Consider the following 68,409-nt stretch of genomic DNA (forward strand, 5'->3'; position numbering starts at 1 on the left):
TGCTGAGGAGAGCAGTGCTAAGTACAACACTGAAGGGGTTTCTGGGCCTTGATCAGCCACTCAGGGGATTTGTGTGACAGAGATAAGCTGTAGGTAAATGCTAGCGAGGTGAATCTAAAGGATCTACCTGCTAAAGATTGCCTTTCCTGTCATTAAATTAACAAAATTAAATAATAGTTTCTATCTTAAAACGAAATTTAGTGTAGTGGCAGACACCTGTAATCCTAGCACTTGGGAGGCAGAGGCAGGCAGCCTGGTCTGCAAAGTCAGTGCTAGGACACCCAGGGCTGTTACACAGAGAAACGCTGACTTGAAAAACCAAACCAAGCCAGGCAGTGGTGGTGCACACCTTTAATCCCAGTACTCTGGAGGCAGAGGCAGGTGGAGCTCTGTGAGTTCAAGGCCAGCCTGGTCTACAGAGCAAGTTCCAGGACACACTCCAAAGCTACAGAGGAACCTTGTCTCAAAAAAAAAAAAAAAAAGAGAAAAACCAAATAAAACTCCCACAAAATTTAGCCACAGTGACGCACTAGGGAGGCAGAGGCAGGTGGAGCTCTGTTGAGTGTGAGAGACAGCTAGAGCTACATAGACCCTGTCCCCAGAAATAATCTTTGTATGTATGTGTTTATGTGGATGCAGGCGCATACATAGCAGGGCATACAGGTGGAGGTCATAGTACAACTTTTGAGTGCTGGTCCTTCCACTTTCTTGAGACAGGGTCTCTGTTCCTGTGTTCTACACTTCGCAAGCACCTTCCCATACACCCATTATCATAGCAGTGTGATAGTGTCAATAATGTTAATATTTTATTTCCATTATATGAAAGTAAGACAGAATCAAAAAAATATTTCGGGAACATTTTCCATTTCCAGCCTTCTCAGGTTTACCTCAAACCCAAAGCTCAACATTTGAATTCAGAATTTCTACTACACTTTGATGTCTCCTCAAAGCATTAATATTGCAATGGACATTTTCTTAGGACCTGTGAGATGATTTAGCTGGCAAAGGTGATTGCTATCTCATGATGCAATCCTAAAAAACTGGGATCTATACTTGGTGGGAGAGATGCACTTTCTACTCTCATTTTTTTCAAACTACTAAGATAAATGTCTCCCAATTATTTGAAGATCTAAGAAGTTTAAAAACTTATCACCAGGGGCTGGAGAAATGACTCAGAGGTTAAGAGTACTGACTGATCCTCCAAAGGTCCTGAGTTCAATTCCCAGTAACCACATGCTGGTTCACAGCTATGAGATCATGTCCTCTTCATGGCAGACAGAGCACTGTATACATAATAAATAAAATAAATCTTAAACAAAACAAATCACTGGTGTGGTGGTACAAATTTGTAATGGCAGCACAGGCAGGTCAATGAGTTTAAGGCCAGTCAGAGATGTAGCGAGAGCAAAAACTAGCATTCTCACAGATCATTCAATCTGCCACTTTCATCTTCCTCGGTGGAGGTAGTGAATTATACAACACAGGCATCACTGGGAACCCATTCCTAGCCTGAAGGCCCTATTAAGGCCTTCAAACCCACTGACATTTGTCCATCTCTTCCAACAGACTATATCCTTGAAGTCAGGCAAGTCTTGGGTTTTGTGAATTCTAGCCCTGTTTTTCACATTCGACAGAAAGAATGCTCAGGAAGTTTGTTAGTGCACACATGAATAAAAGACCGTACTTTTGTGGGGGAAAAAGATTGGGGGCGGGGGTGGAGAGCTGTTGAGACAGACTCTCACAGGATGATGTCTAGCTGGCCCTTAAGTACGTACACCAGAAGAGACTCAGATTTAGAGATCTGAACCCCTCCCTCTTGCTCCTGAGTGCTGGGATTAACAGCGTGCACACCTACACCCTGCCAATTCTGGTTCTTTTCAATTGTCCATATTGTAGGGTGTGTAAGTGGGCGTCTTGGGTGCCACGGCGCGCGCGTGTGAAAGAACAATTGTGCGGTCGGTTCTGGATTCCAGGGATCGCAAATTCAGGTCACGAGACCTGAGCTATATCGCTGGTACCTGAATTCTGGAGCTCACCAAGGCACCAGGGGTTAGCTGTCACCTCCATCAGTTTCCCACACAGGATTCAAGATACACATCGCAAGACTGCCGGTAAACCCAGACTCGTTAACGGAGGCAGCAGGCTTAGGCTCAAGGTCGTCACCCAGTTCTAGCTGGCTAGACGTACGTATCTCACAGGGCCGGTGGGAATCCAGCTCTAGTTAAACGAGAATACCAAGAGAGCCTCCACGCAGCACCCACCGATCCCTTCCACGGCCGTGCGAACCCAAGCTTTCGGGTGTTCGCTGCTTCCGCCGGATGCGCCCCGGTCCGGAAGTGACGCGCTAGGGCGGGCTGAGAGGCGGTGTGCGTTCTCTCTCTCTCCTTTGCACGCGGTGCAGGAAGCCGGTAGGCCTGAGCTGCTCGTGCTGAATAATGCCGGGAAAACTCCGCAGCGAGTCCAGGTTGGGATCAGACGCGGCCGAGGAGAGCATGGAGAAGCTGCCGAAGTCAAGCGACAAGGTGAGGCTTGGGGTGCCGGGCAGAGCCGGGCCCGGTAGGGAGCGCGTGGCCCCCGGCTGCGCTCAGCCGGCTGGCGCGTCCCCGGCCACGCGTTACGGGCCAGGCTTGAGAGAGTGCGGAAGGGGTTTGCTGTTCGCGTCACAGTGAGGACTGGAGTCGCAGTCAGCCAGGCCTGAAACTCTGGCACATGGGCGGCATCTGCAGTGACACACGCACACGGGTCCCCCTTTAAAAAAAAAACAACCTCAGAAAACGAGGTGATGCAGGTCTTTCTAGTATTTGTCGTTTAGATCTGCGTGGAACTGGAGTCGGGCTAAGTGAGGGGATCTGTGTGAGCAAGGTTAAATCGCCTTCGCTCTTCTTCCTGGGATGAGATTTAACATGACAGTCTCTAACGATCAAAGTAGAGTCGTAGAAGGGAACGGAAGTAGTCCTAGATAGAACTCTTGTGTTGCGCGATTTAGTTGACGTTTTTGCTGTCCTGGGGAGGTTTTTAGGTAGGAGCCTTTTAAAGAAACAGAAATGGATTTGGATAAGGTGGAAACCGCATGGATCAAAGCGTTCCGGGTTTGCATCCGCGTGTTCAGCCGTGGCATGCCGTAGTCAGGAGGGAGGGACCTGCCTCCTCGCTTAGGTTCCAAACTCTACCTCTGACTAATTTTCACATATGGTAGCACGTGTTGAAGGGGCGGGGAGATTATCTATAATCCATTATTTTTAAGATGATTTTTGTGGTTATCGGGTAGCAAACCTTGAGCCGGTCACATGTTGGCAGGTGATGTACCACTGAACCTTAGCGTGGCCCCAGCGGTTCTCAACATGTGGGTCGTGACTCCACAGTATCAGATACCCCGCGTATCAGATAATTTGCTGTCCGATTCACTGCAGTAGCAAAATCACAGTAATGAAGTAGCGATGAAAATCATTTTTGTTGGCGAGGTCACCACAACATGAGGAACTGTGTACTAAAGGGTTGCTGCATTAGGAAATTTGAGAATCACTGGCGTGGCCGGCGATTTGCGAGTAGAGGGCAGGCCCGGGGCGGGGGTGGAATTTAGCGCACCTCAGCGGAGTTCCACGCTTCTCGACTCCTAATTGGTACAAGTTTTCAATACATGTCCATTTAAATAAAGTCTATGTTTGTTTTAAGTATGAGAATGATAGATTGGATTTTATTAGCAGTTTTCTCTTCATATAGTGTCATGTGAATTCATTTCGTCCGTCCGTCGAAGTATAAATTTCATGAGTGTTTTTGCCATATAGGGAAAAGAAACCCGCTTTTGAGAGCACCTGTCTGAGGGCATAACGGTTTCTCTTATAGTCACTTTGAACCGTGCTGGGTCACCGTTCCTGTGTGTGCCCGTGTGGATGGATATGCCTGCTCCTGCGTGTGTGGAAGCTAGAGGTCGACCCTGTGTGGGTGGGATGTCTTCTAACACATCCCAAGTTTCTCTCTGAGTCTGGACACCTCTGGTTAACCTAGGCTCCCGGCTCCAGCCCCACCACTGGGGTGACAGGCGCGTGCCCCTACACCCATCTTTTTACAAGGGTGCTAGAGTTTCCGGTTCAAGTTCTCGTGCTTGAACTGTAAGCATTTTGCCCCCTGAACCGTTTCTCCAGCTCTTGGGCCCTTTTTGTAGTGTGTAGCTTAGAGCCTTAGGGGTCCCTTAGAATCTCCGGGAAAATTCAGTTTTGTATGATTGGCCAGTGTGAACTGATGAGGTACTGGGGGGAGCTCCTTTAGGCCCCCATGACTGTTATATATACATATCTCCATTGTGCTAAGAAATGGAGTTAAAACAGATACTGTGGGGTTTTTTTCTTAACTAGTTTTCTTAAACCTTTTGAAATTATAATAGAATTACATTAAGCCAGGTGTAGTGGTGCACACCTTTAAATCGAGCATTTGGGAAGCAGAGACAGGCAGATCTCTGTAAATTCAAGGCCAGCCTGCTCTACAGAATGAGTTCCAGGACAGCTAGTTCTATGAGATCCCGTCTCTAAAAATTATATAATTGCGTGATTTCCCCTTCTTTCTCCTCCATGTAACCCTCACCTTGCTCGCTTTGAAATTCCTGGTCTCCTTTTGAATTGTTTACATGTGCGCACACATACACACACATTCCTAAATATTCTTCTCCATCCCCATTCTACCTGTATGTATGATTTCAGGGCAGATTTTTTTTTTAACTTACACAGTGTTGAAATGCCTAAAGCTGTGTTCTTCATAACTATAAGTAACCCTGAAATAATCCAAAATTGGTGGATTTTACACAAGTATAGTTGGTTTGTTCAGTGCTGTGCTGTCTTTATTAATTTCTAGAAAACTAAAAAAGAAAAGACAAAATCCAAGACCGAAGAAGCAACAGACAGAATGGAAGAAGCTGTTTCCTCCAAAGCCAAATCAGTTAAAAAGAAAGGGCCTGCAGAAGATGATGTGGATCCCCCTAAGCCCAAAAAGACCAAAAAGCAAGAGGAGGCACCTCAGGACGACACTGCTTCTAAAAGCAAGACCTCCAAGAAGAAAAAGGAGCCCCTTGACAAGAAATCGGCCTCTGCCAAAACCAAAGAAATAAAAGCTGAGGAACCTTCAGAGGAAGACGCAGATGTTCCTAAGCCCAAGAAGATGAAGAAAGGGAAGGAAGCAAATGGAGACATTGGAGAGAAAAGCCCCAACCTGAAGAACGGATTCTCTCATGCGGAGTCGAGTGACGCTACTGGCGAAGACAGCAGTGAGACAGAGAAGGTGAGGCTGACTTCCCTTTCGTCGGTTCTTATTGCCTGTGTTTGGTTGTGCACGTGCCGACAACACTTGCAGGAGCTCATTCGTTCCCTCCACCATGTGGGTCCTGGGGACTGAACTTGGCAGGCTTGGTTTGAGCACCTTGCCCGCTGCTGTCTCACCAGCTGGCAGAGCAGAGTAGGGTGGACTGCTGTAGAGAAGGTAGACTGTTCCATTGCTTCAGGGGAATAGATAATTGCTACATGTAATTGTAACATTTTAAAATTGTTTGGGTAGTGGATGTTGAACCCAAGGCCTTAAACATACATGTTATTTTAATAGGAAATTTGATTTGTCAGCACCTCATTGGGGTGCATAACAAGCTCTGGGGGAGCACTTTGCATCAGAGAGTTGATTTCACCCTCCTTCAACACAAGGTTTCTCTGTAGCCCTGGCTGTCCTAGAGCTCACTCTGAAGACCAAGCTGGCGTCAATCCTCCTGCCTCTGCCTCCTGAGTGCTGGGATTAAAGGTGTGCACCACATTAAGTGATGAGGTCTTACTGTGTATTCTGCCTCCTTGTGCCTCTCAAATGCTAGGAATAAAGTCATGCACCAGTCCTCTTTATCCTTATTAGGCATTAAGGCAGGTTGAGACTTGTAATGTTCCCAGCCTGGCCTTGAACTTGCTGCGCTGCACACAGCCAAGAGGGTGTGTTGAGATGAGGGGAAGCTTGCAGGGATTGGTTCTTTCTCCTTTGCAGGGCCTGAGATTGAACTGGCTGACTTGTCAGGCTTAGGCAGCAAGGCCTTTTCCCAACTGAGTGATCTCACCAGCCCCTCCTTGATTGGTTTTTAAACTGATGTGTTTAGGAGTGCTTTTTTTGTGTGGGTTTTTTTTTTTTTTTTTTTTTTTTTTTGGTTTTTCAAGACAGGGTTTCTCTGTGGCTTTGGAGCCTGTCCTGGAACTAGCTCTGTAGACCAGACTGGTCTCGAACTCACAGAGATCCGCCTGCCTCTGCCTCCCGAGTGCTGGGATTAAAGGTGTGCGCCACCATAGCCCGGCTTTTTTTGTGTGTGTTTTTAAGGACATTCAGTTTTTGTGGAGGGCTGGAGCAAGTACCATGGCATTTGGATAACTTGTGGAGTCAGTTTTCTGTCTGCCCAGTGGGTTTTGCTGATCAAACTGTCAGGCTTTGGCAGCCTCTGCCCCAGTCTGTGTGAGAATAGACTCTTCAGAGGCTTCCTTGTTCACTTGCTTGTGAGTTACTGATTTCTGTGGTCTTGTTCTTTGATAGGAAATACCTGTGGAACAGAAAGAAGGCGCTTTCTCTAATTTCCCCATATCTGAAGAGACTATCAAGCTTCTCAAAGGTAAGATTGCCTGGTGTCAGAATTTGAATTCACTCTCTTCGTTGTGGTGAATGGGGACCAATTCTTCCGGTAGGCATCTCTGCCATGGTGGAGTAGGCTGGTGTCTTGATTCAGTTATTAAGTCAGTATCTAGAAATGTGAGCCTGGCTTGCTTTCTGTGATCTCTGTCCTCTTCCAGCTAAGGTCCCCAACACTGAAAATAAAACACAATAATGCCAACTCACATGGTTGATTTGTTCACAGCTCGTGGGGTGAATTACCTGTTTCCTGTACAAGCCAAGACATTCCACCATGTGTACAGTGGGAAAGACTTAATTGCCCAGGCACGGACAGGAACCGGGAAGACATTCTCCTTTGCCATCCCTTTGATTGAGAAGCTTCAGAGTGGGCTACAAGAGAGGAAGAGAGGCCGTGCTCCTCAGGTAACTATCTTAAGCTCATCCTAGGCCCCAGGTCAGCTCCCAGAAAACCCAGGAGCCCAGTTTGTATATGCTAATTAGTACTGGGTTCCTCCAAGGTCCTTGTGCTCTCTGGCCATAGGTTGGGGTGATTCTTTGAATTGTTGGCTACCAGCTCTATATGTCTAGTACTGTGATCTGTCCTGGTTGTGATTGCCCATGCTTACTCTAATGTTCTTATCCCCGTTAAAATGCTGGATGTGCCTGGGACTCACAGACTTGATCCTGGGTGTTTAGTTACTTGAGACACGGTCTGTATATAGACTTGGCTGGCCTCTAGCTCATGGCGATCTACCTGCCTCTTGGTTGCTGGAGTTGTTAAAGTCAGGTAGTACCATGGCTTCTGGGTATAGTTTTTGCTGTTAATCTGGAATGAACTGAGTGAGTGGGCCCTGCCAGTTGTAGTTTAAATCTATGCTTGGCCTCCATCCGGCCCCTGGACTTTTGGTTTACTCTTCAATATCTCTTGAAGGTTGTTGAGAACTAAATCAGACTAATGCGTAGAAAGTACTTTTATAGTGCATAAGGCACCTGGGAAACTGTTCCAGCTAATGTTGGTGAAGCCCCTCCAGGTTGTTTTCTCCAACTCTAGTTCTTCTCCAGAGCAGCAAACATTTGAACATGTTCTTCTAATTAACTTGATCATGGAGTCTTAGAATAATGCCTGGGGACTGTCTTAGTGGTTTTGTTTATGTAGCATATGATATCTATTGCGAAACATGATAAATGTTTAGGGTATATGTCACGATGAGAAGGATGACGGGGCTGGAGAGGTGGCTCAAGAGTTAAAAGCACTGGCTGGCTGCTCCTCCAGAGGACCCAGGTTCAGTTCCCAGCTCCCACTGGTGGCTTACCTCAGATTGCAGAGGAACAAGCACTCTTTTCTAGCCCCCTCGGACACTGAATGCACCTGGTACACAAAAATAGAAATAAATAAACCTTTTTAAAAGGTAGATGAGTAGGATGAGTTAATCGTGAATTCTGGAGTGGTTGAGAAACATACTGTGCAGCACTTTGAAGTTCTGTCTTTTCTCGTTCAGGTACTAGTTCTTGCACCTACAAGAGAATTAGCAAATCAAGTGAGCAAAGACTTCAGTGACATCACAAAAAAGTTATCGGTGGCTTGCTTTTATGGTGGAACTCCCTATGGTGGTCAAAGTAAGTAAGTCAGTTCAAAAGCCAGGGAGGGAAGTGTGCCAGCCATTGTTCTGGATGCCTCCTCCACTTGAATTCAGTCTTTATCTCATTTCGGGGTTCTCTCTGGGCTGTTTAAAAGGCCAAGAGCAGGGTTCTGGGTGATTAAGGTAAATCTTAGGGTGTTTATTTGCCTAAAGACTGCAGCATATCAAACTCAGTGTGCCGGGTTTGCCTCTTTTACATGCGTGTTTCTTGCTGCAAGCAGACTTTTTCACAGGCATCAGCTAAGGTTGCAATTCCTTCTTCCTACCTATTGCATTCTGGTCTGGACCTCTCGCTCGCTCTCTCTTCTCTCTGAAAGGAGGATGAGGCATTGGCACAGATAGTATGGTTTCCATCCTCGGTGACCTCAGTGACCTTGGAAGGCCTGGGTTTAATTGAATTTTGACTGATTACATAGTAATTAAGGTGTCCAAGTTGCTTAACTTCTATTTTTGAAGGTTGTATTAGATAATGTAAGGTGCCCAGTGTAATCCCTGGGCCTCCTTCCGCACGTTCCCAGTGTTTCTATGCCTCATTAGAGTGTTCGCCCTTCTGTGCTGTCTTACACTCCTAACACCCAGTTACCCTACAGAATGTTCCTCCTCCTATTTCTTAGCTACACATAGTAAGTGACACACTTGGGGAGGGTGAGGTAGGAAAGAGGGCTGGGCTCAAGAGTGTTTAGAACTACATATTAATGCCGTTTCAACGCCCCCCCCCCCCCCGAAAAAACTTCTTTTACTTGCAGCATGTTACTTTATAGCTGTCTAGTAAGAGTTGAGAATGAGGGGGCTGGAGAGATGGCTCAGCGGTTAAGAGCATTGTCTGCTCTTCCAAAGGTCCTGAGTTCAATTCCCGGCAACCATATGGTGGCTCACAACCACTGGTAATAAGATCTGGTGCCAACTTCTGTCTGCAGGGACACATGCAGGCAGACCATTGTATACATAATAAATAAATAAATTAAAAAAAAAGAGTTGAGAATGAAAATGTGTGTAAATGGATACGCCATGCTGGTAAAAGGAATTTTAAAAGCCGGGCGGTGGTGGCGCACGCCTGTAATCCCAGCACTAGGGAGGCAGAGGCAGGCGGATCTCTGTGAGTTCGAGACCAGCCTGGTCTACAAGAGCTAGTTCCAGGACAGGCTCCAAAACCACAGAGAAACCCTGTCTCGAAAAAACCAAAAAAAAAAAAAAAAAAAAAGGAATTTTAAGTCAAAGCAACTCTTTTTGCTGGAATCTTTTATAGTTGAGCGAATGCGGAGTGGGATTGATATCCTGGTTGGGACCCCGGGTCGTATTAAAGACCACCTGCAGAATGGAAAGCTGGATCTCACCAAACTTAAACATGTTGTCCTGGATGAAGTTGACCAGATGTTGGACATGGGTTTTGCTGATCAAGTAGAAGAAATTTTATGTGTGGCATACAAGAAAGGTAAGTCCCCAATTTAAGGGATTGATGGAAGGGTGGGGTCATGGTAAAATTGCCTTCCAGGAGATAAGTAAGGACACTTACTCAAGGAAACTTAGAATATGTATTTTTTTTTTTATTTAATTTTGTTTTTTTGAGACAGGGTTTCTCTGTAGCCCTTAATGTCCTGGTACTAGCTCTTGTAGACCAGGCTGCCCTTGAACTCACTGAGATCCACCTGCCTCTACCTCATTAAAGTGCTGGCATTAAAGGTGTGCACCATCTTGTGACTAAGATTTGGAATTTTTAAAGCCAGCATTCTACAATTGGTAAAAGCTTGGTGGAGTAAAAGAAAAATTTCCTTTTCTGATAGCTCGATACACTGTTCTAACAACTAATTATAAATCAGTGTTTACTATTCAAACCCTGTCAAGGGATTGGGCATGATTTATTCTTCCATCTACCACTTTCTGCCTTTATTCATATAGAGGATTCTATTTACAGTGGCTCTAAGCAGCTGTGGTTCTGCATGACTGGGAACTGGTTGTATAACACAGGTCTCCTTAAGTAGAGCTGCTGGTGTAGTTGTGAAGTGCACTGAAAGCTTCCACCAGCTGTTCCCTTTGAAGAATCTAAACACCATAGTGCTCCTAAGTCCAGATGGCTTTGTCATTGGGGGTGCTGAGGATTAGCTGAAGGCCTTGTCACTGGAGTCTATATTCTTTTAGACTTACATATTATATATATAGTGTTCTGCATCATGTATGCCTATACACTAGAAGAGGGCACCAGATTTCATTACAGATGGTTGTGAGCCACCATGTGGTTGCTGGGAACTGAACTCTTAACCTCTGAGCCATCTCACCTCAGATTCTGGATTCTTAAAATGCAAAGCTACAATGAGTTTTGTTACAGGCTGTTTAATTATGGATCCATGCTGTTTGGTACCTGGACTTAACAGAATTGCTTGTCCAGTTTGTGGACCTCCTTCATGGGACAGATTTCCTGTGTGAGTGAGAGAAAAGACAAAGGCTAGAAAGCAAAATAGGTTTCAGAATGCTTTGAGCATCCTTTCTGATGACAAGTTATTTCAGTTTTTGTGTATTGGGAGTTTTCAGCATTTTTATTTTTGTGTCTTTGATGTGTGACTGGCCACCGGTGGCTGTTCGTAATGGTGACGCACCCTGGAGGTGCCAGGTGAGGTGAAGTACTGTGTGTGCAGCCTTGTTTGGATTATTCACACTGACTTCTTTTTCCCCAAAGATTCTGAAGACAACCCCCAAACATTGCTTTTCTCTGCAACTTGCCCTCATTGGGTATTTAATGTTGCTAAGAAATACATGAAATCTACATACGAACAGGTGGACCTGATTGGTAAAAAGACTCAGAAAGCAGCCATAACTGTGGAGGTAAATGATTCATTTAGTTGCCGGAATTAGTATTAAATTGTCAGTCATTTTGTTTCCTGTCTGATAGTTCTAAGATTCGCAATACAAGCTCTTTGTCCAGATAAATACTTAGTCCATATGAAGAGCCAAGTAAAGTGCATCTTTATCTCTTATGTATGGTGTCTGTGCTTTCTGGATTTCACCATCTAGTAGCCTGATTTCAGAGTCACTTGAAACCCTGTGTTTGAATTAGATAAAGTAATAACTTTTAGAATTTAGCCACTAGGAGCAGGGCAATCTGACACATCTTGAATCTGTTCCATCTTGGGCTCCGGTACCTAGATGAATTCATTTCACCCAAGGAGAGGCCTGTACAGATTATATTTAAGTGGATGAAGGGGCATAGCACACGCAATCCTTTCTTGTCAGTTACTTGGTTTTCTGCAGGAGCCTGGGAGATAGCGTTTCCTGATTACATTAAAATGTAAAGAAGCCAGACGCTTTTTGGAGAGATTGGAGAGGCCTGGGGACAGACCATGTTGCTCTTTACTTTATTTAGCTTCCTTCTTTCTTCTAAGCAGTGGTGGCAGCAGACAGCCCTGTAAGGCCTGCATTTACTTCCTGTACCACGACATTAGATTTAAGAGTTGAGAAGGGAGACGTGAGGTCCCAGCAAGGCTTTACTAAGTGCCGTTTCTTCTCTTCAAAGCACCTGGCAATTAAGTGCCACTGGAGTGAGAGGGCAGCGGTCATTGGGGATGTGATCCGAGTGTACAGTGGTCATCAGGGACGCACTATCATCTTCTGTGAAACCAAGAGAGAAGCCCAGGAACTGTCACAGAATTCGTGCATAAAGCAGGTCGGTCCTTCCTTATCATGCCGGAAAAGGCTGGGGCACCAGACACTCTTCATCTTGGACATATTTGCGGTCACCCGGTGACTTGCAGGTTGTGTTAGATTAGGGGAAGCTGCTCTGATGGTTGGGGTTTATGTCATCGATCAGTCCTGCCGTGCAGGTGCTGGTTCTCATGAGAGCTACACTCATAGTCTGTGAGTGATGTTGGGCTGAGGGCTGCAGGCAATTGAAGGTTTTTCCATGTAAGATGCAGATGTAAGAAGGCATCTGTTTTTCACTCTAATGTTTCTGGAAGGAGTATCTCCAGATTGATCCCTTGGACCTCGTGGAGGGTGGTGTGGTGGGTTTGTATTCTTAGGTTAGTTTATGTCTTTGCCAGGATGCCCAGTCTTTGCATGGCGACATTCCACAGAAGCAAAGGGAAATCACCCTGAAAGGTTTCCGAAATGGCAGTTTTGGCGTTTTGGTGGCGACCAATGTAGCTGCACGTGGCCTAGACATCCCTGAGGTTGACCTGGTTGTCCAAAGCTGCCCGCCGAAGGTGAGGCTTTTGTTTGTTTTTGTTCTTTTCCTAAACAAGAATAAGACTTTGCTTTTGGGTTTTGGGGTACTAAAGTTACTTCCTTGACTTTTATGTGGTTTTCCGTAAATTGGCTGTCGGTCGTGGTAACATACACCTTTCGTTCCAGTATTCTGTGTTTGATGGTTTGAGAGTTTCGGGCCAACCATTTGCTACCTTGCCCGGCTGTTTATTTACTTTTGTAGTTTTATATTATGTACTTTAGATCTTGAAGGCTTGCAGAAGAGAATATAACCTGTTGATGACTTGTTTTTATGTAGTGTCTTGCAGTGATAGGACTTAGGCGTATGTCTTTAGATGTCTGCCCCTGTTTCTGATTTCCACCTTTCACCTTCAACCTGCCCCCCTTCATATTAGTGTCTTCCAGCAGTCTCCCTACTCCTCGGGTAAAACCTTTTCTCATAGGGTCTTTCCTTTTCTGAAGTCTATACAGTCAGTTTCGGTGGGTTTGTGGGTGGGTAGGTAGATAGATAGATAGATAGATAGATAGATAGATAGATAGATAGATAGATAGAAAGTTAGTCTCTACATGTGAGAAAGAACAGTCAGTGTTTGTCTTCCAAGTTGGTTCTTTCCATTTTCCTGCAAATTTCATCATTGTATATTTTGTAATATAGTAAAATTCATTGTGCCTGTAGACATTTTCCTTATCCATTCTTTGTTGGACATCTAGGCCGGTCCCATGTCTTTTTGTTGTGTATAGATATAGTCTAACTTGCTAGCAAGTTTTTTAAAAGACTTGATGTATTGTTAAAATATATTTTAATACTTTTACTGCAGCCATTTGAGGCTTGGCAATACACATACCCTTAGAATGTTTGCACACAGGATAGGAAGCACTGTTGGGGAAGTTTTGAGACTCAGTTTCATTCACTGACCTGTGCATGCTGCTTTATCTTATTTTTATCACTCATGTGCTTGGTTTCCATAGGATGTGGAGTCCTACATTCACCGTTCAGGGCGGACAGGCAGAGCTGGAAGAACAGGGGTTTGCATCTGCTTTTATCAGCACAAGGAAGAGTACCAGTTAGTGCAAGTGGAGCAGAAAGCGGTAAAGTGATTTTTTAACTTGAATTCGACGCATGCTAAGTTCTGAAGGCAAGGTCAGTCTTTAGGACCATGGCTGAAAGTGTCTTAGATACGGGTTTCCCACGGTAGAAGGCTAATAACTTGCATTTGAAAGTAATGATGCATTTCTTATATTTGAAAGGTAATTCTTTTACAATAGTATGAACATGACCAGAAATACTTGAGGTTAGAGCGTGGAGAAGGGATAGTGGGGAAGAGCATTAGAGGGATAGAGGGAGCTGGAGTATGGTACATGGACCTACAACACTGAGGCAGGAGGATCACCATGAGTTTGAGGCTAAATATTCTTACAGAATGGATAATATTTATGGATGATTCCTCCTCTAGGAAGACCTTAGCTGCTCTCCCCTTGCATTGGGTGGGCTTCAGTTAGTGCCTGCCACACAGAACAGAGAGTGGTGTGTCTGATATGAACGGGAGTCCATTGCCTTCAGTGGTGAAGTGGTGTCCCTGATGAGAGGTGGTGAGATGGACGTTCACCTGTAGGATGCATTCTGTCCCCAAACCCATAGGCTCAGTCTACGGATGAGAGAAAAGGCATCAGACAGTCTCGCATTGAAGGTCAGCCTATAACATACCTCCTTAGAACTTTAAAAGCCCTGGAAACCAGAGATAGATAGGCACAGAATAAAGTGGATTATTTGGTAGACCTAAGAAATAAGTTACTTGGGCTGGAGAGATGGCTCAGCGGGTAAGAGCACTGCTGCTCTTCCATAGATCTGGAGTTCGAATCCCAGCAATCACGTGGTGGCTTGTAACCATCTACAATAAGATCTGGTGCCCTTTTCTGGTATGCAAGCAGAACACTGTATTATATAATAAATAAAAAACCAAAGAAATAACTTACTTAATCTCAGTAGAGGCAGTAACCCTTATTCATGAAGTTGTGGTTTGTTTTCTTGTAGGGAATTAAATTTAAGCGGGTAGGTGTTCCTTCTGCAACAGAAATAATAAAGGCCTCCAGCAAAGATGCCATCAGGTGCGTTCTCTACCATCACCACAGTCTGTTTCAATGCTGCTTCTTGGACCTTTAAAAGTTTCTGTATTCCTTCCAAAGCCTTAATATAACCAGTTGCTTTATACAAAACAACCAACTTGATAGAATAAACATCCATGTTTCTTGTCATCCCTGCCTGTTTCTCAGGGGAGCCACTATCTGTAATTGGGTTTGTGTTGGACATTTTAAAGATGTTTCCCACTTTGTGACTGGTTAGTTGGGATTATAGGCAACATTCCAGATCTTCATTCTGTATTCCCCCTGTGGTAGAGTGAAAGCTGGTGAGGGCAAGGGTTGCTCAGCTGTTTCTCAGGAAGGTTGTAGTGGTAGTGACCTCACGGTGTAGGATCATCCTGTAGGCCGAAAGATTTTCAGCAGATTAGGATTTCTTGCTGTGGTCCCTGTGCATCATAGTCTGGAGTAAGTAGGGTAAAAGTTGTGTGAGCCAAAATCTGTTCTGTGTATGCGTCTGCTGAGCTCAGAATGCAGCACGGTTACTGCTGTAGATGTGTGACATGCTCGTGTTACAACAGGCAGAAAGGGTCAGGGCCCCAGAAGTCTGCAATTTGCACTTAAGTCAGGATGGTGAACAGTTGTCTATTGCAGCCCCAAGCCGGGGCTGGATGTTGGCAGTCTCAGAAACGGTACCACATCATGCCTCTGGGCTCAGGAAGTGAGTGCTGTAAAGTGACAGTGTGAAGATGGAGAAGGCGCCTAAAAGCAGCTTCCCAGGACCTTGGTAATGACTTGAGGCCTCACCTGACCAGAGCTTGCCTGAAGAGCAGTAGCCAGGAGTGCAGAAGATGTCTGCCTTGAGCCATATTTGGTAGGGTTACCTAGGGAACAGTGGCAGAATGGTGCTGTAGTCAGTCACCCTTGCAGCTTACCTGGGAGTTTAGGAAGTTGGTTTCTCCTGAAGCACGCAGTTTGAGTGGGTAATGAGTAGGCAGGGAGCCCATGAGCGGTGAAAGTGCTGACTGTCATTGTCTCTTGAGAGCACTGTGGAGTACTTACTGGTTCAGGAAGTACAGGGTTAGTGATGAAGAAGAGGCAGGTTCTAGTAGTGTGTAAGAGGTGTCCTTTAGAGTGGTGACTGCCAGTCCAGCCCACTCTGCATAGCATACAGATGCACTGCTTTGATATTGCCAAGACAGTGGCTATCCTCCAGAAGATAACACCTCAAAAAACTGTGTTTTAAATCCAATATAGAACATTTGTTTGAGATTTCAGAATATAAGCAGCTATAGTTCTGTCTAGTTCTAAAAGTAACACATATGTTCGACACTGTATACTGTTGCAGTATGGGGGCGGGGCATGGTGCTGCACACCTGGAATCCCTCCTGACAGGAGGGAGAGAGTATATAGCTGGTTCCAGGCGGATGTCGGAAGACCATGTCCCAGAGAGCACAACAAAAGCAAACAAATGCACTCTTGAACCTCATTGCATCTCATACTGAGACAGTCTTCTGTCCCAAGAGAGCCTGGAAGCAGTGTGGTAGAAGATGACCCTGTACTTCCGGTCCTCTTGTCTCCACCTCCTAAGTGCCTAAGGCACAGGCAGCACCTCCAGTTTCTGCAGTGCTAGGATTAAGCCCAGGACTTGCCTTCATGCCAGCTTAGCCACACCCTACTTGTGCCAGTGTCCATGTGAAAGCTTGTTTATTTTCACTTATTGTAGTGTCGCTTGTATTAATTATTCTCTAACAAATTCACTCTCAAACCTCAGGCTTTTGGATTCTGTGCCTCCCACCGCCATCAGCCACTTCAAGCAGTCAGCTGAAAAGCTGATTGAGGAGAAGGGGGCTGTAGAGGCCCTGGCAGCCGCGCTGGCCCACATTTCAGGGGCCACATCGGTCGACCAGCGCTCCTTGATCAACTCACAAGCGGTAAATTTTGGGTACTTTATAAAATGATATAAGCAAGACTAAAAGAGTTCATTTGAACTTCCTGATTGATTGGCTTAACCTCTAGGAGGTGGGAAGGCACCGGCTGTGTTTAGCTATTTTCCTAATTAAAAACAAACTTAATAGGGCAAAACAGATAAATGTTTCCCAGGGATGGATTGGGAGGAGAAGGCTAATACATAAATGGCCTGCTGCCAAGCCTGACAACCACAGGATCCACATAGTGGAAGGAAAGAGCATTTCTGCACCTGCTCTCTAGCCTCTACACGCAAGCTCACAGGGAAACAAACGAATTAAAATGTTCTAAAACCAAGTGCAAACCCACTGTCCTGAGTGTTGAAATGGTGAATTCTTTTGATACAATGAACTTTCCGGTTTTTCATGAAGTAATTGTAGACCCATGTGGCATAAGATGTACACAGATTCCCTGTGCTTCAACCAGTCCCTCCAGTACAGACTTGAGAAGAGTAATGACTGGATACTGACATTGCTGCTCTCCCGTCATTCTACCCACGCCCATTCTGTGTGGCTGGGTGGTGCACTGTCGGGGAGAGCCTCCCCCAGAGCCTTCCCTCCTCAGAGCAAGTGTTGATGACACTGATTTTTCAAGTCTTAATTTTTATGCTCTCTCTCCCTAAGGGATTTGTCACCATGATCCTACAGTGCTCAATCGAGATGCCCAACATTAGCTATGCTTGGAAAGAACTCAAGGAGCAGCTGGGCGAAGGCATTGATGCCAAAGTGAGGGGGATGGTCTTCCTTAAAGGAAAACTGGTGAGTGTGGGGCCACAGCTTAGTTTCGTGGTTAGCATGGTGACCAGGATGTGTCCTCTCCCGTGGTGCTATCTCCAACCCAAACTGTTGTGTAATTATCACTGTACCTTTATGGGAAAATGAGAATATAAAGGGCAGATAAGTATTGGGGAACTGGTTTTGACTAAGGGATCCCTTGATGGTCACACACACGGATGTACATGGAAATCCAGAGCTCCAGTGTTAGGTAGGAAATGCATGATCAGAGAAGCCGTGAGCCTAAGCTGGGGGTCAACTTGTTGCTTACCAGCTCCACATTGCCACTCCTCCTACTCTTTACTGTGGGGATACCACGCACCCTGTGCCTTATTCTCCCTAGGGCCTTCCCCTCCACGGTGTTCTTTAAGACTTAGCTTTGACTCTTGGTGCAGCTTCCCAGGCTCGGTATACAATTCATTAGAGGAATCCTTACCTGTATGGCAGAGTTCTTAGGCATAATATTCACCCTGGTGAATTTTCCCTCCCTCTGATTGCTTACAATGAAGGCCTTAATCCCTGTGACCTATCTGAATGCCCCATTGTTCCTGGAGTTGGCCATGCATAGAGAAGCCCACGAATGTCGGGTCCTTTAGCACCTGTCTGACACCTATGCTGTGACTGGGTAAATTTCTGGGTGGGGTGGGAAGTGTAGCTCAAACTGTCAGTACAGGAGTAGTTTGGTGCTGTGCTGTTGGTGGCTTCCACAACTGAAAAGGAAAGTACTTATTTTTAAAAAGATCATACCATATAAATTATATACCTTTTCTCATGTTCTCACAGTAAACTGAATTATGAAAAACTACACATCAGCAATATAATTTTCTGCTTTTCATTGTGTCCTCTTGAGTATGGGTTAGCATGGTGGTCCTGGTCCCATTTGGAGCATTTCTTTACCTCCTGCTCCTTTTTAGGAGCATTAGCCATGTTCTGGTTATCTAGCATCAGTATCTGCTGTTTCCTTTACAGTTTTCTTTGTATTTGGCAGTATCTGTATGTTGCTTGGATTAACTCTTCCTTTCTTTGCTTTGCTTTCTAGGGAGTTTGTTTTGATGTCCGCACTGAAGCAGTCACAGAAATACAGGTATTTTCTTTTATATTTAGTGTTTGTAGACCCAAATCATTCTGAAAGCCGAGTGAATGTGGGCCACAGAGAGCAGTCTCACTGATTTATTGTAACCTTGCTGCTGGCCTGCCTTGCTCCTCCCTGAAGGTGGATCCAGGGTCTGCCCAACTGCTCTGTGTCGCGCTTTCCTGAGCACTTGCCTGTGCTGTGCTTCCTAGCACTGTGTGACAAGTGTGCTCACAGAGCTCCAGCATGGCAGTAGTGAAATTTCAGGTGGAGAGTGAGGGCTGCCCCTCCAACAGACTCCACACTGCTCCCACAGCTTTGGGGGTTCATACTTGGCACAAGCAGCTTTTTAAGCACCTGTTTAACAGCTTGTTCCTTGGAGACATGGCAACAGTTTTTCTTGGCTTTACCAAATTTCATAAAATCATGGAACAAACCTTCTACCTGCAGGAGAAGTGGCATGATTCAAGACGCTGGCAGCTCAGTGTGGCCACGGAGCAGCCAGAGCTGGAAGGACCCGTGGATGGATATCGAGGTGGCAGGGGTCAGCGTGATGGCAACCGCGGTGCATTCAGAGGACAGCGGGGTGGAAGCAGGAACTTCAGGGGGCAGGGGCAGCGAGGAGGAAATAGAAACTTCAGAGGACAGCGACCCGGAGGTGGCAACAAAGGCCAGAAGCGGAGTTTTAGTAAAGCGTTTGGTCAGTGAGTAGAGGCTAGCAGGAACTGTTCACACTGTGGACCCCACTGCCCTTCCCCCTGTCAAAGCCCCAGTGCTTCCTTCCTTTTTGATCATTTGCTCAGCCCCCATTCCTTGTAGAGAGATGGGCTCTGGACTGTTTGATCTAACATCATGAGCTGTCTTCGTAGGAACCCAGTTCATCGTTTTCCAACATAGTGTCTAATTTTACAAAGTAAAGCCAGCCGTGGATCTGTCTATCCTTAAGTGTTGACTTTGCAGGTTTGTGTGTGTGCGTGCACTGGGGCCTGATCTCAGAACCTCACGTACCGAGTGTGCACACGCCCTACAACTAAACTCCATCTCTACTCCCCATTCATCTCTCAGTAACGTCCTCCAAAGAAAATCCCTAAGGAATGGCTGCCTCCGGTGTCTGGAGGACCATACATCAAGGGTTTTTTTCCCGTGATACTTGGCCTCCTGGCCTGTTGACAAACAGTCGCTAGTGTCTGTATGTGTGTGCTGAGGTTTGATGCTGAACAATGCTTTTCAGTGCCTATCAGACTTATTAGCTGATTTGAGCAGTTTGTGGTAAGCTCTGGATGTGGAGGGTGGAACACAGACAGTATAGATCTCTTCATAGTGTCTCCGCATACTCTTGTTTCTCAGCAGAAGGTGTTCTGGTGAATTCTCCATAGTGTATATAGAAGTACATTTTTATAGGAGCCGGTGTCTTTAAAGTTAGGTTTCAAATGTCTGAAGTTTTTTTCATCAGTAACAAGACTAGATACATGGTATTTAAGTGCTTGTGCCCTTCTTTTAGAAGATTAATTTGCCAGGAAGTAATTAAGGGAAGAGGGCTCAGTTGTTATTGCTGAAGAACTTTTCAGGTCTGGTGGTGGTAGCACATGCCTTTAATCCTAGCACTAGGGAGGCAGAGAGGCAGGCAGATCTCTGAGTTCAAGGCCAGCCTGGTCTAGAGTGAGTTCCAGGACAGCCCCAAAGCTACAAAGAGAAACCCTGTCTCAAAAACAAAACAAAACAAAACAAAAAATCTTTCCAAAAAGCCACAATAAAGGAATCTCTCTCATCTTCACAAGTGGGGAAGCAGGAGGAAGCTTGCTTTAAATGGTGACCACTCTGAGTCATGACTCTTTAAGGAACTGTATCTACTAGTGGGCAGAGTGGGACAGTGTTCTCAGTGGCCTGGATCTTAAGCCACAGCATAAGATCTGTTTCTGTTAGGCTGCTTCACTATTGAAAAGTTATCACCATTTAGAGAATTCCAAAACAAGCTGTACCATTGAAGTTGTTGCTTTGCGGGAACTGAAGAACTCAGCACTCGGCCCAGCAATAACTGACCCAGTTCTCCGCGGTTTTCTCTGGGAACCATCCCACCTAGCACAGAAGCCCAAGTGGTGGGTCCTCATGCCTTCCTGGAGATTCTCTACAGGGAATCGTAGGACAGACTCAGAAAGAAAACCAGAATCACATGCTCTGTCTTGTTTCCTCCAATTGTTTAGATCAGCTAAGATCATCAGGCTCATCCTCTGATGTCAGTGTGAGCGGTGCCTCTGGCCTAGCACCACAGGGCTCTGATCACTGCATCAGCTTCTGTTTTCCACTCTGACCAGATGGTTCTTGTCATCTGTGCTTGGAATTCTTCGGAAATTTTTCTTTGTTGATGACTGTGGCTTATATAAGTTTTGGTTTTGCCCAACCACTGGGCATGCTTTAGTGAAACCTTTCACTATTAGGATAAGAATTTGTGCTGTAGCAAGCTGATGGCAGAACATGCTGGCCTTTCAGGGGAAGAGGCTAAAACCTGGTTTTAGCCTATGGAAAAATGATCTGCCATAAATCAAACAATGAAGGGAAAGCTAAATAGTACACACTGTAAGTGAAGCATGGGTCTCTGAACAAATGAAGATAGGTTTCGTCTATATCCCAGAATCTAAACAATATTTATATGTATAATTTAGCTGTTGTTTGGTTTAAATGGGCTTTATTGGGAAATGTTATCATTTTTACTATTTTCTACAGAGAAAATATTTTCCAGTTTCAGATAACTCTGGATTTCGAATTATACCTGTTTTTCTGTTCAGTCTGTCTGTATATTGTACATAAACTGTTTGTACCTTCAGATGACTCACTGTATAAAGTACTGCATTATGCCGTAATAAAGATACTAATGCTTTATAGTTCGCTTTGGTGGCTTTTGTTTTCTAAAATGAAAATAGCTTGACATTTTTATAACAATGGCTGCTAAGTATAAACTAGTAAGACTTGGGGCTAGTGTTGTAGCTCAGTTGGTAGAGGCTTGCCTACCATGCATATTGCATTGAGGAGGTAGAAGCAGGAGGCACAGGTTAGGTTAGCATTAGTTAAATTCTCGTAAAAATAAAGCAACCCTACATTAGCATTCCAGTAGGCAATTTTATACAAATTCATTTCTCAAAACAAGTCATACATTCAGTTTGTGAATTGCTTTCCTCCCCTCACATTCTGTTTACCTTTCTGTGTATAGGAATCCGGTATGGCCTATTTGCCCTTGCCCTCTTGCTTTTACGGACTGTAGAGGTGGCTCGGTGGTTAAGAGCACTGGCTGCTCTTGGGGAGATCCTGAGTCAATTCCCAACAACCACATGATGGCTCACAACCATTTGTAATGAGATCTGGCGCCCTCTTCTGGCCTGTAGGCATACATGGAGACAATACTGTATACTTAATAAATTAATCTTTAAGAAAAATAGCATTACATTTTATTTTAATAAACTTTGTTTTCAAGACAGGGACTCACTATGTAGCTCTGGCTGTCCTGGAAAGTGTATACCACGTTGGCCTTGAACTCATGAACATTCATCTGCCTTTGTGTCTCAAATGCTGTAATAAATTTTATTTAAAAAAAAAAGCTTGGCAAACAAAATCATCACACACCAAAATTAACCAGAGTCTATGCAATTTAATAAACATCCAGCTAGAATTGGAAATGGAAGTTGGGAAGTTTCATAAGTTTTACACTTTAGGTGTTATTTTATGTATTCGTGCACCACTGTTGTATGACTAAACTAGCTGGTGAGGCAAGGTTGGGGAATCCATGGTGCAGACACCACCAAAGTCCAACTTGGTGAACAAGAGAGTTTTATTGGAGTACCTTACAGGAGCTGTATCACCAAAACCCACTGAAGCATGCTTGACCACTCACAAAGTTCAGAACCTGGAGGACACTGCACAGCCTGCAAGCAGCTCAACAAATTGTAGAGTGTCCCTTCCCGATGCCTCGGTTGTGAACCTCTTCCAGGCATCTTGGCTGATCTCAGTCTGCAGCTTAGCTTCACTTAGTCTGGGAGGGACTCGGTCTTTATTGCTTACTCTGGCAGGAAAAAACCTAGTGAGTCCAATCAATCTCAGGGACTTCCTGAAGCTTTTTAAGTTGTCTACCTCCCTGCTTAAGGAACTTCCCCTAAGGGTGGAGAGAAAACTTAAACAACCACCAAACCCAATATCTAACAGAACTAGAACTAGAGAAACTTGCCTCATAGTCTTTTCATAACCCAGGCAGACTACATGAGACTTTACCTGACACAAAAACTGGGGTCGCAGACAAAAGCCAGTGATCCCTTGTGTATCTCAAGGTGCTTGGCACAGCCAGTGCTTGATAGTTGAAATGTCCACTCCACTTGAACAGGCTCACTTTGGAAAGTATGGCATGAGAAGTCATGCAGGAATGACTGCATCCTACGGGGTTGAAATGAAAACAGGGCTGGAGAGGAGCTCAGCAGTTAAGGCTCGCTCACTGGTTTTCCAGGGGACCCAGGTTTAATTCCCAGTACCCACATCACAGCTCACAATTGTCTATGACTTCAGTTCCAGGGGACCTGACACCCTCACACAGACATACATGTATGGAAAATAATACACATTTAAAAAAATAGAGCAAGTGCATTTTATATTCATGACCTTCAATCAAAGGTTATTGAGGGCTGGTGAAATGAATCAGTGGTTGAAGAATCCTGTCACCGAGCCTGAAGACCTAAGTTTGAACTACAGAAACCACCCATGTGATGGAGAACCCATTTCTGGAAGCCATGCATAGTGGAACACAAGCACATTGACACACGTGCACACAAATTGAAATAAAAACATTTCGTTAACTAAACTTCATTAAACTTTTTCAAAAACTGTAAGAGGTTATATCTTTTTAAAAAATATTTCTTATTGTTTGTTTTATGTGTACTGGTGTGAAGGTGTCAGATCCCCTGGAACTGGATCTTCAGACAGTTGTGAGCTGCCATGTGGGTGCTGGGAACTGAATGCGGGTCCTCTGGAAGAGCCTTCAGTGCTCTTAACCACTGAGCCATCTCTCCAGCCCCAAAAGGTTATATCTTAAACTGAGTTTGGTAGAACACTAATCCTGGTACTTGGAAGGCAAAGGCAGGAGGATTACCATGAGCTCAAGGCAAGCATGTGCTATGTTGGAACTACCAGACCAACCAGAACTACAGAACAAGACCTTTTCTAATCCTAACCCTCCTGAGGCAGAGGCAGGCAGATCTCCAGGACAGCCAGAACTACATAGAGAGACCCTGTCTTTAAAAGTAAATAAAAATATAAATATTAATGAATAAGCCCCCACAGGGGCACACCCATAAATCTCTGCACTTCAGATTCAGGTGTGGTGCAGGTGAACAGGACAATGTTGAGTTTGAAGTTAGCATGGGCAAAATAGTAGAAAGACATCTCAAAAATAAATGGTTGAAACGTAGTAGGAGTTTATTGTTCGCTAACTTGAGGTAAGGTCTCGCGCCTGTGAAACTTTTTTTTTTTTAAATATTTATTTACTTATTATGTATACAATGTTCTGTCTGTATGCCTGCAGGCCAGAAGAGGGCGCCAGACCTCACTACAGACGGTTGTGAGCCACCATGTGGTTGCTGGGAATTGAACTCAGGACCTTTGGAAGAGCAGGCAATGCTCTTAACCACTGAGCCATCTCTCCAGCCCCCGCGCCTGTGAAACTTAAAGATGACTGCCATCATGCTTGGCACACAGAGCCTTTATAAATTTTGTAGGGCGGTTGGAGGCGGGGTGAGACGGCTCAGTGGGTGAAGTTTGTTGAGGCTAATAAGCCTGAGGAGGACCTGATCCCTGAGATCCACACGGTGAAAGGAGAGTCCCACGGTAAGAGGAGACTCCTGAAAGTTGTCCTCTGACCTCCACATGCACTCCGTGGTACACGTTCCCTCCAGATCAAATTAACGCAGTAATAGCCTAGTATACTAATACTGAACGATCCCTACCTACCTACTAAGCAATTAACTAGTTAAGTTAGAGATTAACAGTATCCTGAATTTCATTTAGGGATTGAACCCCTGATGTCATACCCGGTAGGCAAGTGCCCTATCCCTAAGCCTTCTAATTCTGAACATTTTTATATAAGCTACATCCATCTTTCGGGATGAAGCGCGAGGAGCCACACCACACCTGGCACAGCTGACGGCTCAGTCCTCCTCCCGGACAGCTTCGTTTCCCTGACGACGGCTGTTGTGGCGACCAGCACGCCCTCCTATTGGCTGCGGCCTAGCGTCTCGCGCTCCCCTCCACCGATTTCATTGGTCGGCGCGCCACAGTCACGACGTGTCGTAAGTGAAGTGTCGCAACGCGGAGGCCTCCGGTGTCTGGTCCTCTGGCAGGAAGGTGGCCGTCTGCTCAGGCCGCGATGGCGGGCTCCCTTGGACCAGAGATCCGGGAAAAGTTCCAGGCGGCGCTGGCCCTGTCACGGGTGGAGCTGCACAAGAATCCGGAGAAGGAGCCGTACAAATCTAAATACAGCGCGCGCGCGCTGTTGGAGGAGGTGCGTGCTCTTCTGGGCCCGGCTCCCGAGGACGACGACGAGCGGGCTGCCGACGATGGGCCGGGGGACCAGGCCTTGGGCGCGGCCGAGCCGCGGGACGCCGAGGGCCCGGGGGAGCAGCGGGCGCTGCGGCTCGCGGTGATCGAGTTCCACCTTGGCGTGAACCACATCGACACAGAGGAACTGTCTGCTGGAGAGGAGCATCTGGTCAGGTGCCTGTCGCTGCTGCGCCCCTTCCGCCTGTCGCTTGGCTGCGTGTCTCTCTACATCCAGGCGCAGGTGAGATGCCGAGGCGGAGCTCACTCGCGTCCAAAAGCCCCTCCTGGCTGGGGTTGTCTTAGTTGGTTCAGTCCTCAGTATCACAGAACCCCGGGCCTGGAATCCCAGCACTTGGAAGGCAGCGGCAGGAGAATTGCTACGAGTTCCTGGCTAGCCTGGGCTACAGAGTGAAGCTTAGTCTCTCTTCATTTATCTTAACACCTACTCACCATCTGCCTGCCAACTCCCTCTGCTCTCTCAGCTCCCTCTTCAGCCTCACTTGCTGCCTTCCTTAGTCCTGGGCAGAACGATAGCGGCTGTGCTTTTCCAACCCCTTGGCCAGCCCAGTTTCATTCTAGTAAGAAAAATCCAACTTGTCTCGAATGAAAATGACAATGGATGGCAATAATCCAATCTTGGTTCAAAATAAAATGTCCCAAATCTTCAACTCCACTCTTAATCACATTGTTTTGTTGGGTCAGCAAGGAATTCCCACCTATTCCTCATAATGTGTCTCAAGATCTCCTTTTAGTAACTATTTTTTTTTGTTTGTGTTTACACAGGGCTTCATGTGTCCAATGCTGACCTTTATCTTCTTGTCTCCTTGAGTACTAGAATCCTCCCTCCCTTTTTACTTTCAGACAGGGTCTTGTTTTGTAGCCCAGGCTGGCCTTAACCCATGATCTTTCCCCCCTCAGCTTACTTACAGGAATGGGCCACCATGACTGACTCTTGTTTTAGTAATGTTCCTTGGTCCAAACTGATCTCTCCTTCCAACTGTCATTGTTTTATAACACCACACTGTGAATTATACTTATTGTTACTAAAAGACTAATTGCCTGAGAGCCAGGCAAAAAGCAGGCAATCAGACTGAGGATGCCTGGGGAAAAAGGAAGGAGTCAGAGAGACGCTAACTAGCCATTCAGCTGCAGAGAAAGCAGAATGTGTAGAAATGAGGTAACAAGTCACGAGCAACGTGGCAATAGATAGATTAGTAGAAATGGGTTAATTTAAATGTCTGCGCTAGTTAGTAATAGGCCTGAGCTGTTGGCCGAGCATTTATAATTCATATTCATTCTTTGATTTGGTTATTTGGGACTGGGCAGTTGGAACAGGAAACATCCTCTTACAATACTTTGTCTCATTTATAGGGTGCATGGCTTATTAAGAAGCAAGTCTGACAATTCTGCTTTGAGGAACCTAACACTTCAAAACTCAAATAGTGGCCGGGCGGTGGTGGCGCACGCCTTTAATCCCAGCACTCGGGAGGCAGAGGCAGGTGGATCTCTGTGAGTTTGAGGTCAGCCTGGTCTACAAGAGCTAGTTCCAGGACAGGAACCAAAAGCTACAGAGAAACCCTGTCTCGAAAAAATCCAAAAAAAAAAAACCAAAACAAACCAAAAAACAAAACTCAAATAGTGGGTAAAAGTTTCCATGCCCTTGGGTGTAGCTCAGTGGTAGAACATTTACCTAGTGCTCCAGGTTTTATCTGCACACTCTGGAAGAAAAATATACAAATAACATCTGACTCCCTGGTGCCAGGTTAGTCTCTTAGGCTTTCAGATATTTTCATCCTACATACAGTCCACTTGTGCTCATATATGTGAACCAGGGAATATTGACTAAAATTGATTGAGTAGGTAGGCCTTAAGGGAAAGTCTCAAAACTTAGAAAGAAATTGTATGTCATATTCTTTTATCATGGCTCAATAAAATTAAAGGTCTAATAATAGCAATAGTATTAGTAATAATAATAACAAGCACTACCTATACTTTTTTGCTTGCTACTTACAGCTCCAGTAGGTGGTACAGACAGGGACATTTTACATGTTTGTTCATACATGAGTGAGTTAAAGAAATTTATAAGATGTTCAGTTTGAACACTTAAGCCAGCTGTTGTCAACACATACCTTTAATCCCAGCACCTGGTAGGCAATAGCAGGAGGATCTCTGTGAATTTGAGGCCAGTCTAGTCTATATAGTGAGTTCCAGGACATCCAGGGCTATACAGAGAAAAACTGTCTCTAAAAACCAAAAGGAAAAGCAAGAAAACAGCAACAACAACCAAAACCCACTTCAGCAATTACCGAGTTACACTTGAACCCTGTGTGGTGGTGGTTCTGCACTGGCAGCTTGACTGGAGTAGAAATCACCTAGAGAAGCCTCTTTGGCTACATCTGTGAGGGTATTCCAAAGAGATTCACTTAGCTGTGGATGGCAGCATCTCTTGGGAAATGCCAACATTTTTTTCTGTACCAAGTGTGGATTCAGTGAGACCAGCCACATCACACTCCGGGCCCTGTGCTGTCCATGACATCTCTCCAAAGTGTGATCCGAAATAAACCCTGTATTTGAACAGTTGTTTTTGTTGGGGCCCTTTGGCACAACAACAAGGAAGTCAACCTGGCAAGTTTTCCAAGGGTTAAAACCTTTGGAGGGCTTGGAGAGATGTCTTGGGGTGAAGGTGCTTTTTGCTAACCCTAACATCTTGAGTACAGTCCCAGGACCCACGTGTTGAAAGTGGAGAACCAACTACTGTGTGTAGCCCTCTGCATGCACATCCAGTGCAAACACACCTACACACATGCACATGATAAATGGAAATTAACACACAGCTTTTTGAAAGGGTTTTAAACCTTAAACATTAAAGTTATTCCACTATTTCAGTATCATGGAACCCGTACATAATATAAAGAGTCTGTCTGCAGTATATACTGTATTTTATTGATTTTAAGGTACAAGTTTGACAACTTGGTATACCTGAAATAAGAATGTCTCCTCACCAGGATTGGAGAGATGGCTCAGAGGTTAAGAGCCCTGGCCACTCTTCCAGAGAATGGAGATAGGATTCCCAGCACCCATATAGAGGCTCACAGTCATCTCTAACTCCAATCCCGGGGGATCCCACACCCTCTTTTATCTTCCACATGCATGCAGGCAAAATACCCTTAAACATAAAATTAAAAAGAAATCATCAAATAGCATTGTTGGCCAATCTAATCCTTGTATACCTGAGAGCCCAGTTCAACAAAGCAAGAAACAGTAAGGTAAATCTGTTGTACTTGGGTTACACAGAGCCAAGGGTGATATCACACACCTTTAATCACGGCACTCAGGAAACTGAGGCAGGCGGACTTCTGTGAGTTTCAGGCCAGTGTCTATATAGAAGATTTAGAACAGGCAGGACTATATAGTGAGAACCTCTATAAAGCAACAAGAAACCTAAAAAATGCATATACACATACACCTCATAAGTTATATTAGTAGTTGTCCTGTACATAAGACTTAACTAGTTACAATATTTTTAGAAATTTAAAAATAACCTTGGGAACTAATAGTTTTAAAAGGAGTCTCAAGTATGATCATATATGAAGAGGTCATTATCCTGGCATTCATTTATAGGTTTGTGTTAGGTAATTTTTTTGTAACTGTGACCAGTATTCTTGGCATAGGCACTCAAAGGGAGGAATGGCTTGTTTTGGAAGATTTCATCCAACTTTGCTCAGCCACATGGACTCTGGCTGTTGTAGCCCAACAGAGCAGGACTTCAGCTCATGAACAGGAAGCAAAGTGGCAAAAACAAAGAGGGCCGTATTAATAAAAACCCACTGCCATTTTGTCAGGAAATACTGGCTTTGAAACTATGAGTCTTTTTAATTGGATATATTCAATGACTGTCTTCCCGTTCCTTGCTTTTCAGAATAACCTGGGCATCCTGTGGTCTGAGAGAGAAGAGATTGAAACTGCACGGTCCTACCTGGAGTCATCAGAAGCACTGTACAATCAGTACATGAAAGAGGTATGTTACGTGGCAGACAAAAATTCACATTGACAGTGAACTAATCATGAATTAATACCAGAATTCCTTATTCACAGGAATTATTATTAATTATTAAGGGATGGCTTCCTTTATAAAGTGCTTGCCATGCAAGCATGAAGACCTGACTTTGACCCCCAGAACCCACATAAAGAGCTGGGTGTTGGGTGTTGTCGTGCATGCTTGTAATGCTAGTGCTGGGGACTCAGGGACAGGTGACTCTCGAGCTTGGGGGCCAGCCAGCCTAGCCAAGTCAGCAATTCCCAAGCCAATGAGAGACCCTGGCACAAAAAAAGCAAGGTGTTGCTTCTGGGGAACTCGTGAAGTTGACCTTTGTCTTCCACAAGCACATGCAACATGCATGCATGTACACACGAGAATTTTCCATTCATGATAATTTTTCAGTATACCTGGGAATTTCTTTCTTTTTTTAAAAAAAATTTATTTATTTATTATGTATACAATATTCTGTCTGTGTGTATGTCTGCAGGCCAGAAGAGGGCACCAGACCCCATTACAGATGGTTGTAAGCCACCACGTGGTTGCTGGGAATTGAACTCAGAACCTTTGGAAGGGCAGGCAGCGCTCTTAACCACTGAGCCATCTCTCCAGCACCCCCACCTCCCCTGGGGAATTTCTTTTTAAAGCTGTCTGAAATTACTGCATATTGAAGACTGAGGTTCTTAAAAGTAATCCTCGGTAGAGCATAATGGCAAAGATGGTCTTAATATAATCATAAAGGAAATACTCTGTTTATCCAAACATACCATTTGAATATTTTCGTATTAATTTATTTTAGATTTATTTCCTCTTGTGTATATGAGTGTTTGCTGTATGCATATATGTGTACTACATGCATGCCTTAGAAGTCAGAAGGCATCAGACTCCTCGGAACTGGAGTTGTAGATAGTTTTGGAACCACTCTGTGGGTGCTGGGAACTGAACCCAGCCTGATCTCTGCAAGAGCAGCCAGTTCTCTTAACCACTGAGCCATCTCCAGCTCAGTTTTGGATATAGACTACTGATTGTATTTTTTTCACTGAAGACAGTACTTTGAAGGAAAGCAGCTATACACTATATCTGAAACTCAATAATACATCTGAAATCTTTGTGGCTGTGTTTTGCTGCTGTGGTGTGCACATCAGAGTCACCCGAGGGACCTGTGAAGCCTCAGTAGGCCATGTAGGTTCCTGTGTTCCCAGCAACTTGGAAGTTGAGGGAGGAGCTTGAGTTCAAGACCAGCAAGACTCTGTCTAAACCAAAACCAAAGTCTCAACAGACCAGGCTTCTGGGCCATCTGCGGCTGTTCTGGGCTGTGGCCTGAGAGTGCGCTTTTAACAAGGTGACATTTATGCTGCTGCTGTGATGACCATGTTCTGAGACCTGCTTCAGGGCCATGTTTTTCCTGATGATATTCCCCCACGTCTGAAATGCAGCTCATGCAGATGAACATCTCTGAAGAAGAAGCAGAATATATATGTCTAGGATATATTTTTTAGTTTTTTATTGCAGCATGACATAAACACCAACCACATTACAACTGCAGAGTAAAGACTTAAGTTGGGACGCAAAGCCAAGGCAAACAGCAGACAGGCCCTCTTCAGAGACTCTCAACAATCCTGAAGGTGATTCAGAAGGCTTTCCCCTCTCTAGCTAATGGGAATTAAGTCATTTATCATTCATGTATATAAGTAAATTAGAGATGGCTCAGAGGTTAAGTTCAATTCCCAGCAACCACATGGTGGCTCACAACCATCTGTAATGAGATCTGGTCCCCTCTTCTAGCCTGCAGACAGAACACTGTATACATAATAAACAAATAATTTTTTTTTAGCTTTGGAGCCTGTCCTGGAACTAGCTCTTGTAGACCATGCTGGGCTCAAACTCAGCCTCCTGAGTGCTGGAATTAAAGGCGTGCGCCACTACCACCTGGCTATAATTTATTTTTGTTTTATGTGCATTGACATGTATGTCTGTGTGAGGGAATCGGGTCCCCTGAAACTGGAATTGCAGACAGTTGTGAGCTGCCATGTGGGCGCTGGGAATCAAATCAGGATCCTCTGGAAGAGCGGTCAGTACTCTTAACTGCTGAGCCATCTCTCCATCCCAAATAAATAAATCTTTAAAGAATAAAAACCCTTTGACTAAAAGAAACTGAGGGGAGGAAAGAATTTATTGGTTTTTACACTTCCACGTTCCATCGCTAAGGGAAGTCAGGGCGTGAACTCAAGCAGAAACTTGAAGCCACGGTAAAATGCTGTTTACTAGCTTGTTCAGCTAGCCTTCAGGACCATTTGGCCAGGGGATGGTTTATCCCACAGTGGATTGGACCCTCCTATTATCAATTAGTAATCAACATAATCACCTGCAGACCAATCTGATCCATCCAATTGCTCGTGCAAATGACTGTGCTGTGTCAGGTTGACAACCAGAGCTCACTGGGACAGATTCTCTCTAGGAAGTATTGCTGTGCTTGGGAACTTGATGCGTTCAGTTAAAAGCAAAGATGAGGTTGGAGGCAAAGCTCAAGGAATAGACAATGTGCTTAGCATGTGCTAGACTCTGGGTTCATTCCCAAGCACCACAAAAATGATATAGGAAGATGCAAGGATGAACTTGTAGTTGGGACTGTCCTCATAAAGGGTCAACATTTATGTCCAGACAGAAGCCTTCATGTAATAATGGATTTGTGGAGAGTAACACTGTCACCCTGAAAGCCTTATGAGGGAGGATAGGTGCTGTAACTGCCTGCTTTTCATAGACAAGGAAACGGTGTATGAGGTTGGCTTTCCTAAGACAGTAAGCAGTGTGATTGATCCCTGCTTCTTATTTAGTTGCTGAAAAGTCATGTTAATCCTTAACATATCTCTGAGTGGGAGGCCAGGCTACAGAGCGAGTTCCAAGACAGCCAGGGCTACACACAGGAGACACACTGTCTTAGAAACAAAACAAACAAAAAAACCACTTTGCTTGTTTCCCTGAGTTGATTTTCATTAGTAGTGGCAGTTTGAACTGTTACCTTAGAAGATAGAAATCACTATTTTTATGCATATTTTGTCTTATTATAGTTACTTATTTGAGTGTGTGTGTGCACGCGCATCGCACGTTATAGTGGGTTCTCTTTTTTCCGCCGTGTGGGCTCTGGGGATCAAACTCAGGTGGTCAGGCTTGGTAGTAAGATGTTTTTTTTTTCATTTTTTAATTTATTTTTGAGATCATAACATAATTGTATAATTTCTCCCTTTCTTTTTTTCCCTCTAAACTTATGTAGGTTTTTAAAAGAGACTTTTTAATAGACAAAACAAAATTCAAAATACTTCATTATTCAACTAAAGTGAGGTTTGGTGGCCTACACCTATAATTCTGGCATTCAGAATACAGAGACAGTAGTGGTTGGACTCTGAGACTACCCTGGGCCACACAGCGCACAGTGAGTGCTAAGCGAGCTTGATCTGCAAAGGGAGAACTGTCTTTTTCTTTTTCATTTTCTTTTCTTTTCTTTTTTAAATGTGCACTGGTATTTTGCCCACATGTGTGTCTGCGAGGGAGCCAGATTCCCTGGAACTGGAGTTACAGTTGTGAGCTGTCATGTTGGTGCTGGGAATTGAAGCTGGGTCCTCTGAAGAGCAGCCAGTGTTCTTAATCTTTGAGCTGTCTCTCCAACAACAAGACCATGTCTTTAAAAAATAATATATGCACGTACCAGCCTGAGTTGCAGTTCCATGCTGAGGCTACCTCAGACGAAGGTCATTTCTGCAGACCCGCCACAAGAGAGCGCTTGGGGTTTGCGTTCAGAAGCTGAAGAGCTGTCTGCTCTTTAACCACAGATTGGGAGCCCGCCTCTTGACCCGACGGAGCATTTCCTTCCTGAAGAAGAGAGACTCACCGAGCAAGAGAGATCAAAAAGGTTGGTCTTCATTGAGCCCACAGGCGTGTCCCGCAGTCTGGCTGGGTCCTTGCTTGGGGTGCACACATGCTGTTTGCTGCTGCACGGCACTCCTCCTCCAGGGTACAGTGAGGATTCTATGTACAGAAAACCTCCATTGTCACTTCCAAGTTACATGACTTTGTTCAACTCTGAGACTCAGTTTCCTTGTTTGTCAGATAGAGCCAAGGGCTCAACTCAAATATCTGAAATTTCCTTCTAAATTGTAAATGGTTGTGTAAGTCACTGTTTTACTTCACAGATTTGAGAAGGTTTATACTCATAACTTGTATTACCTGGCTCAAGTCTACCAGCACATGGAAATGTTCGAGAAAGCTGCTCATTATTGCCACAGCACACTCAAACGCCAGCTCGAGCACAATGCTTACCATCCCCTGGAGTGGGCCATCAACGCTGCCACCCTGTCCCAGTTCTACATCAATAAGGTCAGTGTCCCAAAGTAGTAATCCAGCAAGGCCAGCAGTGAGTGCCGTAAAAGCAGGTAGCTGCTATTTGTTGTTTAAAACTTGGTGTAGAATGCAGCCAGCTGCTTTGGCAAAACAGTATTGGAGTACTTTGTTCCACGAATACTTTTGAATCTTTAAAAATAAGTTTCTGTTTGTTTGAGAATTTCATGCCATACATTTTGATCTTGATCTTTACCCTTCCCTTACCGTTGAGTCTTTAACATGCTGCTAGCCCTCCATGACAGGGACCTAATATCAGTTCTGCCTGGCTGTTAGCACACTTTTCATTTCACTCTTGCTGTGTGGTATCTTAAATTGCAGATTTTTATCTTGTTATGGATACAACTTTATCTTCATGTAATGCTAATCTCAAAACTGTGAGAATTTGTCTGAGGAAGTTGACGGTTAAATGTGGGCTTTGATAAAAGCATGCGGTGTGTTTCAGTTGCTGTTCAGAATTAGCTGCTCTCTAATAATCACTTTTGATGTTGGGACTGTGTGCTGAGACCTAGAGTTCCAGGTTTTATGGCACCCTTCTGAACTGTCACATAGAGACAAGTTTGAACCTCAGGCTGCTTGTTAGCGTTGAGTTGTATTTTGCATACACTCATTTTTTTTTCAGTACTTTAGTTTCTAATACTAACCTCTCCCCCCCACCACTGTTTTTTGGAGGCAGGGTGTCGCTGTGTATTCCTGGCTGGCTTGAAAGTTGCTATATAGACCAGGGTGGCCTGGAACTCAGAGGTGTCTGCCTGCCTCTGCCTCCCGAATACCGTGGCTAAAGCATGTGCCACCATGTCCGGCACAGAAACTATTGCTATTTGGAGCTCTGGTTCCCAGAGCGCCGACATTTGGAAATTCTTAGCCCATCAGCATCCCTCTTGCTCCTCTGATAGCCTGCTGCCTTCCCCTCAGCCTTTTCCTTACTATGCCTGCTAGCTGGTTCTGTAAACATGCCCTGTGTTTACAGTGTTGTCCCACACAGTGTCACTCAGAAACACTATTGGGAGAGAAAGGGCAGTGTTGACTGCGGCATCGCTTCTAGGAGTTTGGTTTAGGATCAAGCACGGAAGTAAGACTTTTTGCATTCAAACTGAACTCCTGTGACTCCATTTCAGCATGGTCATCAAGGGGCCCCTCTGTCAGCTCCTTCCCTCCAGCTGTTGAAGTTCCATTGTGTGCTCCATTTAGTAACTTTCCTGATGTGGGATTCCCCTCTGTATGTTGTGACTATCATTGGCTAATAAAGGACTGCTTTGACCCTGTAGCAGAGCAGGGCAGAAAGAGCTAGGCAGTCAAAACTAAAGTGAATGCTGGGAGAAAGAAGGGTGGAGTTAGAGAGAATCCATGTAGCCCCACTGAAGACAGATGCTGGAACTTTGCCAGTAAGCCACAGCCATGTGGTGATTCACAGATTACTAGAAATGTGTTAGATTAATATGTAAGAGTTAGCTAATAAGCTAGAACTAATAGGCCAAGCTGTGATTTAATCAATATAGTTTCTGTGTGATTATTTTGGGGCTAAGCAGCCAGGAACTAACTAGTGGCCTCCATTTAACACTTTACATTTCCTTGTTCAGTATGGTTTTAACTAACACCTAAAACTCCATGGATATTCATAATACAGCAGGTGAGTCTCTCCTGCACCACACCTTTTTTTTTCCTTTTTCTTTTTTTTGGTCCACATCACAACCAGCTAAGTTCTGTCACAAAAAAAGAGATTTAAACCATGTTTGAAAGTGATGTTCAGCCGTGCAGTGGTGGCGCATGCATGCTCCCAGCACTTGGGAGGCAAAGGCAGGCGGATCTCTGTGAGTTCGAGGCCAGCCTGGTCTACAAGAGCTAGTTCCAGGACAGGCCCCAAAGCTACAGAGAAACCCTGTCTTGAAAAACCAAAAAAAAAAAAAAAAAAAAAAAAAGTGATGTTATATCTTAGTCACTCCAGAAATATCTGTCCCCACAAATGGGTTGAAAATGGAGTTTAGGGGCTAGAGAGATGGCTCAGAGGTTAAGAGCACTGACTGCTCTTCCGGAGGTCCTGAGTTCAATTCCCAGCAACCACATGGTGGCTTACAACCATCTGTAATGAGATCTGGTGCCCTCTTCTGGCCTGCAGGCATACATGGAGGCTGAACACTGTATACATAATAAATAAATAAATCTTTAAAAAAGAAAGAAAGAAAAAGAAAATGAAGTTTAGTCAATAGGGTGCTTGTCTACTATGCAGGAGACCCTGGGTTCAATCCTGGACTATGCAAAAAACAAACAAAAACAGAAAGTGATGTTATTTGTATTGTTACCATCTCCATCTTCTTCGGTCTTGCTGCTCTTCAAGTCCCATGTTAACGTGCTACCCACAGAGCACAAGGCTGTCTCTGTCTTCAGCAGTGACTGCTCATAAGAAGACAGTCTAGACAGAGCTAAAGTGGTAATAATGGGTAAGACACTGTAGAGGGCCAAGAATGTTTCTTCATGTGAGCTGTAACTGTCTTATGGTTGGACTTCATACCAACATGTGCAGGTATGGATGCTGCTGGTCTATTGATACCCATGGTACCAAACTATTCTTTACAAGAGCTCCGAATTCAGTGTGGAGGCAAGGTGTATTACTATTGAAATTCTATCAACCACATCAGTCTTTCAAACTAACTGATAGGAAGCACATTCTCTTCCGTTCAGAAGATAAACTTTAACTTGATTCTGCCAGATCCCGCATTTTGAATGACAGATGACAGGTATTTGTGTTTAACACAGAGATGTTCTTGAAGTGTTGGAGAAGTTTTCTATGCCCAGATTTGAATCTTGAATTCCTTGTGAGTATTGACGAAGTAGTTCCATAAGTTCATTTGTAGAAATCCCTTGACTTAAAAACTTGATGGGAAGCCTCCTTGTCATGTCGCCTCCCTCCAAAGGTTTTAAAAGGCAGGAATGAGCCCTCAGTCCTCTGACAGAGTGGATACAGAGTACCAGATAATGCTGTTCTCCATAGCAGCGCTGCTGGGTCCCTTTAGAGGGGTCATTTTCCTGATAGTACAGCTATGTTAATAGAACTGTTATTGTAAACAAGACTTTGTCATAGTTAGATTTTCTTGTGCTTATTTTCCCAACAGCTCTGCTTTATGGAAGCCAGGCATTGTCTGTCTGCAGCTAATGTTATTTTTGGTCAAACTGGAAAGATCCCAGCTACAGAAGACAGTAAGTTTGTGTGTGCATCTCATGATACAGTTTCTCACTATGACAGTCTTGTCCATGCTGATCTTGAACTCAGTGTCCTCCCACTGTAGCTTTCTAAGCACTGTAATGACAAGTGTGCCATACCCGGCTTCTATATAACCTCAAACCTGTGTGAATTCTGAGTGTATGTGTGTGAGTGCTCTGTCTGCAGGGGTGTGTGTGCCACATGTGTGCATGATGCCTGCAGAGATCAGAAGAGGGTATCTCATTCCATTCAACCGAAGTTAGATGGTTGTGAGCCACAGTGTGGGTTCTGGGAATGGAGCTAGGGTCCTCTGCAAAAGTAGCAAGAACTCTTAACCACAAAGCCCTTAGATTTGAAACTCTTGTAAGCTTTAGAAAAGTTGTAAGAACAGAATTCCATATGCCTTCCTCTAAATGCATCATTTTCAATATTTGTGATTCTCTATTCATTTTTTTCTGACCCATTTAAGATGAGTTTTTATAGACATCTTTCGACTGTAATACTTCAGTACATCGTTTCCTAAGAATTAGAATATCTTCAATTAGACATAATGACTCATGCCTGGAATTCCAGTACTCCAGAGACTGAGGCAGGAGGAGTGCCACAAGTTTTAGGCCAGCTTGGGTTATGTAACAAATTTCAGGTCAACTCAGACAATAGCATAAGACCCTATCATGAAAAAAAGAAATCTCTCTCTCTCTCTCTCTCTCTCTCTCTCTCTCTCTCTCTCTCTCTCTCTCTCTCTCCCTCTCCCTCCCTCTCCCTCTTCCCCCCCCTCTCTCCCTCCCTCTCCCTCTTCCCCCCCTCTCTCCCTCTCTCTCTCTCTCTCTCTCCCTCTCCCTCCCCCCCTTCATATGGGACCGTTAGCAGCTTCAGGAAAGGCAGCACCACGACAGTCCTCCTGTCTGCAGTGAATGTTTCTGTTGTCAGCTGTCCTCTAATGTCCTTCCTAGGGAAGCTTTTCCCATCTCTGTTGTACAGCTCAGGATTGCACATTGCCTTCAGCTGTGGGGTCGCTTTAGTCCTCCTGTCCTCTGGGGCAGTTGCTGGCCTCTGCCCTTTCATCGTGTCTTTTGAAGGCCATAGGCTGGTTACTATGTAGGATTCCTATTACTTAGGGTTTGTGCGATATTTCCTTCTACCATGATTGAGATTTTGGTCAGGATACTACTTATGTAAGGGCTGTCTCCTCACACTGTCTTTCTTCACCATAGGGGTTTTGTTTGATTGCATGTTTGTGTGTATGTGATGCAGCATTGAAGCAAGGGCCTTGTGTGTGCTAGGCAAGCTGGTCCCAGGCTGGGAGGGGTCGGGGAGAAAGGTGAAAACGACAGTGTCCATGTTTTCCACATGATTTCTTTCAGAATACAAAAACATTGTTGGATATGACATTTGCCAGAAATAATTTGTCAATTTTTATTTAAAATAATTTTTTTAATTGAGAAAAGGAGAAAAAAAAACAAGTTTCCACCTCCTCCCAGCCTCCCATTTCCCTCCCCCTCCTCCCACCCTTCTTCCCCTCCTCCCACCCTTCTCCCCCTCCCCCCACTCCTTTCCCCCTCCCTCTCCAGTCCAAAGAGCAGTCAGGGTTTTCTGCCCTGTGGTAAGTCCTAGGTCCTCCCCCCTCCGTCCATATCTAGGAAGGTGAACATCCAAACTGGCTAGGCTCCCACAAAGCCAGCACATTAAGTAGGATCAAAACTGCGTGCCATTGTCCTTGGCGTCTCATCAGCCCTCATTGTTCACCATGTTCAGAAAGTCCAGTTTTATCCCATGCTTTATTTAAAATAATTTAAGCTGTGTAAACTGCTTAACCTAGTAAATTCCATTTCTGGAAACCAGTCCAGATTCTAGGTAGATGTATGTATAGGAATCTGCAGCCTAGACTTGTTCATAATAGGAAGGATTTAAAACAGTATATTTCCTCTCCCAGAAGAATGGCTGAAATAGGAAATAGCTGTTTAATTGTGTGTAATGGTGTATTAGAAATTAAGTTCAGGAGTTGGTAATGATAGGGTCAGAATTTTAGTAGCATGCTATATGAAGAAAAAACTATTTAAAAGTAAATATCCATTGTAGCCTTGATTTTTACCTGCAGAGAAAGCGTAAGAAACCCAGTGAGGCTCTGCAGGCGCGGCCCCGAGTGCCGCACAGCTTAGTGAGGGTCTGCTGCTGTACAGCAGGGAAGGGGAAGGAACAGAGGACAGTGTGCAGCGCAGATAGCTCTGACCAGCTGACAGGCCGCCTGGGCTTTCAGATCCTGAAGCCGAAGGAGATGTGCCGGAGCTTTACCATCAAAGGAAAGGGGAGATAGCACGATGTTGGATCAAGTACTGCTTGACGCTGCTGCAGAACGCTCAGCTCTCCATGCAGGTATGCACATGGAAATTGCCTTTGGCTTTGTGGTTTTTGCAAATTGTGTGTATGTGTGTGTGTTTTAGGTACCTGTGTGTGTGCAGGGGATAAACTTGGTTTTTTTGAGATAGAATCTCTCACTGGACCTGGTGCTTGGTGATTAGATTATGTGGCTAGAGGGCAGCAGGCTGCTGGGGTGCACCAGTCTCTTCCCTGCCAGCACTTAGGTTACAAGTGCTTGTCACCACTAGGTGGTGGTGCACACCTTTAATCCCAGCACTTGGGAGGCAGAGGCAGGCGGATCTCTTTGAGCTCTGGTCTACAAGAGCTAGTTCCAGGAAGGACATATTCCAAAGCAACACAGAGAAATTCTGTCTCAAAAAAACCCCAAGTACTGCTTGCCACCTTCCTCAGCTCTTTTGTATGGACCCTAGGGATCCAATCTGGGTCCCCAGACTTTCTTGACTAGCACGCTCCTGACTAACCTACCTCTTCAGCCCTAGGTGTATTATTTTTAACAGTCTCACTCCACAGTTTAAACCAGCTCCTCCCTCAGCCACCTGGGATAACAGTACCCGGATAACGGGTGTGCACTACACTTAGTAAGGGCCACACAGAATACCACTGCTTTCTGGAAAACATTCTTTTAACTAGACTGTGGAGAGATGGGGTCAGCATCATATTTAGATTGTGACATAATTGTCCCAAGAGAGTATTTAAAAAACTAATTGTTCGCCAGGCGGTGGTGGCTCTCTCCTTTAATCCCAGCACTCAGAAGGCAGAGACAGGCAGATCTCTGTGAATTGGAGGCCAACCTGGTCTACAGAGCGAGTAGGCTCTAAAGCTACAGAGAAACCCTATCTTGAAAAAACAAAACAAAACATGCATATAAGAATTATTCATTCAACAATTAGTTGGGGGTTTTTTTTTGCTTTGTTTTTCGAAACAGGGTTTCTTTGTAGCTTTGGAGCCTGTTCTGGAACTCACTCTGTAGACCAGACTGGCCTTGAACTCAAAGAGATCCGCCAGCTTCTGCCTCCCAAGTGCTGCGATTAGAGGCACGTGCCACCACTGCCCGGCTTGAATGAATAATTCTTTATCCTCCACAGATACTATATTCTTCTTTTGACTTCATAAAGTCATTTAAATTCTGTTTTATAACCTGGGAATGGTGGCACATTCCAGCACTCAGGAGGCAGAACCAAGAAAATCTTTGTGAGTTTGAGGACAGTCTAGTCTACCTAGTGAGTTCCAAGGCAACCAGAACTACATAGTAAGACCCTGTCTCAAAAAACCAAATAGGGGGCTCAGGTAATGACTCAGGAGTTAAAAGCATCGGCTGCTCCTCCCGAGGAACAGGGTTCAGTTGCCAGCACCCACATGGCAGCTCCCAACCGTCTATCAGGGATCTGATAATCATCTTCCCGCAGATACCAGGCACCAACCTGGTGCACAGATATGCATACAGGCAAAATACCCATGTATATAAGATAAAAATGAAGTTAACTTTAAAAAGATCGGAAGAAAGTAAAGTCTGGGTGCGCTATGGTGGCCTAGTCATTTAAAATGACCAAATCAATACGTGAATCAACAATCTCATCTATTATCTCCTTCTGTTTGTGATTTTGTGTTTTGGTCCTGTTTTGAGACGGGGATCTCGCGCTAGTGCCGTCCGGTACAGAGCTTACTTAAGCAGTCCTTCCTGGCCTCAGACTTGTGTAAATCCTCCATCCTCAACCTTCCTAGTACTAGGATCACAGAATGCACCACCACGCCTGGCCCCTTGATTTAGTTTAGACTGCAAGTCCTTGAAGGCAGGAAGTAACTCTCACTAATTTTTGTGTCTTTGCAGGATTACCTTACAAACTGACAAAATCTTGTAGGCTCAAGACATAGTCAGTCAGTTGTTAAGTGTGGACAGAGTTAATGCAACAGTCGAGTGTAGATAGCCAGAGGCTAATCTCTGTTGAGTTCGAAGCCAGCCTGGTCTACAGAGAGAGTTCCGGGACAGGCTCCAAAGCTACACAGAGAAACCCTGTCTCGAAAAACCACAAAAAGAAAGTATCTGAGTGTCTAAGGTAGGACTGTCAGCTGACTCAGCCTGTGAAGGTGCCACCAAGAGTTCGATCCTCAGGACCCACATTACAATAAAAGCTTCAACCTTGTTGCGCTTTGATTATTTAATATAGGTTTTTTTCATTTAATTAATTAGTGAATTTGTGTATGTATCCATATACATACATACATGCAACATAAAGGACAACATAAAGGACGTTGTCCGTTTCTTCCACTGTGAGGGTTCCAGGGAGCAATCTCAGGTTGTCAAGGCTGGTGGCAGATACCACCATATAGTATATGCTGGCCTGGGATTCTCTATGGAGCCCACCCTGGCCTCAGGCTTGCAGCCAGCCATCTCTCGCCTAACTGTAGAGTGCCGTAATTACAAATGTGAGTCATCCGCCCGCTGTCAGATTTTACTTTTAGGTTGACTGTCTGTCTGTTGCCTCCTGTGTAGACCAGGCTGGCCTTGAACTCACAGAGGGTCTGCCTGCTTCTGCCTTCCAAGTGAGGTTTTGTGATTGTTTTAAGATTATTTATTCTATCTTACATATATGAGTGTTTTTGTATGTCTGTGTACGTGTGTGTTTGGTGCCCATGGAGATTAAAAGAGGGCGTCTGATCTTCTGGAATTGGACTTAGAGATGGTTGTGAGCCAGCACATGAGTGCTGGGAACTGAACCTAGGGCTTCTGCAAAAAAGCCATTTCTTCAGTCCCAACTCTTTGTTCATTAAGCCTGGGCCTTGCTGTGTATCCCCAGCCAGCTTGCAATAATGCCATTTAGCTCAGGCTGGTCTCCATTCTGCAATCCTGCTTCTGCCTCCTGATTTCTGGCATTACAGGTCTGCTCCATCACACAGCTGGCTGAGGTTTATTCTGTAGTTTTAGTTGACAGAAAATGAGTATCCTCTTAACTATGGTTTCTCCTTTTAGGACAACATTTAACTATGATTTCTCCTTTTAGGACAACATTGGAGAACTTGATGTGGACAAACAGTCAGAACTCAGAGCATTACGGAAGAAGGAGCTTGATGAGGAGGAGAGCATCAGGAAAAGGGCTGTGCAGTTTGGAACTGGAGAGCTGTGTGATGCCATCTCGGCAGTGGAGGAGAAAGTGAGATACTTGAGGCCGTTAGATTTTGAAGAAGCCAGGGAACTTTTCCTACTGGGTCAACACTATGTGTCTGAGGCAAAAGAGTTCTTCCAGATTGATGGGTATGTTACTGATCATATTGAAGTTGTCCAAGACCACAGCGCTCTGTTCAAGGTGCTCGCTTTCTTTGAGACTGACATGGAGAGGCGATGCAAGATGCATAAACGCAGAATTGCCATGCTAGAGCCCCTGATTGTGGACTTGAACCCCCAGTATTATCTGTTGGTCAACAGGCAGATACAGTTTGAAATTGCACACACTTACTATGACATGATGGATTTGAAGGTTGCTATTGCCGACAAGCTCAGGGATCCTGACTCACACATTGTGAAAAAGATCAATAGCCTGAATAAGTCTGCACTCAAGTACTACCAGCTCTTCCTAGACTCCCTGAGGGATCCGAATAAAGTCTTTCCTGAGCACATTGGGGAGGACGTTCTCCGCCCTGCCATGTTAGCTAAGTTCCGAGTAGCTCGTCTTTATGGCAGAATCATCACTTCAGACCCCAAGAAAGAGCTAGAAAACTTGGCGACCTCTTTGGAGCATTACAGATTTATTGTTGATTACTGTGACACTCACCCCGAGGCTGCCCAAGAAATAGAAGTTGAATTGGAACTTAGTAAAGAGATGGTTAGTCTTCTCCCAACAAAAATGGAGCGGTTCAGAGCCAAGATGGCCCTGACTTAAGCCTTGTCAAAGGACAGGAAACACAACCTGAAGCATTCCCCCTCCACCCCATAGTGAGCCAGGCCCAGCTCCGTGATCGCCTTCACCACCAGAGCGAGAGGAATGCACTCGGAGCTTCAGATGCAGTCAGGAACCTGAGTCTATGCTAGGACCTTAAGCAGCATAATATTAATTAATAATTTATACCTAATTATGTAATTGCCTTGCTAAGTGACAGGTGTTCTGAATTTTCCATCGCTTGTTTTCCTGTTTAAGCACAAACATTTCCTGCCATGATCTCTGACTGCTAAGTCCTCTGTTGACTGGTACTTGTTGGGTTTAGCACCAGGAGCAACAAGAGGCAGTGTACTTGGTATAGGAGCCTGCTACTGTGACAGATTTGAGAAAGTTATTTCCCATAGTCATTCTCTGTAAAATACTTTCTTAAACTCCTAGATAAATTCTTCCCTTTTGAAAATACTAAAAACTTAAGTAAAAATGTTGTAAAATGGCTTATCTTAATTATAAGACAAAAGGCTTTGCACTTAATAAATTTACTTGTTTCAACTAGTAAACACTTCTGTTGCCCCCTTTTTCTTGTAAGAATGTTCTTTAAAAAAAAAAAAAAAGAGCCGGGCGGTGGTGGCGCACGCCTTTAATTCCAGTACCCGGGAGGCAGAGGCAGGTGGATCTCTGTGAGTTCGAGGCCAGCCTGGTCTAGAAGAGCTAGTTCCAGGACAGGAACCAAAAAGCTACAGAGAAACCCTGTCTCGAAAATCCAAAAAAAAAAAAAAATTTACGCTAGGTGTTGGTGGTGCATGCCTTTCATCCCAGAACTCGGGAGGCAGAGGCAGGTGGATCTCTGTGAGTTTGAGGCCAGCCGGGTCTACAGAGTGAGTTCCAGGACAGGCTCCAAAACTGCTGAGAAACCCTGTTGGGAAAAAAAAAAGATTTATTTTTATGTGTGTGTATATGCCAAGTGTGTGTCCGTGGATCATGTGTATGCAGTGTCTCTGGAGGTCAGTGGAGGGCATCCGATTCCCCTAGGACTAGAGTTCCAGACGTTGTTACTGTTGTTTGGGTACTGGGAACCAAGGAAGAAGAGCCAGTGAATTGGTCTTATTTTTGTCACCTTAAAGGTATTAGCTTATTCAGAGCCAAAGAATATTTTAATGGTTTAATTAATATATATGAATTATTTATAATAATAGGTTTCATTTTGACATTTTTGTATACATATATAGTGTATTTCTATCATACACACACCTGTTACCTCCTCTTGTCCCCCTCCCATTTTCTCAGTCCCCTTCCTCAGAGAAGAATATTTCTTTAATAACATTGCACAGTGAGGAAACATTAAGATAGAAAACTTTACTGACTATAGTTTATCATCAAAGAGTCCCACTGTAGTTATAAACCACATCATAATTGTCATAAATATTGACATTGTTCATATGTGTTGGTCATTTAAAGAAATGCAGAATTCAGGGCTGAGGATGTGGCTTAGTGGTAGCAGTGCTTGCCTCGTGTGGCAAGGACCTGGCTTGCACTGTCAGTATCCAGGAGGGTGGGAAAGAGGATGTCGGCTCACAGTCCAGATCATTGGAAGATTTGCTGTAGAGAATAGCCCTGTGCATGGATTTGCTTACCTATTAGTTTGTATCCAAAGCTCCTAAGATTCCATGATGTTTCTCGTGGGCATGTGTTTACATAACCGTTGTGCTTTTCCTTTGAGATGGGTTTGCTGGGGGAACAAATCTATGAATAGCAGTCGGTGTGTAGGATTTGGTTAGAATTCACCAGTCTTCACTAAAGTGCATGTGGATCAGGCTCTGTCCTCATTTTCTTAGCAGGAGACACGGGGATGAGTAGAACAGAGCCCTGTGCTCACAGAGCAGGTGAACAGAGAGCAGGGTACCGTGGGCTGAGTGGGGAACAGCCAGCCCCGATGCAAGCGCTCGTGAGGAAGGCTGTTTAGCCTGGACAAGGTAGAGACCCAGAATGCAGAACCGAGCAAAGAAGAATAAAGAAGAAGGTCTTTGTTAGAGTGCTCCAAGTATGTTAGACTGAACAAGCTCACAAAGGAACCTGGCTGGCACTTTAGAAGATGGCAGGAACGGACCTGAACCAGGGGTAGGGTAGGAGGGGAGACACCAGAAGTCAGGCGGAGGGAGCTTTGTAGGTTGGGGACAGTTTGCATTTTATTCTAGGTACAATGGTTCGTGGATTTTTGGACTGACCAATCTGATTTGAATTTTTAAGAAACCAGCTCTTGCCAGGAGGCAGAGGCAGGCAGATTTCCATGAGTTCAAGGCCAGCTTGGCCTACAAAAGCTAGTTCCAGGACAGGCTCCGACGCTACAGAGAAACCCTGTCTTGAAAAACCAGAAGAAAAAAAAAAGGAGGGAGGGAGGGAGGGAGGGAGGGAGGGAGGGAGGGAAGGAAGGAAGGAAGGAAGGAAGGAAGGAAGGAAGGAAGGAAGGAAGGAAGGAAGGAAGGAAGGAAAGAAACCGGCTCTTCTGATCTGTGAACATGGCCTAGTTGATGAGTGCTTGCCCAGAATGCTGAATCCTGAGTTCAATCCCTGCACCACATAACTAGTCATGGTGCTCCATACCTGTGGCCTCGGTACTGAGGGGGTGGAGGCAAGATGATCATAAATTTGAGGTCTTTTTTAGCTACCCATTGAGTTTGGGACCAGCCTGGGCTATGAGGCCCCATCTGAAAGAGAAAGAGAAGGATCGAGGAGGGAAGGGAGCAAGGAGACCAGCTCCTGAGGGGGATGGGTGGATACAGTTGATCCAAGTCAGAGACAGGGTGGCTTGAACCAGGGTGAAGGGGCAGAAGCAGAAGCCATGGGCCATGCCAGAGGTTTCTAAGGGAGAAGACTCAGGAACCACACTAAATCAAGGAAGCGCACAGTGAACTATTTTTCTGTGGGGCCTGTGGGGTTGGAAGCAAGAGTTCTGTTTAGGTTGTGTTGAGTTAAAGATGGTAAGTCTAAAATGGAATAGCTGCTGTTCTTGCTTTTCGTGAGACCATCCTTAGAAAGGAGAGGGGGAAGCCTGAAGGAGCCAGACAGGGCAGGACAGCTTCTTGAGGACAGATGTGACAGGGACCCTCACCTCTCTCTGTCGCAAGCCTTTCTTTCACAGATGGTGACACCTAAGAGTGAGTTCATGTTTGTCTATGCCCCACGTGTGTATGGTGTCCTCAGAAGTGAAAAGAGGGTGTGAGGTGCCCTGGAACTGGAGTTACAGATGGTTGTGAGCCACCACGTGGACTCTGGGAACCACAGGGTTCTTTGCAAGAGCAGTAAGTGCTCTTAACTGCTGAGCCATCTCTCCAGTACGCCTACTCCTCCCTCCCCCAACCTTTCTTGGTCCGGTCATTTTCATGACCTCATTTCGGTGTTTGTTCATTTTTTTAAATGCCCGCCGAGCTTGGGGTGCCACCCTTGGAGAACATGCCAAAACTCTATAGCTTTTGTCTGTACCTTTCTTCTTCCAGGCAGTGTTAGCTCCATTTCAGGGGGTAAACATGCCAGGCCAGACAGGCAGCGACAGTAGACACCAGCCTCCTCCGCTCTTTGTCACTTGCTCTCTGTGGCTTTCTGGGCTTTAAGACTTTGTTTATCAGCAGGAATCTGCGCTGTGCTCACTCACACCTGGCACACGCCTTCCGAGGGCTCTGGCTGCTTCCCCGGAGAGAGCTGTCTCAGAGGTCCTGCATGACAGAGCACAGGCAGAGACGGTGGGGTTGTGTGCTGTCAAACTTTCTATGTTTATGTGCTATGACATTGGGCAGTTATTGAGTGGCAGGCCTCGTTGAACCTTGGATCTCTTCCAGTACGAAGCTAGTGGGTCAGTCCTATCAGTTTAGAGAGAGGCTGTGCTCCCCGAGTAAGTCTTGACAAGCTACCAAGTCAGGTGGAGATGAGGAAGAAAACAGGCCTAAAACCCCACATTATCCGAACCATAATTACAACTATATAAAGAGGGTTTGCAGTTACCAGTTTTGTTTCCAAATAACTGTTCCGGGGTAGGCAATCTTTCTGTAGCCACTTTGAGGGAGCACCCATTTTTCATTTCTCAGAAACAGTTTCTAATCATGAGCTGTAAGTACGAACCCTCAAATGTTTGCACAACAGTGATATTTTTAAATGACCCAGTGCATACGGATGCGTTTATTTGTCTTTATTGACTTGTTTTTAGCCTTTAATGGCTGAGTCATCTTTCCAGCCCTATTGTTTTTTTTTGTTGTTGTTTTTTTGTTTTGTTATTGTCTGTCTTTGGTTTTTGGTGTTTGAGACAGGGTCTCTCGACAGTCCTGGCTGTACTGAAACTCACTACATAGACAAGTAGACAAGGCTGTCCGTGAACTCATAGCGATCCACCTGCCTCTGCCTCCCTGGTGTTTGGAACGCAGCTCTCGTTCCTTTGCTGACATCCTCAGCAGTTCGAAGATCCCTTGACCTCACTATGGATGCTGTGGCTTTGGATGCATGTCAGTCCTCCCTCTCACCTTCCAAGTGCTAAATTACAGCCGCGTGCCTTGGCTCCCTGTAGTATGTTTGTACTGTAAACAGTGATACACAAAGAGAGGTAATCTCTGAAGAGAGAAAAATAGCTCCATTATATTCACTTGTTTTATTTTTTAAATTACTCTTTTCTTTGTTTTGTTTTTTTGAGACAGGGTCTCACTGTGTAGCCCTGGCTGTCACTCTGTAGATCAGGCTGGCCTCACACTCACAGAGATGTGCTTGCCTCCTGAGTGCGGGACTAAAGGTGTGCAACACCACAGCCGGCTGAAACTATTTCTCAGCGTTGTTTTGACGTGCTAGGACCCTCTGTGCATGAAGCACAGTGTCCACCATTGCACTGCACCTCCAGGCCCTGTTAGTAGATTTTGAAAACAGTTTCAAGAAAGTAACGTGAAACCCTACTATGCAGAGGTCCTAGGTTCCCTTCCCAGCACTGCACAGACCCAGGGCACAGGCCTGCATCCCAGCACTGGAGAGATGGAGGCAGGAGGAACAGGGGCTTTTGGCTGCCCAGTGAGCGTGCATGTAATTGTAATCCAGTCAGACCCTTCAGGCCCTTCCCTGCCTCAGGAAGGTCATGACCCAATGTTGCATCCTTATCTACAGGAAATGGCAAGGTTATATAATGCTCTGTGTAAAAGGGGCTGGAAACTAGAGTTAAGAAACCTGAGGTGCCTGCTGATGCAGTGGGCTGCTGAGTGAGCTGTGACCTGCAGCCACCACCTCCGGCTCGATGAGTGTGAAGCTCTGGCGGGCTTCCTTCTAAATGTCTCACTTGGGGTTCTTGGTATCTTTGTCTTTCCTGTTATCAACACGTTTGTCACTATCAGTCATCTCTGATCTAGTCACCCAGCAGCTGTTCTGCAGAAACAGAAAATGGCACAGCCTCTGATCCCGGCAGTCAGGAGGCAGAGTCAGACTGATACCTGGTCAGGGCTACACAGAGAAACCCTGTCTCAATAAAATAAATGTTAATAAAGATTGAGTGACCTGTATCAGAGGATCTGACGTGCCCCACAGCAGCCGCCCCATGTCAGCTCAGAGCTCAGTCTCTCTTCTGCAGTCTCATTTACCTTTTCTCTATGGCTATATTAGTCACTTTATGTTTGTAGCTTTCTTTTCTTTCCTTGTTCTTTCTGAGACAGGGTCTCACAATATAGCCTATGAGTTTGAGGCTATCTGTCTTGGTCTACATAACAAGTTCCAGGACAGCCCCCTTCCCCACTGCACCAGAAAAAAGTACAGTTTAATGAAATAATGAAAACATTTCAAGACAAAGTAGAACTTTTGTTTGTTTGTTTTTTGAAATAGGGCTTCACTGTTCAACAGCCTTGGCTGTCCTGAAACTCACTCTGAGACCAGGCTGGTCTTAAACTCACAGAGGTCCTCCACCTGCCTCTGCCTCCCAAGTGCGCGGATTAAAGGCATATGTCTGGCAGACACCTGATTGTGGACAAGGCAAAAATACACACTAGAGAAAAAACCAGCATCTTCAACAAATGGTGCTGTTAAAACTGGATGGCCAGCTGGGCAGTGGTGGCGCACACCTTTAATTCCAGCACTCGGGAGGAAGAGGTAGGTGGATTGCTGTGTGTCCGAGACCAGCCTGGTCTACAAGAGCTACTTCCAGGATAGGCCTCAAAGCTACAGAGAAACCCTGTCTCGAAAAACAAAACAACAAAAACAAAAACTGGATAGCTGCATATAGAAGAATGCAAATAGATCCATATTTGTTACCTTGGACAAAACTCATCTCCAAATGGTTCAAGGACCTCAACATAAGACCAGACACCCTGAATCTGGTAAAAGAGAAAGTGGGGATAGTTTTGAACTCATTGGCACAGGAGATGAGTTTCTGATCAGGGCACCAATAGCTCAGGCACAAAGATGAACAATAAATGAGACTTCTTAAGACTGGGAAGCTGTACGGCAAAGGACATCAAAGATTTTAAGATCTTTATCCATGTGAGAGAGGGTTAGCATCTAAAACACAAAGAATAAAAATCAAAAATTAAAATGGGGTGCAGAACTAAGGAAAGAATTCTCAAAAGATGAAATGCAAATGGTTGAGAAATAATTTCACCATCCTTAACCATCAGAGAAATGCAGATGAAAACTTGAGATTTCATCTTACACCAGTCAGAATGGCCAAGATCAAAAAAATAAATGACAGCTCATGGTGGTGAGGATGTGGGGTAGGAGGAACCTTTCATTCATTGCTGGGAGGGGCACAAACTCGTACAGCCACTGTGGAAAGCAGTATGGCAGTTCCACAGGAAGCTGGGGATGGATCCACCTCAAGAGCCTGCTGTGCCACTCCTGGACATAGACCCAAAGAGCTCTGCATCATACTAGAGATACTTATGCATCCGTGTTCATTGCTGCTCTATTCCTAATAGCCCGAGATTGGATACAGCCTGAGACAGAGGGGCAGAGCAAACATCTTCAGCAGCCTCCGGTAGCCTAGCAGCTGCAGCCGCCCTGAGAGACAGTCCTGAGAGGATTCCGCTGGCTGCGTCACAGTCCTGGGTCTCAGTCCCAAGGGAAGAATTCCCAGGTGACAAGCAGGCACTTCCTAAAGACTCGTGGAGAATATTCTAGATTGCCTCAAGGGAGGCAAGGAAAGGGAAAGGGAGTTATTTAGAAACAGTTCTGACTTCGGGTACAGCCAGACTGTCTCTTAGGAAGCTGACATGTTTGAAATGGAGCAGGTACTCTAGGGCGGCCCATTTCATACCTAAGAAGGGCTAAGTTCTGGTGAGGTCTGACCCGGAGGAACTCTATAGGATAGGATGGAAACAGCGATCCCAGCGCCTTTTAGCTCGTGCAGTACCACCATCGTCCTCAGGGTGGAGCTCGAGTGACCGTGTCTTCTGAGCGAAGGAGAGCCGCAGTGAACACATGGAGGATGGAGCTCCAAGCTGCTCTTAAGAATGGAACCACCAGTGGCTGACACCGAGACAGTTGTCAGGCTGTAGAGAAAGGATCAGCATTGTCCCAAGACTGATAAGGCTCACACAGGCCAGACTGTGCCAACTACTCCTGGATACCCCGTACATGAGCACAAGTCTTAATCAAAGCCAAAGCCAGTGGGAGTCTCAGACTGCGAACCTCTGTGTCAGCCTGGCGAGGTTCTGGTGCCAGCTACTGGGGCAAATATTGTTTTGAGGCTGAATCTGTAATTTAGTGGTAACTAGACTCTAATGCCCAAGGCCCTGCCTTCTCAAAACAAAACAAAACCCAAACATTGTACATGTTTCTGTGAAGCATCTGGGAGAGAGGTGGACTTGGAGTAACACAGATTTTCAAGGTGGACCTTGGGGTACCTACCCATAATCCCAGCAGAAGTTCCAGGTCATCCTTGGCCATATTTGAGTTTCAAATAAGCAAGAGCAACAAAACGAAAAATCCCCTTGCAAAATGTGGTGGCCCGCGTCCAGTTAAACAGTCTTAAGGCTGCCATTCCCTGGAGGAGGAAGGATTCTGTTCCCAGATTGCCTTGAACGCAAGGCTGACATCAGCTTTTCCTGGAAGTTCTGTCCTTTCCGAAGTGCTCTGCAGGTTTCAGACTTCTCAAGTCCCACCACAGCAGGGCCCATTTCCCTCAAATAATTAATCTGTCTGTCGTTAAAGACACCAATGGGTGGCATACACAGGAACAGTGCCATGCATTTGTGATCTCACCCTTTGGAGGTGGAGGGAGGATCGGAAGTTCAAGAGTTTAAAGCCAGTATCTCTTGGATTTGAGGGGAAGTGAGTCATGTGGGAGTGGGCTTGTTGCTGTCTTAACTATAATTGAGACATCAAAAACCTGGCAATAGTCTCCATTCATCTTAAATGTTTAAACGGCGCCTTTAATACCAGCATTCAGTAGGTAGAGGCAGGCAGATCTGTGTGAGTGCAAGGCCTGCCTGGTCTACAAGAGCTAGTTGCAGGACAGCCAGAACTACACAGAGAAATTCTGTCTCAAAAAACAAAAACAAAAAAAAACCCTCCAAAAAAAAAGTGTAAACCGGAATGTAGTGGCACACACCTGTGATCCCAGACTTTGGGAGTCTGAGGCAGGAGAATAGTGAGAGACCAGCCCTGGCCATGTCAGGAACAAACAAACCGTCAGTATTATTTTAGAGCAGGTGTAGGAAGCACTTCGAACCCTCTGGACTGGGAATCCATCCACCGATATTCCCCTCTCTGTTACCATGCAAGAACTTGTGGATGTGGCACTGGAAGCCCAAGTTTCTCACCAAGACTTGAGTCTGTACCTCAGTCTTTTCCGGTCAACAGCTGTGACCTTTTGTTCTCTCAGCCTAGTTTTGTGTCAGCTTGACTTAAGCCAAAGTCATCTGAGAGGAGGGACTCTCAATTAAGAAAGACTCCAGCCCGGCCGGCTGTGTTAGCACACACCTTTGGCCCCAGCACTCAGGAGGCAGAAGCAGGCGGATTTCTGTGAGTTCGAGGCCAGCCTGGTCTACAGAACAAGTTCCAGGATGGTCAAGGCTACATAGAGGAAACCCTATCTCGAACCCCTCCCCCCAAAAAAGGAGGGGTATAGAAACGGACATCCTCAGGTAGCAGGGCTGGCTCAAAGCTTATGGTAATGCTGAGAAAGGGGAAACTGGATGGTTACCCAATTCTGCACCGTTGTCAGTGAGGTTAAAGACAGCTAACGGTTGCGGAAGCAAGCCAACCGGACAGCAACCCCTCTGTCCTCCACGCCCTTCTCATCTTGTGATTCCCACGTTCCCGAAGCTGAGGGAGGGCCAGTCCTCCTTAGAGGGCCCCCTCCCTGTCGCCAGCCAGCAAACAAGGAAGGCTTCTGACTAGAGACCTAATCCCGAAATAAGGCTAGAACTTTTAGTTTCTGAAACTAAAAGTCGTGGGCAGAGAAAAAACAAGACACAGCACACTGCGGTTAGACTGCTTGTAGCCACGCTCATTCCCTCTCGGTCTCAATTTCCTCTCTTGACCCAGGGCGCAGGCAGCTTCAGCTTCCGTCGGGGCCTCCAGTCAAAGTCAGCTCCGACTGACTCCTCCGTGCGTGCGGTTTATCCAACCCAGCGCTCAGCACAGTTTTTCTGAGTATTTCTTTCTTGCAAGGCTCCCGTACTGAGTCCCCATCAGGGAGCCCATGCCATCAGCCTCTGGGAATCCGCGGGAAGCTCGCCAACCGTGGGCTGGAGCAGCCTGGAAATTTCAGGGGAGAAGTGGGACTTTCTAGATACCAAGGGACTGGGAACAGGAGAGGCTGAGTATGATGAGCTCTAGCGGGGTTCACAGGCCAGGAGGTGCTTGCCCTGCTGGAAGCAGAGGCCCACAGGGAGAACCGGGAGTAGACTCCAGCATCCTTTGGGAGGCCCCAACAGCTCTTGGTACAGGGACCTTTAGGATGTCCCCACCCCCGCATTCAGGGAATCTCTAAGAGTTTCCCATCTGGGACTTTCTGAAGCAGTCTATCACTTGAGAATTTATGTACAAAAAAAAAAAGAAAAAAAAAGAAAAGGAAAAGGCTAACTTTGTAGCTCTGGTTGGCCTGGAACTCACCTTGTAGTTCAGGCTAGCCGCAAACCTCACAGAGATCCACCTGCCTCTGTCTCCTTGGTGCTAGGATCAAAGGCATGCACCATCCTGTTGTGCTAAATTTATGCACTTAAAAACATTTATTAGTTAGCATAAACAATGGGCTTTACTACAGCATTTCCATCCATGTCTGTCACAGTCCTTGGTTGACACTTGGCCTGGGAATTTGTCTTTTTAAAAAATCGTGTCGTCAAGCTGGGGATGTAGGTCAAATGGTGGAGTGCTTGCCTAGCATGCTTGAAGCCCTGGGTTTGAGCACCAGCATGGCTTAAGCCTGGTGGTATGTGCCAGTAATCTCGGCACTCGGGAGGTGGAGGCTGGAGGATGAGGTATTCAGGGTCATCCTGGGTTAGATGGTAGGTTTGAGGCCGCCTAGGCTACAAGTTGGGGGCAGGGGAGAAAGGAAAGGAAGGAAAGAAAGAAAGGAGAGAGAGAGAGAGAGAGAGAAGGAAGAATGGGAAGAGGGGAAGACATATATTTGGGTAAGGTAGGATATACTCATGACCCCCAGCACTCAGAAGACTGAGACAGGATGTTTACATGTTTGAGGTTAGCCAGGGATCTCAACAGCAAGAGAAAGGATCGTCTCTTAGAGATGGTGGCAGCAAATCAACATGCCTGTTGCTGGGCAGGGGAAATCACAGAAGCCCAGTCACTGGCTTTGGAGGGGGCCCAAAGGGCCAGCATCCAGTGCTCTGTGATATAGGTAGGACTGGATCATGAAACTTGGTTTGGGTTCTAACTGTGCTTCTCCGTACCTTGGAGATGTGTGTTATGGTTTAGCTCTCAAATGTCCCCCGATAGCTTATGTGTTGAAGGTTCGGGACCCAATATAACAGTGTTTAAAGTGGGCCTATGGGAGCTGTCTGGATCCATATGGCTCTTACTGCATATGTAAAGTCACCCGTTTATGGGGTTATAGCTTAACGAACATTAAGGGACTGTCCCTCCCCTCTGAGCTTCTAGAGCAGCGTTCTCCACCTTCCCAATACTGAGACCCTTTAGTACAGTTCCTCCAGCTGTGGTGACCCCCAACCCTACAATTATTTTCATTGCTACTTCATAACTATAATTTTGCTACCGTTATGAATCATAATATAAGTATCTGTGGTTTACAATGGTCTTTGGAGGTTGAGAACCACAGTTCTAGAAGGTAAGCAGTTTCTAGTATCCCCACACTTCCACAGTGATGTGCTGTCTCCACACAGCCCCCAAACAAGAAACTTGGCTGAGCAACTGTAGTCAGAACCCAAACCTGTCAATCAAAACTCTTTCCATCCTATGTTATTCTTGCTTGTGTATTTTGTCTCAGTGAGAGGTAAGCCCTACAAGTGCTGGTGTCTGACGCCTATGGTTATCCTTCAAACCACTAGAACACACTGCCATATCACATGGGGTGGCCGAGGCAGAGGGAGGAGGTCCTGGTGGGTCTCTGAGAACCACACCCAGCTCTTCTTACAACTGTGAATGATTTTTTGTTTTTGTTTTTTGAGACAGGGTTTTTCTGTGTAACATCTATCCTGGAACTCACTCTGTAGCCCAGGCTGGCCTCTGTAGACCTGCCTCTGCCTCCCGAGTGCTGGGATTAAAAACGTGTGCCACCACCGCCTGGCCAACTGTGACTAATTTATTTCACATCATCTCCAATATCTGTGGAAGGAAATAGATTCCAAAGGATAAAGGAAACCCTCCCCAAGGTCACAGTGCTAGAAAGTGGCCTTTATCTGGTTTATCTGGCTTCACCATCGAAAGGATGGTAAAGCCGGCTTTCTTCCACCAGGGGCATCTCCCCTGGGAACTTCCAGACCAAAGGCCCTAAGGCAGAGGCAGGAAGAGAGCTGATTCTCTGATCAGCCAGGTGTGAGGGGAAAGAACTTTCCTCAGCGGTCCTTCCTTGAGTGAGGTGGGTGATTTCTCCAGGGGCGAGCTCACACCAGTCGATGAAGGCCTTCGAGAGTAAGCATGGATAGGAAAGAGGAAGCCGCTGCGTTTCTGTGGAAACTTCTTTGAGAACTGTTGGGTACAGGATGTGTTGGTGCAGGAGGCTGTAACAACCGCATCGTGCTGACTTCAATGTCTTCCGGCCTCTCCGGCTGCTGATGTCATGCTGAGAATCTCAGCCTCCACGGTCCTGGGATGGGAGAGGCAGGAGCAAGCGGTCCAGTGCCATGTCACAGGACCAAATCGACTTGGGGAGGGGAGGGTTTGTTTATGTGGCTTGTGCATCCACATTCATAATCCATCATCCAAGGAAGTCAGGACAGGAACCTGGATGCAGGAACTGATGCAGAGGCCGTGGAGGGCCCTGCTTACTGGCTTGCTCAGCCTCCTTTCCCATGGAAGCCAGGACCACCAGCCTAGGGATGGCACCACCCACCACAGGCTGGGCTCTTCCCCCATCAATCACCAATTAAGATGTTCTGCAGGTTTGCCTGGAGCTCAGTCTTCCGGAGGCATTTTCTCAGTTGGGATTTTCTCCTCAAAGGCCTCTCTTGCACAAGGAAGAGTCTCTTCAGTCCATCAACCTGTAGCCTCTGCATGGGTTCTCTGGACTTTTGGGAGGCCCAGACATCTTGGAGGACTTTATAAAGCTGCCCGCTCTTGCCTCAGGAAAAGGCAAGTGCCCCTAGTCTTGGTCAACAACTTCAGAGAAATTCGTGGGATTTTCCACAGCTCTGTCAGGAAGCTTTGGAGGCCCTCAGACTTATGGTAACCCCTTTGCTAGTCCTCCTGGAAGCCCCTATTTCTGAATCACCCAGTGTGGAGCTATAGCTAGGAAAAGCCCTTGAGCTCCTGATGCTCCGCACTGAGAGGCGCTGTGGTCACAAAGTGGCTTTGCGGGTTTAGGGCGAAAGAATGTAGCTCGGGAAGCAGCTTGGTGCACAGCCCTGGGTGTGACCCCCAGTGTCAAAGAAAAAGGGAAAGTCGAGCTTTAAGTACACAGCTAGCACCCCAACACTGGGAAACAGAAGCTGGGCTAGCTCCCCAACACTGGGAGGCAGAAGCTGGAGGACTATCACAAGTTGAGGACCAGCCTGGGCTGCACAGCAAGATTTTATCTCTACCTAAACAAAATGCAACCATTAAAAAGATGCTTCTCTGATGGTGTGAACCGCTGTGAGCAAGTTCAAGGCCAGTCTGGGCTACACGAGACTCTGTCCTTAAAAGGGGGGGGGGTAATACAGTTTCTAATTAATGATTTTTATTGATACGTAAAAATAGAATTTGACTTGCAGTTGAAATCTACTGTTAAAATTTTCAGGGCATGATGACACATACCTTTAATTCCAGCACTCAGGAGGTAGAGGCAGGTGATCTGTGCGAGGTCAAGGCCAGTCTGGTCTACAGAGTGAGTTTCAGGATAGCCAGGGGCTACACAGAGAGACTTCTTCTCAAAGACAAAACGAAGCAAAAAGCCTTTAAAAATTAATATGTGGCGGGAATACAGTTCAATGGTAGAGCGCTTGCCTAGTATGTACAAGGTCCTGGGTCCAACACACGCACACACACACACACACACACACACACACACACTTGTTTTGTTTTGTGCCAGGTTTGCACCTGGTGCACATACATGCAGGCAAAATGTTCACCTACATAAAATAGCATATGTCTAGAATGAATGTAAAACATCTAAAAAACGCCATGCATGTTGCATGGCAGGCTGTGGCTGCATCACTGAGCAGCCGTGCCCTGTGCTGGTGCCGCGCCAGCAGAGACCTGCAGCCCTCCCTCTGACTCTCCCTTGGCCCTGCACTGTCAGCTTTCACTTCCTCTTTCTGCCGTAGGAGGCTGTGGGCATGGAGAGCTTCGCAACAACCTGCTTTGAGTCACGTGTTTGCAGCAGGCAGCAATGTTCTGGACTCCAGGGATGGCATCCCGTGTCCCAGGGCATGCCAGGGCTTTGGTTCCCCAGAGCTGATCCAGCAAGGGACCATGGGCTAGAAAGCTCACCACCATAGGAATGTATTCCCTCCTTGTATGAAGACCAGAGGTTCAGAATCAAGGTGATGGTTGGCTGTGCCTCTGCTCTAGGGGTTTAAGAGATGCTGCCCCTCAGGCTTTTAACCACAGGCCTCGACATTCTTTGTCCCGCATTTTCTTCCCTTTGTGCAAATTTCCCTTTCCTCCTCTCCCCTCCCTTCTCCTCTCCTCCCCTTCCCTCCTCTTCTCTTCCTTTCCTCTCCCCTCCCATCCCCTCCCTTCGCTCCTTTTTTTTTAGCCCTGGCTGTTTGGAACTCACTCTGTAGACCAGACTGGCCTCACAGAGATGCGCCTGCCTCTGCCCTCTGAGTACCCGGATTAAAGGTGTGAGTCACCACCACCTGGCCAAATTTCCCTTTTCTTGCCAAGACTAGTCAACAAATTAGGGCCATCCTGGTCCAGTATCACTTCATTATCCCTTGACTACATTGTGTAAAATCCATTTCCAAATAAGGTCACATCTTGGGGTCCCAGTAGCCATGGCTTTGAGAAGCATGCCGTCTCCTTTGGTACAGTTTTTAAAAAAGATTTTTTTTTTTTTTTGTGAGAAGCAATCTGGTGTGTGCTTGGGTAATTTCCCAGCAACTTCTAAGCCAAAGAAAGGGAGGTGGGGTTCCCAGTGGCTGCCAGGAGCTGCTCTAGATGCTAGGGGCATGGTGACATGTCACGACGAAGCACGATACAGTTCCTGCCTTCCTAGAGTCCACACTCTGGTGACAGAGGCAGACCATTAATACATGGATGGACTCTGGTACCTGACACGCTAGCCTGTGGGAAATGACACAGGCTGGTAGACATGCTGGGCCATTTTGATAGGACAGGAGGGGCTCTTAAAAACAGAACGAAGAAAATGGCAGTGAGTGGCAGAAGTATCTGAGGGTGGAAATACAGGTGAGAGGAACCAGCACAATGGCGCAATAGATAAAGGCACCTGCCGTCAAGCCTGACAAGTTGGGCTCCATCCCTGGAATGTATATGGAACCTACATAAAAGAGGAGAACCCATTTCTGAATGTTCTCTGACTTCCACACATGCACGTGTGCATGCACACATACACACACACAAACAATTACACTTTTAAAAACCCCGGGAAGAAATGAGAGAACACACAAAACACCCAGAAGTGGCCTTTCTACCAAAGGGGACAAAGCCAAGAGGGAGGAGGGAGAGGCCGGGGCTGGGAGCTGGTCATCAAGCTGGCTCCATGGCCACTGGGTATGGCTGTGATGGGTGGGCCCCTGAGCTTCTGCCAGTGGTGAAGGAATGTCACCTACTTCCTCCAGCTCCATGTCCCCTATTGTGTGGTGGGGTGGCAGCTCCCTTGACCCTTGCTGAGCATTGGAACAGTCACACGTCATTGTCTTCCAGACCCGAGCTGTACCTCTCTCCTCGGGGGTAGAGGCTGGCTTCAGCTTTCTTCCTGGAAGTGGCCAGCCGTCCCTGGGCTCCTATTCCCGGTGACAGAAAGACAATTCTTCATGGACCTCCTTCCCTGGCTTCCTTCAAGTACTTCCTACATCACCCTGATGAGCCCCCACCCCCCGGCCCTCTTTATCTAAGAAGCATGCACTCCATGGCGGAATATCAATAAGCCTTGACTTTGTTCACATCCCCATATATTCTATACAGCTTCTTGTTTCTTGGTTTGTTGAGGCTGGCTTTCTTGTGACTGGCCTTGAACTCCTGATCCTTTTGCCTACCCTTCTCAAGTGCCAGGATTATAGGCAATCGGCCAAGGCATCAAGGTTATACCATGCTTGTGCTTGAACCCCAGGACTTCAAGCACTATGTGCATGCAGTACCTGCTAAGACCAGAAGAGGGCATCAGATCCTGGAACTGGAGTTGAGATAGTTGGGAGCTGCCATGCCGGTGCTGGGAATGGATCCAGAGTCCTCTGGAAATGCAGCCAATGACCTTAACCACTGAGCAGCCATCTCTCCAGTCTCCCCACAGGGGAGTTTCTAAACCACAACAGATTCTGAGGTTGGGATTCCAGTTCAGGAGACAAGTTTAAAACCTAGTGCTTGACCCTAACCCTAATTTGTTGCAGTTTCAGAATGTGTGTGTGTGTGTGTGTGTGTGTGTGTACACGCGTGAGTATGTGCATGTGCGCGCGTGTATGAGCATGGGTACTGGGGATTGGACCTGGGGCCTCCAAGCATTCTGCCACAGCTAGAGTGACACACAGAATTCAAAGGAATTCGTGAACTGCTGGGAACAAATCACAGCTTCACGTCCCCCAGCTCCCTCCTGAAAAGGAGCCTTTTCTTCTGCTATGCACACACAGCGTGAGCCAGGCCTGTGACTTTGTCACCCATGGAGATCACAGATAGCACGGGCATTTTGCGAATCATTTAAGTTCATTTGCACTACAAAAATAAGGTCGTTGGGGTTTGGTGGTATTGAAGGCCTATAATCCTACATGTAATGCTACATGAAAATCGCAAAGAAGGAGAAGAAGAAGAAGGAGGAGGAGGAGGAGGAGGAGGAGGAGGAGGAAGAGGAGGAGGAGAAGGAGGAGGAGGAGGAAGAGGAGGAGGAAGAGAAGGAGGAGGAGGAGGAGGAGAAGGAGAAGAAGGAGAAGGAGAGAGAAAGAGAGAGAGAGAGAGAGAGAGAGAGAGAGAGAGAGAGAGAGAGAGAGAGAGACCTAGCTCTAACACACACGAGGCCCTGAGCTCAATCTTTGATGGTGAGGGTTAATTTTCAACTTGATATACTCTAGAACGCCGGTTCTCAATGGGTTGAGACTCCTTTAGTAAACCCCTGTCTTCCAAACATTTACATTACCGTTCACAAGAGCAGTGAAATTACAGCTAAGAAGCAGCAGTGGGCACGATTGTCTCGTTGGGGGTCAGCACAACATAAGGAACTGTATTGAAGGGGGGCAGCAACTTCAAGCTCCTGCCACCTCGCCGTCCCTACCTCCGGAGACTAAACTCAAACGGACCCGTTTCTCCTCCTAATTTCATCTTGTCAGAGTGCCCGAGCTCAGCAGCAGGAAAGGAAATGAAGACAAATATTTCCATCCCACAGTTTTGTTTTTAATTTAAACCCCAGAACAAAAAGTAAGGTAATGTCCAGACTTATCTGCCCTTGGATTGTATGATTTAGTGTGCTAATAAGGCGATAGTATGTATCATTCTACTACCATCTTTTAAGAAGATTTATACGTATTTTCTGTGTATGAGTGTCTGCACACATTCTGTGCACCATGTACACGCCTGGCACCTATAGAGGCCAGAAGAAGAGATCAGATGCCCTGGAACTGGTGTTATGGATGATGGTAAGTGGCCATGTGGATGCTGAGAATTGCACCTTGGTCCTCTGCAAAAGCAGCAAGTACTCTTAATTACTGAGCCATCTCTCCAGCCCCCTATGCTACTGGGGTTTTTTGGGTTTTTTTTTTGTTGTTGTTGTTTTGTTTTGGTTTTTCGAGACAGGGTTTCTCTGTGGCTTTGGAGCTCTTGTAGACCAGGATGGCCTCGAACTCACAGGGATCCGCCTGTCTCTGCCTCCCAAGTGCTGGGATTAAAGGCGTGCGCCACCACTGCCCGGCCCCTATGCTACTGTTTAAAAAATATTAAGATTAACTGGGCAATGGCAGTGCACGCCTTTAATCCCAGCACTCAGGAGGCAGAGGCAGAAGGATCTCTGTGAGTTCGAGGCCAGCCTGGTCAACAAGAGCTAGTTCCAGGACAGGCTCCAAAGCTACAGAGAAATTCTGTCTTGAAAAACCAAATATATAGATATAGATATATAGATAGATATACATACACACACATACACACACACACACATTAGTAGTGTTCAATATAATTGTTTCCATTGAAATGCTAAGGATTTGTTCTTTTATTTTGTTTTTCTGAGGCAGAGGCTCCCGAATTCGTGAAGTAGTTGAAGCTGGAGTACTGTCAACTTGACCAGCTAGAGTCATCTGGGAGGAGAAATCCCAATTGAGAAAGTGCCTCCATGAGAGCGGGGCTATGGACAAGCCTGTAGAGCATTTTTTAAATTAGTGATGGGTGGGGGAGGGTCCAGCCCCTTGTGGGTGGTGCCATCCCTGTGCAGGTGGTCCTGGATCCTATAAGAAAGCACGCTGAGCAAACCATGAGGAGCAAACCAATCAGCAGCATCCCTCCATGGCCTCTGCATCAGCTCCTGCCACAAGGTTCCTGCTCCATCTGAGCTCCTGTCCTGACTTTCCCTCAGTGGTTAGATGACGATATGCAAGTGTAAGCCGAACAAACCCTTTCCTCCCAAGTTGCTTTGGTCACGGTGTTTCATCACAGCAAGAGTAACTGTAAATAGGACAGCTGGCCTTGAACTCTCAACCCTACTGCCTCCACCTCCCAAGTGCTAAGACTGTAGCTATGTAATGCTGCTATGTAATGCTTGCCTGGCTAGTTTTCTTTTTATAGAGGCAGTCTGGATTGAAGGTGTAACTCAGTGGGTAGAGTGATTGCCTAGCACACACAGCGCCAGGTTCCATTCCTTTGCTGCAGGAACTCGCGGTGGCTGCCTGTCCGGAGGTAGAGAGGCAGGAGGATCGGAAATTCGAGGTCATTCTCAGGTATGCCCATCAAGCTTGAGGCTTGCCTGAGCTACTTGAGAGCCTGTCTCAAAAACAAAAACAAGCGAAGAGACAGAGTCTGACAATACATCCCAGGCTGGTTCTGAGCCCTTGGTTCAAGCAATTCCCCTGCCTCAGTGTGCTGGGACCACCGGCACACACTGTGCCTGCCTTTGAATCTTATATGTATTTGAACACAGCGTCCCGGGGTGCAGAATAGCTCTGTGATGCGGGATCTAGGCTAACCCCCAGCACCTCTTCCTGAGAAAGATTTAGATTTGCATGTTTGTTTGTTTGTTTGTTTTTCAAGACAGAATTTCTCTGTGTAGTTTTGGAGCCTGTCCTGGAACTATCTCTTGTAGACCAGGCTGGCCTTGAACTCACAGAGATCCACCTGCCTCTGCCTCCCTCGTGTGCCACCACCACCCACTCTTCTTAGGTTTTATTTATTTTATGTGTATGAGTGGTTTTGCTCACATGTATGTATAGGGGGTGCCCTGCTTGCCCTGGTGTCTGCAGGCATCAGAAGAGACCTTTGGATGTCCTGGGACTAGAGTGCAGGATGACTGTAAGCTTCCATGTAGGTGCTAGGAACAGAACCAGGGTCCTCTGCAAGAACAAGTGCTCCTAACCACTTCCCTCTAGCCTGGTAAGACTCGGTTTTAGACGGGAGGGCCGTCCCTGAGTCTTGACTGTGCACTGACCCATGGCTGTCTGTTGTCTCTTACCATTGCCCTTCTCTCATCGACAGGACATGGGCTGAGGAAGGAAGTGGAGGCCGCAGTCACAGTCCCCTCAGGGTGCTTTGCTGGGTAGATGAGGGACTGGGGGCTGGGTGCTGAGAATGAGAGGAGAGGACACATGACAGCCTTGTAGCTGGGACTGGGGCTGGGACCTGGACAGGGACAAGTTCTGGACGGGACTGTGGCGAGGCACAAGTCGGAAGCAGGTAGGTGGCCTTCTGACAGCCCCTTCCCACTCTTACATCAGGGTGAGTGTCCCGGTGGTGCCGACCGGAGAGACCTGGGGTGGGTGGCCTGTCTCAGGCTGCTGGGCTTCTGTTGTGAAGACAGTTCTTCCGCAGTCCGCTGCAGCTGTGTCCACTTGCCCTCTAGTTTCAGAGAAGCTGGACAGATGCACACGTCACTGTGGTTTGGTTCTTATTAAAACCATGACCAGGGCCAGGTTGTGGCTGAGCACCCCTTTAACCCCAGCACTCGGAAGACAGAGGCAGGTGGATCTCTGAGTTCAAGGTCAGCTTGGTCTACAAAGTGAGCTTCAGGATAGTCAGAGCTACACAGAGAAACCCTGCCTCACCCCCCCCACCCCGAAAAAAGAAACCCAAAACTAAGGACTTGAACAAGAAAGATGTTGGAGTCTTAGAGTCCAGGCTAGATGAGTCCCTTGGATCCACATTTCCCAGTGTCTGTCCCCCAAGTCCACACCAGTGATTTGGTGAGAAGCAGTAATGTTACCACAATGGAACATGACCTTTCAGGCTAGAAACTTAACCAATGCTTTATTTTTTTTATTGTTTAAATTTTCTTATTATGTTTTACTTATTTGAATAATAAATGTATTTGAAAACAGTGCCCCAGAGTAAAGAATATCCCTCTGTGTGTGCCATAGAATGTGCGTGCCACAGAATGTGTGTGTGCGCGCCACAGGGTGTGTGTGTCACAGAATGTGTGTGTGTGCGCTACAGGATATGTGTGTGTGTGTGCCACAGGATATGTGTGTGTGTGTGTGTGTGCCACAGAATGTGTGTGTGTGCGCTACAGGATATGTGTGTGTGTGTGCCACAGGATATGTGTGTGTGTGTGTGTGTGCCACAGAATGTGTGTGTGTGTGTGTGCCACAGGATGTGTGTGTGTGTGCCACAGGATATGCATGCAGATCAGAGAGCAATTCGTGGGACCTGATGCTTTCCTTCCACGGTGTGGGTTCTGGGGATTGAACTCAGGTCATCAAGCTTAGCAGCAAGCGCCTGTACCTGCCTAGTCATCTCACTGACCCAAGGCTTTAAAGAGCAAAATAGATAGTCGTGAGTCATAGGAGATGTCTGAGCTTCAAGCCTGAGGTAACAACTTACATAAAACTGTCAAACGTCAGATTCAGGAAGTGACTGCACCAGAGAACCAGGCCCTCGGATATAAACTTTACTTCTCTTGGGCCAGGGAACTCTTCCAGGCCCTGAAGAAAGATCAGGCATCACGTGAAGGTTGTGTTCTAGTGCAGAAACTGCTTCCCAAAGACTGGAAAACCCTGTGTGTGCAGCAGAAAGGCGAGGCTGGGGACATGGGATGAAGGCCCCAAGGTCCACTGATGGCTGGGCTTGTGACACAGCCAGGACCCCGGGGAACCTGATTGTTGGGACCATTTGGAGTCCTGGCCTCCAGCTGCTCTTCCCTGCTAGAGATCTTTACTTTCCTTCTGATTTGAGTTACTGAAAGCTGTGTCAAAGTTGTTTACCAGCTCTGCTTCACAAGCACGTGTTGCCTTGGCCTTGAGGATCAGAGGATAAGGTTTTCACCTGTTGGCCCACCTGACTGTTGGGTATATAAGCCTTCGTGGCGCTATTGAATAAAGGGCTTCTTACCAGCGACTAGAGGTCCGAGTCTCTGTCTCTCTGTCTGTGTGTGTCTTTGTGTGTTTCAACCTCCAGCCCCTTGCCTGAAGCTCGCGAACTGTATGGTGGAGCATAGAGCGCAGACGGCGTGGTGCGTGGCACCTGGTGGCTTGAGTGCCATCTTTTTTGTTCTTCACCGTCTCCCTCACAGAGGAGGAAGTGGGATGGAGGTGGTGGGAGCCCACACTTCCATTTCCATCACACACTAGAGAAATTAAATGGTAAGAATAAACACAGGACGCTCGGGGACAGAAGATAAAAGAGGCCTCCGGATTCTTCCCAGTTCTCATCCTCCTCCGACCTTTTGATTCTGTGCCAGACCAGCAGGTCTTCCTGTATTTAAGCTTCTCCTCCTCCTGCAGAGGAAGGCTCAGAACTGATTTTTGCTTGAGATCAAACCCAAGGAGGCTGGGAGTGTAGCCCTGTTGGTAGTGCTTACCCAGCACGCACAAAGCCCTGAGTTCGATCCCCAGCACTGCATAAACTGGTGGCGCTTACCACTCAACCCAGCACTAAGGAACTGAAGGCCGGAGGTCAAGAGTTCAAGGTCATCCTCTACAAGTAGTGAGTTGGAGGAAAGCCTGGGCTACGTCAGAGCCTGTCTTTACAAAACAACCAACCAAAAAGCCTGAAAGCAAGTGCAGGGCCTCATGTACACAAGGCAAGTATTCTATCGTTTGACCTACATCCTGAGCCCCCAGACTCAGAGCTTCAGTTTTGTTTTTTTTGCTGTTTTTCTGTTTTTTGAGACAGGGTTTCTCTGTAGCTTTTGGTTCCTGTCCTGGAACTAGCCCGGCAGAGCTTCAGATTTTGTTTTATTTCATTTATGTATTGGTTTTACGTATAGACGTGCATTTCTGTGGTCGTGCGCATGTGATGTGACTTGCACGTGGACATGCGCATGTGCCGTGGCATGCACGCGCGGAGGCTAGAGGACAATTTGCTGGAGCTGGTTCTTTCCCCCTACCGCATGGCTTCCAGGGATTGAGCTCAGTCGCCAGACTTTCCCCACTGTGCCATCTTGGCAACCCAGACTCAGACTTTTAACAAGAACCAAACCACAGTGACCTCAGAATATCCATCTTTTCTGAATCTAAAAGGAAAGTGGGCCAGTGGCTGGCATGTGCACCAGGAAGTGGTGTCCTCTTGTTGTCCCCCCCTCGGAAGAACAGACACCTCTCAGGGCTTCTCTTGGCCTTTCCTAGAAGGGCTGCTGAGAACACAAGGAACCTGCTGGAAATAGTGGATGATGTTTCAAAAGCTCCCAACTGCTTCTACCTACAAATACCAGGAGGGAATCGGTGACTGGTCCTCCCCAGAGCTGGGCTAACCCACATCCCCAAAGGGCTCCGGAGTGATCCGGGATGCCAATTTCCGGCTGTACGTCTAGGGCTCTGTGTCTAGAGGTCCAGGGTGTTCTCTGTGTCCATTTCGTCTAAGCTGTCACCCTTCAAGTACGGAGGCAGAACTTCATTGCTGAGGTCTGGGGGCAGGTCCTAGGGTACCTGGTATGGGCAGGACCTGGCGGAGCCCTTGCGAGTATGGCCTGGAGAGTTATGCCTTCTCTGGGGCCTCGCTGTCTTCTGGTTTTTTGTATTGCTTCTTTGCCTTTTCTTTTTATTATTCAGTTTGATTTGTTTCTCACCATCAAAGGGAAGCCAGCTCTTCCTGCCTACAAGGCGGTCTCTTGTTTTTGTTTTGTTTTTTATTGTTGTTGTTTGCTGTGCTGGGGTAGAAGCCAGGATGTTATGCTCGGCAGCCACTGCCCACACTCCCAGGCTTTATCTGGGTTTTAATTCGATAATTTACCAGTTTAGGGCAACAGACTTGCTGGAGAGCGTGTTTCCTTAAGTTTCCTTGCGTTCTTAGGGAAATTCCCTGGATCGCTGTATAATTCATCCCCCTGTCTCAGACGTCTTCCAAACAAACGTCTGTTCCTGCCCCACCCTTGTCAGCATTAATGAGTTTGGGAGTAGAGTCTTGTATTCTGGTGTTCTTTGTCCATAAAACTCTCCTAGATAATAATGCCTTCAAAACATAAGCCAGAGATGAACTTTTCAAGCCACATCCCCATCCCACGGAAGCTTAGTATCCCCCTACCTTCTTTTTTGTTTGTTTTTAGAGACAGGGTTTCTCTGTGTAACTGCACTAGCTGTCTTGGAACTCACTTTGTACACCAGGCTGCCCTTGAACTCACAGAGATCCACCTATCTCTGCCTCCCCAGATGCTGGGATTAAAGGAGTACGCCACCACCGCCTAGCCCCCCTCGTTCCTTGAAACTGTCATAGAAGCTATACTTGGTGGCTCACACCTGTAATCCTAACCCTTGGGAGGCTGAGGCAGGAGGATCACCACTGGTTTGAGGCCAGCCTAGAGTTCCAGAGCTGTCTAGGCTACAAGGAAGACTCCATATCAAAAATTTTAAATAAGAAAAGGAAGGAAGAAAAGAAAGAGAATCCCAACTTACCACTGGAAAAAAAAAAGGAAAGCCTTAAAATATTAATGTGTGGTGCTTTTTCATTTTGTTTCGAGATAGGATCTCTGCTCCAGGCTGGCCTCAAACTCTCAATGGAGCCAAGGACTACTACTGTCTTGTGGCCCTGACTGGGTTCATTTTCTCCACTGACTAAAAAATTATAAGATTATAAGGCAGGAGAAATCTCAGATACAGCAGGCAGCAACAGGTGACAAACCGTATTACAATTGAAAAAACATATACTCACACTCATACACACACACACACACAGAGAGAGAGAGAGAGAGAGAGAGAGAGAGAGAGAGAGAGAGAGAGAGAGAGAGAGAGAGAGAGAGAGAACAAAGCACCACAGAGAAAGACTCCCTGCAGAGCAGAGAGGGGCCTGAAATACATTCCCCTGACAAAAGTCCAGAGGTCCTAAGCATCCTTGGTGGCCTGGGATGGGTCCCCATCCCCTAATGTGGGTTTGATTCTCTGAGACTAAGAAAGAGGGGAGTTACAGGCTCAGGACGTCAGGTGAGCATGTTCATAACTGGCCTTCCTCGTTCCCAAACCATCCTGGACTGGTCAGCCAGAAGAGGCATGCTGGTGGGAGAATAAGTCCGCCAAGCCTTTGTCTCGGGTCGGAGGCGAGGGAGAAGCCAGAGTTCACCACTTTTATTATCTCTGTGTCCCCTCTCCCCAATCTGTCACCCTGCCAGGGGTCTATCAAGTTCCTTGTTCCTCAGGATGACCTCAACTTCGGATCCGTCCCCACCCATCTCCTTATTTCTGGGATCACAGACCCGCACCACCACAGCCTGTTTTATAGCAGACTTTAATTCTGTTTTTCAAACAGTCTTATGTAGCACAGGGTGGCCTGATCTAGAACGCACCATGTAGCTGAGGCTAGCTTTGAAGTCCTAACCTTCTTAATTTTTTTAAGATTTGATTATTTTGTATGTATAAATGTTGTGTGTACCCTGGGAGGCCAGGTGCCCATGGGACCATGGGACAAATGGTCATGAGCTAAGATGTGGCTGCTTGGAACTGAACCTAGGTCCTCGGCAAGAGCAGACTGTAGATGGCTGGGCCATCTCTCCAGCCCAGATTTTTTTATTTTTTAGCTTCTTATTTATTTCAGTAGAAAAAAATTCTGTGATCTCCTTTTAAACAGACAGCAAGCCATTCTTAGTGAAGTTCATGTAAAGAGACCCTTCCAAAGACACACGTGTCTGTCCTCACACTGGAGAAGGGAAAGCACGTGACGTTCACTTCGGATGTGGCCTTGGCTTCGCAAGGAAAAGATTACTCTTCGTCATAACTCACCAATAATGCATCAGAGTCAACTCTCGAGATTCTTAGGAACAGGGAACAGCTGAGGGTGCTGACCCTTTCTGGGACTCGTGGGCCGATGACGAAGCGCAGCAGCCGGGGCGTTGGTTTCAGCTCCTCCGCCTTTCGGGTTCATCTTCATAAAGTTCAATGAAAACTTTCTGTTCCTGTTCCTACTTAATAAAAATAGCAAGAGAAGCATCCACGGAGCTAGGAGATGACAAAGCTCTGAACAGCAACTTCCATTTCACCACAGCTATGATAACGATCAGAGGACAACTCCCAAGGACCGCTTCCTTTTGGCCTTGTGTCCTTCCTGTATTCCACTGGCCCTGCCGGGTGTGTGGTCTAGGCAGGACTCTGGCTCCCGGCAGCACTGTTCGCCAAGTGCCACCACCTTGTACAGGTCACTGCTGACTTGACTGAAGGGGGCTTGGACAGTCTTGAGAGCACTGAAGTCAGACAGCTACTGAAAGCAGAGTGGGAATTTGTCTTCTCGAGTCCATCCGTTTCCAGACGCTAAGCACCTTCAGCCTCCCACCCCTCT

The 68,409-nt window shown here is 46.2% G+C and overlaps 2 protein-coding genes across 2 annotated transcripts; both read left to right on the plus strand.

Moving 5' to 3' along the window:
* Positions 1 to 2,335: 2,335 nt before the first annotated feature.
* Ddx21 (DExD-box helicase 21) lies at positions 2,336 to 21,215 on the plus strand. The gene is made up of 15 exons (XM_075980138.1): positions 2,336 to 2,522; positions 4,846 to 5,268; positions 6,541 to 6,616; positions 6,860 to 7,038; positions 8,115 to 8,232; positions 9,502 to 9,687; positions 10,927 to 11,072; positions 11,761 to 11,910; positions 12,287 to 12,448; positions 13,419 to 13,538; positions 14,482 to 14,555; positions 16,300 to 16,459; positions 17,117 to 17,251; positions 18,306 to 18,350; positions 18,789 to 21,215. Exons 1-15 carry the CDS (start codon positions 2,436 to 2,438, stop codon positions 19,044 to 19,046), a joined length of 2,319 nt encoding a protein of 772 aa, XP_075836253.1. The 5' UTR covers positions 2,336 to 2,435; the 3' UTR covers positions 19,047 to 21,215.
* Positions 21,216 to 24,665: 3,450 nt separating this feature from the next.
* Kifbp (kinesin family binding protein) lies at positions 24,666 to 43,343 on the plus strand. The gene is made up of 7 exons (XM_075980139.1): positions 24,666 to 25,149; positions 28,828 to 28,926; positions 32,772 to 32,851; positions 33,132 to 33,315; positions 36,447 to 36,531; positions 38,793 to 38,908; positions 41,914 to 43,343. The coding sequence occupies exons 1-7, from the start codon at positions 24,736 to 24,738 to the stop codon at positions 42,787 to 42,789; spliced, it is 1,854 nt and encodes a 617-aa protein (XP_075836254.1). The 5' UTR covers positions 24,666 to 24,735; the 3' UTR covers positions 42,790 to 43,343.
* Positions 43,344 to 68,409: the final 25,066 nt, after the last annotated feature.

Source organism: Microtus pennsylvanicus, chromosome 7 (genome assembly GCF_037038515.1).
Source record: "Microtus pennsylvanicus isolate mMicPen1 chromosome 7, mMicPen1.hap1, whole genome shotgun sequence".
Classification (NCBI taxonomy): Eukaryota; Metazoa; Chordata; class Mammalia; order Rodentia; family Cricetidae; genus Microtus; species Microtus pennsylvanicus.

Excerpts from the sequence above, each read along its gene's own strand:
- Kifbp (XM_075980139.1), top strand. The coding sequence starts at position 24,736 with ATGGCGGGCTCCCTTGGACCAGAGATCCGGGAAAAGTTCCAGGCGGCG. Across the intron at positions 25,150-28,827 it reads CTCTCTACATCCAGGCGCAG|AATAACCTGGGCATCCTGTG; the intron begins GTGAGATGCCGA and ends CTTGCTTTTCAG. Across the intron at positions 36,532-38,792 it reads GATCCCAGCTACAGAAGACA|ATCCTGAAGCCGAAGGAGAT; the intron begins GTAAGTTTGTGT and ends CTGGGCTTTCAG.
- Ddx21 (XM_075980138.1), top strand. The coding sequence starts at position 2,436 with ATGCCGGGAAAACTCCGCAGCGAGTCCAGGTTGGGATCAGACGCGGCC. Across the intron at positions 5,269-6,540 it reads ACAGCAGTGAGACAGAGAAG|GAAATACCTGTGGAACAGAA; the intron begins GTGAGGCTGACT and ends GTTCTTTGATAG. Across the intron at positions 6,617-6,859 it reads GACTATCAAGCTTCTCAAAG|CTCGTGGGGTGAATTACCTG; the intron begins GTAAGATTGCCT and ends ATTTGTTCACAG.